Source organism: Mizuhopecten yessoensis, unplaced genomic scaffold, assembly GCF_002113885.1.
Source record: "Mizuhopecten yessoensis strain PY_sf001 unplaced genomic scaffold, ASM211388v2 scaffold715937, whole genome shotgun sequence".
Lineage (NCBI taxonomy): Eukaryota > Metazoa > Mollusca > Bivalvia > Pectinida > Pectinidae > Mizuhopecten > Mizuhopecten yessoensis.
Genome location: NW_018479866.1, coordinates 20,110 through 82,470, shown reverse-complemented (window position 1 = coordinate 82,470; position 62,361 = coordinate 20,110). Strand labels below are relative to the sequence as shown.

Sequence of the window (62,361 nt, the reverse complement as noted above, 5' to 3'; positions counted from 1 at the left end):
CTATACGTAACAACTGTTTATCTGTACTACACGCTACAACTGTTTGCCTGTATGAAACGTTACCACTGTTTATCTGTATAACACGTTACCAATGTTTATCTGTAAAACACGTGATCACTGTGTACCTGTATTACACGATACTACTGTTTATCTGTATAACACGTTATCACTGTTAATCTGTATAACACGTTTTCACTGTTAACCTGTATTACACGATACTACTGTTTATCTGGATAACACGTTATCACTGTTTATCGGTATAACACGTTATCACTGTTTACCTGTATTTCACGATACTACTGTTTATCTGTATAACACGTTATCACTGTTTATCTGTATAACACGTTATCACTGTTTATCTGTATAACACGTTATCACTGTTTACCTGTATTTTACGATACTACTGTTTATCTGTATAACACGTTATCACTATTTACCTGTATTACACGATACCATAGTTTACATATATTAATCGTTACCACTTTCTACCTGTATTACTCGTTACTACTGTTTATCTGTATAACACGTTATCACTGTTTATCTGTATTACACGATTCCATAGTTTACATATATTAATCGTTACCACTGTCTACCGGTATTACACGTTACTACCGTTTATCTGTATAACACGTTATCACTGTTTACCTGTATTACACGATACCATAGTTTACTTATATTAATCGTTACCACTGTTTACCTGTATTACACGTTACCACTGTTTACAAGTATTACACGTTACTACTGTTTATTTGTATTACACATTACCATGGTTATTTGTGATACCGATTACCACTGTTTTACTGTATAACACGTTACAATTATTTGCCTGTATTACACATTACACTGTGTATCTGTATTATATGTATACATTGTTTGCCTGTATTACAAGTTACACTGTTTACCTGTATTACACGTTAACACTGTTTGTCTGTATAACACATTGCCACTGTTTGTCTGTATTATACGTTACCACTATTTGTCTGTATTTACACGTTACTACTGTTTACCTGTATAACACGTTACTACTGTTTATTTGTATTACACATTACCATGGTTTATTTGTGAAACCGATTACCACTGTTTTACTGTATAACACGTTACAATTATTTGCCTGTATTACACATGACACTTTTTACCTGTATTACACGTTAGCACTGTTTGTCTGTATTACACATTACACTGTTTATCTGTATTATATGTATACATTGTTTGCCTGTATTACAAGTTACACTTTTTACCTGATTACACGTTACCACTGTTTGTCTGTATAACACGTTACCACTGATTATCTGTATAACACGTTACCACTGTTTCTGTATAACACGCTACACTGTTTATATGTATTACACGTTAGCACTGTTTATCTGTATAACACACCACACGGTTTATCTGTATAACTCGTTACCACTGTTTATCTGTATAACACATTACCACTGATTGTCTGTATGACACATTACCACTGTTGATCTGTATAACACGTTACAAATGTTTATCTGTATAAACGTTACCAATGTTTGTCTGTATAACACGTTACCACTGTTTGTCTATAAAACTAACATGTTATCACTGTTTATATGTATTACACGTTACCACTGTTTTTCTGTATAACACATTACCACTGATTGTCTGTATGACATTATCACTGTTGAGCTGTATAACACGTTACAACTGTTTATCTGTATAACACGTTATCATTGTTTACCTGTATTACACGATACCATAGTTTACATATATTAATCGTTACCACTGTCTACCTGTATTACCCGTTACTACTGTTTATCTGTATAACACGTTACCACTGTTTACCTGTATAACACGTTCCGCTCTTTACCTGTATTACACGTTACTACTGTTTATTTGTATTACACATTACCACTGTTTATCTGTATAACACGTTACCACTGTTTCTGTATAACACGCTACACTGTTTATATGTATTACACGTTAGCACTGTTTGTCTGTATTACACATTACACTGTTTTTCTGTATTATATGTATACATTGTTTGCCTGTATTACAAGTTACACTGTTTACCTGTATTACACGTTAACACTGTTTGTCTGTATAACACATTGCCACTGTTTGTCTGTATTATACGTTACCACTATTTGTCTGTATTTACACGTTACTACTGTTTACCTGTATAACACGTTACTACTGTTTTTTTGTATTACACATTACCATGGTTTATTTGTGAAACCGATTACCACTGTTTTACTGTATAACACGTTATAATTATTTGCCTGTATTACACATGACACGTTTTACCTGTATTACACGTTAGCACTGTTTGTCTGTATTACACATTACACTGTTTATCTGTATTATATGTATACATTGTTTGCCTGTATTACAAGTTACACTTTTTACCTGATTACACGTTACCACTGTTTGTCTGTATAACACGTTACCACTGTTTATCTGTATAACACGTTACCACTGTTTCTGTATAACACGCTACACTGTTTATATGTATTACACGTTAGCAGTGTTTATCTGTATAACACACTACACGGTTTATTTGTATAACTCGTTACCTTTGTTTATCTGTATAACACATTACCACTGATTGTCTGTATGACACATTACCACTGTTGATCTGTATAACACGTTACAAATGTTTATCGGTATAAACATTACCAATGTTTGTCTGTATAACACGTTACCACTGTTTGTCTATATAACTAACATGTTATCACTGTTTATATGTATAACTCGTTACCACTGTTTATCTGTATAACACATTACCACCGATTGTCTGTATGACACATTACCACTGTTGAGCTGTATAACACGTTACAACTGTTTATCTGTATAACACGTTATCACTGTTTACCTGTTTTACACGATACTATAGTTTACATATATTAATCGTTACCACTGTCTACCTGTATTACCCTTTACTACTGTTTATTTGTATTACACATTACCATGGTTATTTGTGATACCGATTACCACTGTTTTACTGTATAACACGTTACAATTATTTGCCTGTATTACACATTACACTGTTTACCTGTATTACACGTTACCACTGTTTGTCTGTATAACACATTGCCACTGTTTGTCTGTATTATACATTACCAGTGTTTGTCTGTATTACCCGTTACTACTGTTTATTTGTATTACACATTACCATGGTTTATTTGTGATACCGATTACCACTGTTTTACTGTATAAAACGTTACAATTATTTGCCTGTATTACAAGTTACACTTTTTACCTGTATTACACGTTACCACTGTTTGTATGTATAACACGTTACCACTGTTTATCTGTATAGCACGTTTCCACTGTTTCTGTATAACACGCTACACTGTTTATATGTATTACACGTTACCACTGTTTGTCTGTATAGCACGTTTCCACTGTTTTTGTATAACACGTTAGCACTGTTTATCTGTATAACACACTACACGGTTTATCTGTATAACTCGTTACCACTGTTTATCTGTATAACACATTACCACTGATTGTCTGTATGACACATTACCACTGTTGAGCTGTATAACACGTTACAACTGTTTATCTGTATACCACGTTACCACTGTTTATCTGTATTACACGTTACCAATGTTTGTCTGTATAACACGTTACCACTGTTTGTCTGTATAACTAACATGTTATCACCGTTTATATGTATAACACGTTACCACTGTTTATATGTATAACACGTTACCACTGTTTGTCTGTATAACACGTTGCCACTGTTTGTCTGTAAAACACGTTGCCACTGTTTGTCTGTATAACACGTTGCCACTGTTTTTCTGTATTACACGTTACCACTGTTTATCTGTATTACACGCTACACTGCTTATCTGTATAACTCGTTACCACTGTTTATCTGTATTATACGTTACCACTGTTTGTCTGTATAACACGATACCATAGTTTATCTGTATTACACGTTGCCACTGTTTGTCTGTAGTACACGTTACCACTGTTGAGCTGTATAACACGTTACCACTGTTTATCTGTATAACACGTTACCACTGTTTATCTGTATAACTCGTTACCACGGTTTATCTGTATAACACATTACCACTGATTGTCTGTATAACACGTTGCTACTGTTTATCTGCATAACACGTTGCCACTGTTACCACTGCTACCACTGTTTACTGTTTTCAGCATACAAAATGATCCTATACAACTCATTATTGTTAAAATGAGTTGTTACATTGATAACAGGATATCACTCTATAACTTTATCGCATGCTATAAGGCTGATGTTGTCTGTGATTGCAGGTGATGAGAAGTGAGAGCGTCTCGGATAGTGTTACTGTCAATTTTCAACTGAATACCTACAGATGTAGCGGATACTGCAATGACAATTACATGTCACCAATCTTTCTGATCCTAGTGGACGAAGGCATCGAGTAAGTGACACATGTCTTTCCTTAAATATACCTCATACCTCTTTTTAATCTCACTTCCTTTTTTATTAGAAAAGTCACTGCCAACCAATACGCCATGGAAACAAAAGTTTTGCATAAAGCGGATCATTGTACATGCACATATAACACGCTCGCTTATTTACTTTTGAACGCGAAGTAGACTTTTTGACGAGCGCTGCACGTGCATGGTTTAATGAAAATAATACATCATCCGATAAGATATGGTTATTTACCAATTCACTTTATGTATGATATTTTAGAGATTGTGAAGTGGACTACGGTCAAAAGGTAGATGGAGATTTTAAAAAATTCTACGGTACACCTGCAGAAAATATCACTGGACCCTCCTCCTCTTTGGAACTTCAATACAACGGTAGACAGCTGATGGAATTCTATCTTCAGAGACAGGCATATAGCAAGGTACCCAAGTGTGCTCTGTGAACATGTTGCCCCAGACAGTCATCTTATGATGATGTTCTATGTACATGTTGCCCCAGATTGTAAATCCTATGATGATGTTCTATGTACATGTTGCCCCAGACAGTTAATCGTATGATGATGTTCTATGTACATGTTGCCCCCGACAGTAGCTATTATAATAATGTTCTTTGTACATGTTGCCCTAGACAGTCAATCTTATGATGATGTTCTGTATACATTTTGCCCCAGACAGTCATCTTATAATGATGTTCTATGAACATGTTGCCCCAGACACAATCTGATTAAAATCATATGTTTCATGGCTTCGTTAACTACGCCTGAACATCTGAGTGTGCCGCGGTCAGGGTCACGTTCAGGTGACCTTTATATTAATAAATACTCATAAAATTTTGACCAATCAGAGACCCTCTTTCAAAAGGGCGCTCGGAGTTGTAGCAAATATGGCGGATATTGATGAGAATGATGCGAAAGTTCTGAAGTTATTTGAGATTGATTATATGTTGCCCAAGACAATAAATCTAATGATGAGGTTCTATATATATGTTGCCCCAGACAGTTGAAATCTTGCGTTTTCCCACAATTTACATAAATGTATGCGTACAAAATTTCTTTCGTATCATCCCTTGAGCTATTCTTGTATACTCCCAGATATATAGCTGTGATATATCTTTGATGAACATATTTTGGAGGTGGTGTTGAAATATTGAATTTTCTCACTTCAATTGTGTGGTTTTATTTTTTTCATTTCATTATCTCACAGATATAATCCAAGAAATATATTGTAATCACTTTCTTCAATAAATCAATCACATTATTTGAATTAAATCCATTTCAATACTGAATGCTGATGCTCAACATGTACTGAACAGGGACTGTGTTGGGAACGCACCTTCACTGTTAGACGACATTATTCAAAAGAGACTTTCTGCTCAGGCATATTTCACACACCTGTAATGCATGCACTTGTACAAAAGCATGCAAAGTATGCTAAAGGACACCACTATCCTTTATTTTATCAATAGCCTTCTATTCGTGGTTGATTGCACATACTGAACAGACATTGAAACTGTCCAATACTAACACAAAGAGGGGGTGTGTTTTAAGTACAAATATTGGACAGTCTGAGGCGCGTTACGCCGAAGACTGTCCAATATTTGTCATAATAGACAGTTTGAGGCTTATATCTTTTACATATATTTTTATATCCCTTATGCATGTTTCTTCTGACAATAAATCTGATGATAATACTCTGTTGATATGTTTCCTTAGACATTACACCTAATCGTGAAGCAGAAGTACAATGATGAGAAAATTGCGCCCGGCTCGGACGACACAACACATTACTGCTCCAATGTCAGTACAGACAAGCTTGTCAGCCCATTTAACCTCACGCTTCAAGCCCACGATTGTACTTCCTGCAGGTACAGTAGAGACTAAATATATGTATTTCGTGTTTTCAATTAATTTTAAACTCAATCTACTTGGAATTTGACAACCATCAGAAGCTGACTACAGGTATTTTATTTTTATTTTAGTATTGACGTGACGTTGGTGGCGACGTGTCCTCAGCATTACTTTGGTGCGCAGTGTGACATCTACTGTTCACCCTCGGATAATACGACTGGACACTACACCTGTGGGCCTAATGGGGAAAAAATCTGTTTTCTAGGTAGGAAGAGAGTTAAGATATATATACACGGTAGCAACTGTTGAATGAATGAGATGAATTAGGGTGTGTGTAAAAAGGCCATTCCCCTTGCTATATTGTTTGCAAAACCACGAAAGAATTTTTCAAATCTTTTTTTTTAATTTTCGTCACAGTTATTTACCATCGTTTTGTGATCGATAAGGCAGACTAGAGTTCATAGAAGTGTATTATACATTATACGAAAGCTACATTGCACCTCAATTTCGAAAGGACAGGTCTTGACTTTGTTGATACAACAGTTTGAACACATAGATTATCAAATGTCTGCAAACCATCATATTTTCAATACAATATCTAAGCCGGTTATTCAATATCAAAATAATTAATAAAATGTTTAAGTCATTGTAACGTGGCTTACAAAGTTTTTTATACATCAAGCAAGTACATGTCATCCGATTATTTTGCAAATCCACTTTTACTATCAGTTCATTAATTCATAAACAAAAGTTTCAAATGCGCCGCGCAAATACGAAACAACTTAATGTCATACCAATCCCTCTTTTCTCCAATTCAAAATAACACATTAATGCATCGTTTTGTTCTCCGATCCTATCTTTGTTTGCAGAACCAATGGTCACGTTTTCCCTCCTCGTCAGGATGTTCCTACTGTACCCACTTAGCAGTATTTCGATCAATCTTTTTTCTGCCTGTTCCATCTTCCCATTTCTTTAGGATTTCGGCTACAACTCAGATTTCCCTTCAGGATTACACCAGTGTTTGGGACCGGTATCATATCAGCAGATTGGTAGTGTGCTGCCTGCTCAGGGCCCCCTTGCGTCTGGGGCCGTGGAGAGATCGGTGTTTTAAAGATCTATTAGGGCATTCAGGACCTCTTGGTCCAGGACGATTCATACTCCTGACACCTGTCCTCGTGCCCTCTTGGCCCCCGGATTATAAGACAGTTTATAATTTAGAGTCCTCTATTGTTTAGATCTTCTTTAGGATATTTCGATGTCCTTTTACTTTGAAAAACTGTAACTTGTTTTCAACCGTCTTTAATTAGACCATGGTCCTGTGCAATTTGCGAATCTGATAGGTAAAACAATTTCATATTTTTAGAAGTATTGTTTTTGATATAATTGAGGATATAAAATACAGTTTTGTTTTGTTTTTGTAAATCTCAATTGTACCTTTTTTTATAAAACTGCCTACCACGTGCAATGGGAGTCCCCATCTTCCTCCAAGTTTCCTCTGTCACTTTTAGGTTCATTACCTTCTTAATCCAATGTTAGTTTTAGAGGAACTAGGATGTGTGCGCGCATCGAACGGTCGTATGTCTTTGATTGGAAACAATATATTTTGCAGTTTACGCGGGGCTTTTGAAACTTCTGTTTGGAAGTTAAAGAACTGGAAGAAGTGGATTTACATAATACTTGAACGTAATTAGAAATTTTATCAGAAATGTAGAGTTTACAATAAAAAGAAAAACAGTCATAGAATGTAAAAGCACACATTTGTAATTTTTAGATAATTATAACGCTTTGGAGATATTGCTTCCCTTGGTTTTTTATATGTATCCAGATAACTCTATCCTCCAAATCCAAACCGGTGCTTCCAAAATGTAGACCAACCTGTAAAGCTTTATTACTTTTAGCCGATATGAACTCTTGTTTGCTTTGACAATTACATATCGATAAATAAAATAGATTTGAGGACTAGGTAAAATGAGAATCTGGTAAGAACTAACTAAATAGTTTCACTAGTTAGAACAAACGATATCGTTATACTGATTACCTATTACGCTGATGTAATTAACAACCCATAATACTTGATATAACTGACTATAGTGTACTTAGAACTGCTACAACGTGAAAGTTTCCTTAATTGTGCAGGCTACGAGGGTGACAACTGCACTGTCAATACTCCGGACTGTGTCAACGTGACCTGCCACAACGGAACATGCATCGACCTTGTGGCAAACTTTTCATGTAGCTGTTATGCTGGTTACACTGGCGAGTTTTGTGAACATAATATTGATGACTGCGTAAAAGAAGCATGCCAACATGGTGGAACGTGCCGCGATGGGATTGGAAATTACACTTGTTCCTGTGGAAATGGATTTGATGGATTACACTGTGAACATAACATTGATGATTGCCCAAATGCTACTTGCCAAAATGGAGGAACGTGCCGCGATGGGGTCAGGAATTACACTTGTTCCTGTGGAAATGGATTTCATGGATTACACTGTGAACATAATATTGATGATTGCGCAAATGCTACTTGCCAAAATGGAGGAACGTGTCGTGATGGTATCGGGAATTACACTTGTTCCTGTGGAAATGGATTTAATGGATTAAATTGTGAACATGATATTGATGAGTGCGCAAATGCTACTTGCCAAAATGGAGGAACGTGCCGCGATGGTATCGGGAAATACATTTGTTCCTGTGGAAATGGATTTAATGGATTAAATTGTGAATATGATATTGATGAGTGCGCAAATGCTACTTGTCAAAATGGAGGAACGTGCCGCAATGGTATCGGGAAATACACTTGTTCCTGTGGAAATGGATTTAATGGACTAAATTGTGAAAATGATATTGATGAGTGCGCAAATGCTACTTGCCAAAATGGAGGAACGTGCCGCGATGGTATAGGGGAATACACCTGTTCCTGTGGAAATGGATTTAATGGATTAAATTGTGAAAATGATATTGATGAGTGCGCAAATGCTACTTGCCAAAATGGAGGAACGTGCCGCGATGGTATCGGGAAATACACTTGTCTATGTAATGATGGATTTGGTGGAATTGACTGTCAGCAACACGTAACAACTCATAGTCCGACTGCAACAATACCACCAAAGGTTAGTGTGATTACGTCATGTTCATTATTAATGTAGGTTTCGTTTTCAATTCCTTTCATGAGAACGCCACAGGGGACAAAGGGAATGCTATCCGTTTGAAGCACGTACATGTAGTTTCGTCTCCCCGTTTCCTATGGCTGATTTATTTATATACTTTTAGTTCGGCCCACCTGAATATTGACACCTGTTAATTTTGTTATAGTCCACTATCAATCAGGCACAACCTTCAACAACACAAAGACCGCCTGGTACACTGCAACCAAAGGTAAATATAAGTTCACTTATAAAATTCCTGGCTTCCTTTACCTATTATTATCCTTTACCTCCTAATAAACGTTCTCTCTTTATTACTATTTTCCTTTACATCATATCACAAGTTCTCCTCCTCTTCCCTTAATCCCTCTCGCAGGTTCTCCTTTACCTCCTAACATACGATCTATCTTTACTCCTAATGGGGATTTCCTTTACATCCTATAACAAGTTCTCTTAGTCGTCCTCCTTAACATCCTCTCCCAGGTTCTCCTTTACATCCTCTCGTGTGACATTCCACGTGTGACACAGAATTTGCTAATTCCGCCGAAACACCTGGTTTCCTTTTCTGGTTCATGTTCGTCCATGAATGTTGACCATCTTTCCTATTTAGTTCCAGTCCACTTCCAATCTTCTATTAACACAAAGACTGTCTGTTACACTGCCGCCAGAGGTAAGCACACATTTACTGTAATCATCAATAAATATTATGTCTCCACCCCCTGTCGGAATTTTATTCTTAACCACCTTTCACGTGTTATCCTTTTCCCTTTCACGTGTTCTCTTTTACATTCTTTCATGAGTTTTCCTTTGTCTCCAAATATAATTTCACCTTTACTCCCTACCATTAGTTCCTTTCTACATTTACATGGCACTGGAAATGTTTACACAACCGTGGAGCCTGGTTCCAATATCATGGTCGATGTGAAATAGCTGTCTTGCGAATTTAAGCTCGCAATTCGTCTATGAAAGTTGACGCTCTAGTCTATTTTGTTCCAGTCCTCTATCAGTAATAAACACACTTCAACAACACACAGATCAACTGTTTCACTGCCGCCCGAGGTAAGTATATATACCATATTTACCGATAATTATAGTATCCTTCACCTCCGATCATGTGTGTACAGTTACCCCCTATCACGTATAATGAATAGCCATGATTTCTCCTTTACCTCCTATCATGTGTGTGTGTGCAGTTACCCCCTATTACCTATGATAAATTATCATGATTTCTCCTTAACTTTCCCTCTTGTGTGTTCAGTAAACCCTTATCCCCAATAATAAATTATCATGATTACTTCTGTACCTTCTCTCAGTTGTGTTAAGTTACCTTCTCGCACCTGTGATAAGTTATGACGAGTTTTCCTTACGTTCTGTCATTAGTTCCCTTCAACTTTGCCCCGTCTCCTTAGTCTCTTTTAAAACCTATAATGTGTTCTTTTGCATCAAACTTGACGATGTTACACGCAGCACAAGTATAACCCAACCGGAGCACACAGTTATGTCACTAAGTCCATGCTGTTGCCTTCGTCGTCCTTAAGTTCGAATCTCCTCTTTGTTTATTGACGCTGTGTAATATACTTTGTTATAGTCCACTATAAATCGTGAGCAATCTTCACCAACACACAGACCGCCTGTTACAGAGCCACCTGGGGTCAGTATAAAAATCGTTTATTTACCACTTGTGTACAGTTTTCTTTTCTTTATATTGTTACCAGTACTGCATTGTATTATATCGTCACTCGTCCGAAGTTCTGTCACTTCATCCATATTGTCGTCTTTTCTGACACCTAATTTGGATCTCCTCCGTGTATGTTTCTGTTCTAGTCCACCAGCAATCTTGAACAAACTTTATCAACGCCCAGTCAGCCTATTACAATATCACCTAAGGTGAGTAAGAATCTCATATTCACCAATACATTCTCTTTAATCTCCTACCGAAAACTCTCCTTTACCAACTATCATGATTTCTCATTCACAGACTGTTCTGACGATTGCTACATATGATGTGACAATGTTTCCTGTCCAAAGCTTTCATCTCTCCCATGTTCAGGTTTTGTTGTCTTACCGTTTTTTCGCTATACTTTCGTCCTTGTTGTATATTTCCAATGTCATATATTTTCTTAGTTAATTCGTGAGCATCCTTCATCAACAAAGAGAACGTTGCCGCCCAAGGTAGGTATAATTATGCCATATTTACCAAAAACATAAAGCCCGTTTATTTTTTCTGCATAGCACGTGGCCCACATATACCCTTCCGGAGCACGTAGTCTTATTTGTATTGTGATAAACTTAAGCAATGATCCAAACCTTCATGTATTTCCTCCACACGTTAAGATCTGTAATTATATGTAATTCTTCACTGACAGTTTTTAAACATCAACATGCTTGTCCCCACCATCACTTATAGGATTGCATCCATTGTATCATGAAAACATTAGCTGGTGTCCAATGTGTTTGATAGAAGACTGCTCAGTCAGGAGACACCACGATTGGTATTTGATGGAATTCGTTGCCTTATCTGTGTATTTTGTTTTATTATCATTTCCTCCTCTGGTTCGTCTATCTGCTCAGATATAAGTTTAAACCGTTTATTATAGTAGTATATATAACATGTTCGTTAAGTGTTTATAGTTTATATAACATAAGCATACTTTGCTGACTCTTTGTATTAATGTAATAACAATATGTCTTAATGTGGACAGGGACTAGAGTTAAGTTGTAATTATTATGCGACAATATCAAGCTACAACTGTAGTATTAATAGGTCCTATCTGGTCAGGAAGTAACCAAAAAGACCAAGCTAACTTTCTATACGTCGTGCAAATCAATTACAAAGGAATGGATATGGTCTTCTTATAATCTGAAATAAGGTTTGTTATACTGGAGGATGTGTGCAGGGTTCGGGGGTCAAAAGATGAACGTTTAGATAATTGATCCTGGGGCTAACAACCCGAAACAAGCTGTTTTATGTTTAAAAGTGGTGTCGTTTGTTGATGGTTGTTTTATGTTTAGTGACGGTGTCGTTTGTTGATTGTTGTTTTATGTTCAGTAACGGTGTCGTTTGTTGATGTTTGTTTTATGTTTAGTAACGGTGTCGTTTGTTGATGGTTGTTTTATGTTTAGTGACGGTGTCGTTTGTTGATGGTTGTTTTATGTTCAGTAACGGTGTCGTTTGTTGATGGTTGTTTTATGTTTAGAAGTGGTGTCGTTTGTTGATGGTTGTTTTATGGTTAAATGTTTTATGGAGCTTGTGATCATTCGACATAAACTATAAACCAAAGTTGAATTTTCGGAGTTTATAAAAGAATCGTGTATATTTATTAGGGCCCCGTATCGGAAATACGGGTGCCCTATAGTAATCACTCTGTCTGTCTGTCCGTCCACAAATTTTGTTCCTGGCTAATAACTTTGGTATTAATTGACCGATATACATGAAACTTGGTCAAGATGTTCAGTTCACAAAAAAAACACACTCAGGTAAAAAGTCAAGGTCAAAGGTCAAGGTCATAAGGTTCAAAGGTCCAGGTCAAATTTTGCATCTTTCACTGGTGAATATTTCGTTATGATGCTTTGAAGCAATGTTGCTCAGAATTAAACAATGAGTCAATTGACCAAAGGTCAAGGTCACTGCGTCAAAGGTCAAGGTCAAATATTGTATTATTTCACTGATGAACATTTTGTTATGACACTGTGAAGCAATGTTGGTCAGAACTAAACAAGGAGTCAACTGACTAAAGGTCATGGTCACTGGGTCAATGTCAAGGTCAAATATTGTATCGTTTTACTGATGAACATTATTTTTATGTTATTAAGAAGCAAAGTTGTTCAGAACTAAACACCAAGTCAAATGAACTAAGGTCATGGTTACGGGGTCCAAATGTTCAAGGTCAAGGTCAAGATTTGTATTTTTCACTGATGAACATTTTGTTATGATATTATGAAGCAAAGTTGGTCGGAATCAAAGAATAAGTCAACTGTCCAAAGATCAGGGTCACTGGGTTAAGGTCAAGGTCAGTTGGGTCCAAAGGTCAAAGACAAAATGGATCTCTGACTTGGACCCTGGCTCTTGATGGAGGAGGTATTCAAAGTGAAATAAAACATATCAAAGCTAACAAATGAGTATTGCACCGGTATTTACATTTCTGTTAGCCTAGCAATAGGTGGAAGGAAACAAGACTTACATCATAGTACATGTTAAATGTGTATTTTGTTTCCTTGCGATTCTTTTTTGCGAGTCCAAATATCAGACCTCAAGCTCAGCTTTATAGGCAGATTGCTTCTTGATGATTATGGCGGATATATTGCCACAAGACGGGGCCCTTACTGACATGTCAGTGTTCTAGTTGTAATCGGTTAATATTTCAAAACGATATAATCACTTGAAATTACCGACAGGAACAGCCATACTAAAACAGACTTTTTACAATTTGAAGTGACAACAGTGCAATTTATTTCTCTTTTGATGGATTCATTTTTTAAAATTTCGATTAATATGAAAACGCAAGTATCTAGATATATTCGTTTATTTAACATCTATAATTCATCAACCTAGACTCTAATATAAATAACGAAAATTAAAAAAAGAACGAAAATGAAACACATTTTGTGATTATGTTTTTGGTTATTGGCATGAAAGGGGCTCTAATTAGATTGATAGTAACATTGGAATCCGCTCATTCGAACTCGTGGGATCAAGATTATCAGTTCGAGGAAAACCGGGTATTCGACGAATTCGAGGTTCGTCCGACATTATTTTTTTATTAGATAGGACGACAGACAGTAGGAGCACTGCAGCTATCGCAGATAGTAGATGATCAAAAGTAAAAAAGAAGTTTCATAAAAATGACAACATTTAATAAAATACAAAATAGCTGAACAATGAAACGTATAGTCATCGGTATTAATATAGTTTTTGCACATCAAGTGAATAAACGCTAAATCATCGATGTCAAAACATCGTCTTGGAATAGGGGCATTCGAGTATTGCGAGTTCGAGTAAGTGGGGTTTTACTGTATTCTCATCACGCACTAATAATTCTAAAATTTACCAGTTACATATACATAAAGTCTTTCACACTTTAAAGGATATTTCATATTCTTCCAATTTTGCTGAAGCGATTTCATTGTCATTTGGTTCTTATTACTGTGTTTTTATATTATTTTTTCAGTTATTGATAAATAAAAATAAATAAAAAACGCTCCAAAAAAATAAGTTTACTTTGTAAACTAAATATAAAATTGTAATTTATTTTTCAAGATTGATAGTTATTTATGATCTTGCTACTTATGTTCAGTAAAGTGAAAAATACTTTACATATTTTATATGCATTAATCGTTATCATGTATTGCTTGCCTGATCAATCCTCCCGACAACTTAATATCTGGTCGTGATATGCACTCTTATCACATCAACCAAGCTATTGACATTATTGACCGGGCGTCGTACTAAATACCGATATACACCACGAAATGCTGTCACAGTAAAAATGCATTATGTGCACATTTCAACAACACTACGCATTATCATTGCATCTGTAACCTGTGTTCTTCAACAGTGTGGATATGCTGTTCTGTGGGTTTTTTCTTCCTTTATTTATCACTGCACATAGGTTTAATGGTACACTTTGTTATACACGTAATATACCCGTAACAAATTCAATATGAAAATGATTTTGTTAAATTATTTCAGTATAAATTAAGCCTTCTGTAGCATTGCACACTTTAGATTCTCGATAAGGTCTTTATCTTGTGATAAACTCTCGACCTTTTCAAAATAGCTTTTCAATGATAAAAAGGATATCTATTAATTAATTGAGTATGGATTCAAACGTACACATGATTTTCTTTTAGCTGCAGATTTTCTTTCAATTACATGCATTTGAATATTTATAGTAATCGGACCCATGAAAATGGTTCTAATTTGGGGAAAAAAGTTAAAAGTGCTATTGGTACAGTGTTGACTTCTCTGTGCATATTATTTCCAGGTATTTGGAGTAGTCCACATTTAGTCAAGCTGCTCTACGGACGAGTTATAGTACTATCGTTTTTCCCGTAATTAAACTTGTCGTTTATTGCATATTGTAGGTTTTTAATGTTCTAATCACAGTGACACCATTAGATGCAATAGTTTCTTACCTTTAAATGAGATAACATATAAATATATACATGTATAAAACACTGTAAAAAGAGTTGCTTAGTACTTCCCTATATAAATACATTATATATATTTTACCTTTAAATTTATCAAACTGGTAGAAAATAACCTAATCTGCAGTTAAAGTTGCGACAGATTTCAGCCAAAAGATGTGTCAGAGGATATGACATTATATAAGCCGCTGCGGAAAGTGGCAATATATCACGTCAGATGTGGCATCAGGTAACACCGAGGGTGGCAATACATTGAAATAATTTAAACCTTAATATCATGATACATCGTTGGTCACTTTCAGATCAACGCTGATAATTCGGTCGTTCGTTTATTTGGAGAGAAAGATCAATCCCCTATACAATTGTCGTAATTGAACTCTAAATGGAAACAATGGAATGACGTCACATTTTCAGTATAGTCATTTGTGCTGTGGTTTGGGTTATTACCGCTGTCAATGTGACGTCGGTATTGTAATACTCCACTTAAAGGTCACTTTACCTTCAGCGGTGGCAGCTATAGTTTCACAAGGAGCTACACAGTACATAATCACATCTACTTATCATGAATTGTTTATGTTTGGGCAGATTGACAATAAGTCGTCGCCGCAGAAGGCCGTCAAGATCGCACCGATAGCTGGGGGCGCCTCGGGAGGAGTGATAGTGGTTGTAATCGTGGTGGTGTTGGTGGTAAAATGTCGGGGAAAACAGCCGCAACAGGTATGTCCTCCAGTTTCTCCTCCTTCCTTCGTCCTCTTCCCTCTTCACACTCAAAATTCGTCCTGAAGATTCCAATCCATTTTCCTGATACTGATGATCACTTGAGTCTTGCTCTCTGATTGTACAAGCTGTAATTTAGCATTTCAATTTGAGACGCGTTTAACGCTGGCATACATCTTATATTTGATGATTTCCTTTTTGATTCTAAATTATTATTTTTGTTCTTCAACAGGCAAGCCAAAATGATCAGTCACAAATGAATAACACAAAAGTTTCGTATAATTCAACAAATGAAGTAGGTTTGCACATGAACGGCCATCAAAATTCAGTTTATCAACAAGATGGACAATTTGGAGCAGAGAAAGATAAACGGTACGACAATCCGATATATCATGAGGATGAAAAGACCCAATTGTGATGCGTTTTCTGCTAAGTGTGTATGCATTGTAATTCAATTGGATGTCTTGTATAAAAATAGCCCGACATGTCACGTGACATTTATTCAAACTATGGTTTAAGCATTGGTCCTGGTAGACTTAATCAAATACTTTTAGCAAAAACGCATTTAACGGATAACGCATTGGACTGTGAGAAAGAGGTACCCAATAAATGTGACCATCTATAACCTCCTGTGATATAGATGTGATCAATTAATGTGACCATCAATAACATCATGGAAAAAAAGAGGTGATCGATGGAGGTGACCAGGTGTGACCTCCTGTAAGATAGATGTGACCAGGTGTAACCTCCTGTAAGATAGATGTGACCAGGTGTAACCTCCTGTAAGAAAGAGTTGACCAGGTGTAACCTCATGTAAGATATAGGTGACCAGGTGCTACCTCCTGTAAGATAGAGGTGACCAGGTGTTACCTCCTGTAAGATAGAGGTGACCAGGCTTGACCTCCTGTAAGATGGAGGTGACCAGGTGTAACCTCCTGTAAGATAGAGGTGACCAGGTGTTACCTCCTGTAAGATAGAGGTGATCAGGTGTTACCTCCTGTAAGATAGAGGTGATCAGGTGTTACCTCCTGTAAGATAGAGGTGGCCAGGTGTTACCTCCTGTAAGATAGAGGTAACCAGGTGTTACCTCCTGTAAGATAGAGGTGACCAGGTGTTACCTCCTGCAAGATAGAGGTGACCAGATGTAACCTCCTGTAAGATAGAGGTGACCAGGTGTAACCTCCTGTAAGATAGAGGTGACCAGGTGTAACCTCCTGTAAGATAGAGGTGACCAGGTGTAACCTCCTGTAAGATAGAGGTGACCGATGGAGGTGACCTGGTGTAATCTGCTGTAGGATAGGGGTGACCGTATAGGTGACCAGGTGTAACCTCCTGTAAGATATAGGTGACCAGGTGTAACCTTCTGTAAGATAGAGGTGACCGATGGAGGTGACCTAATGTAACCTCCTGTAAGATAGACGTGACCGATGGAGGTGACCTGGTGTAACCTCCTTTAAGATAGAGGTGACCAGGTGTACCCTCCTGTAAGATAGACGTGACCGAAGGAGGTGACCTGGTGTAACCTCCCGTTAGATACAGGTGACCGATTGAGGTGACCTGGTGTAACCTCCTGTAAGATATAGGTGACCAGGTGTAACCTTCTGTAAGATAGAGGTGGCCGATGGAGGTGACCTGGTGTAACCTCCTGTAAGATAGACGTGACCGATGGAGGTGACCTGGTGTAACCTCCTGTAAGATAGACGTGACCGATGGAGGGGACCTGGTGTAACCTCCTTTAAGATAGAGGTGACCAATAGAGGTGACCTGGGGTAACCTCCTGTAAGATAGAGGTGACCGATGGAGGTGACCTGGTGTAACCTCCTTTAAGATAGAGGTGACCAATAGAGGTGACCTGGTGTAACCTCCTGTAAGATACAGGTGACCTGGTGTAACCTCCTGTAGGATAGAGGTGACCGATTGAGGTGACCTGGTGTAACCTCCTGTTAGATAGAGGTGACCGATGGAGGTGACATGGTGTAACCTCCTGTAGGATAGAGGTGACCGATGGAGGTGACATGGTGTAACCTCCTGTAGGATAGAGGTGACCGATGAAGGTGACTTGGTGTAACCTCCTGTAAGATAGAGGTGACCGATGGAGGTGACCTGGTGTTACCTGCTGTAAGATAGAGGTGAAACGCCACATGAGTGCACGATATAGAAATGCAACTGTGCTGGTCAGAGAGATCGAATCGGACAGTTATGAATACAATACAAGATGATGACTAGGAAACACAATTAATTATTTATACCGGAGACAATAATTCATTATAGAAACTAGAGATCATGCTTTGCTTGGTAACATTATGTTATAAAAATTAGCACATTATATACAGTTGTATGACTGTCAATTATATATTGACGTTTATGTACATTATATCATGATGTCTATGTCAATTATATCATGATTTTTATGTCAATTATATCATGACGGTTATGTCCATTATATCATGATGTCTATGTCAATTATATCATGATTTTTATGTCAATTATATCATGACGGTTATGTTAAGTATGACATGACGTTCTTTAAAACGTCTTCTATAATGTTGACGTTTTTATTGAAGAAATATTTTTTTGGTTTCGAATTTGTTGATGTGTTTTTGTAACCTGCTTCAAATTGTTATTTACTTAAATTAATTTGAATTCATTTATGGTTTATAACTCGGTCTTACAGTTACATATTTGCTTGGAGAGTTCGAGTAATGTTCTATGACTTTGTTGTAAGGTTAGCTGACGTTGTCTCATACTTACTTAGATTTTCCTTCATATCAATAAAATTTAAATTTGTCCGTTTATTACCCGTACAAACAATAATGCTACCTGATGGTTCTGTTTGCCTTATAGTTATTATCACCTAAGGCACCTTGTACACAATGTATCATCTGTATGTCTATACGGAAAACATCTCTAATATGTATACACTCTACATAAAAGCAACAGCACCATTGAAACTTAACTTTTATGCATTTACAGTCATCATTATGACATTCTTAATCAGGTTGACGTTGCCATTTAAGTATTTAGTAACCCGTATCTAGTTAATATCTGCCTTTGCAAAAGGGACTATCCGAAAAAAAGTTACATTTCCGTCAGAGTATGAGGCCGGTACGATAGACAATTGTAAAACTGAAACTTTTTTCTAGACACGAATTGTCACGTGTCAGAGTTTACTCTATATATATGATTCTGACACTGTTATCTGTGTGGTAGCGGACTGCGTAGTCAACTCAGTGTGTGCTCTCTATCTGATATGATCAGTGGGATTAATGCGAACATGACTTCTTCCTAGTTGTTGTTGATTGGTCACTGTGGATCTGACTACTTCAGCTGTACTGACGATTTGTTTACAAATTCAGTCAGATAAAATAATTATAAATGCAACCGTACACGTGTTGGATCGGAAAAGATAAAGGCACTACGGTAATATATTAAATGTTAAGTGGCACATGGAGAATGGAGTAATACATTATGTAGGTGGTCACCAATACCACAGGTAACAACACATAACATGTGTGTCACACATGGCAAAGATGGAATCACAGACTTATAGGTACATGTAGTAAGTCATGACAAAGGTAGAAACAAATGGCATAGGTAGTACATTATGGCAACGATAGAAACACACGACATATGTGTGACACATGACATATACAGAACACATGACATAGGAAGTAAATCATGAAACAGGTAGAAACACATGACAGGAAGTAACCCATGAAACAGGTAGAAACACATGACAGGGAGTAACACATGAAACAAGTAGAAACACATGACAGGAAGTAACACATGAAACAGGTAGAAACACATGACAGGTAGTAACACATGAAACAGGTAGAAACACATGTCAGGAAGTAACACATGAAACAGGTAGAAACACATGACAAGAAGTAACCCATGAAACAGGTAGAAACACATGACAGGAAGTAACACATGAAACAGGTAGAAACACATGACAGGAAGTAACACATGAAACAGGTAGAAACACATGACAGGAAGTAACACATGAAACAGGTAGAAACACATGACTGTACATACATGCCATATCTCACGTGAATATTAAATACTTTGTATTACAATATTTGTAATGATTAATACAACTTTATTTTTCCATAGCGATTATATAATATAATGCAATATATGACGTCGAATACTACACAATTATTGACTTCATGTGAGGTTTCTTCATGATTTACGAACCTGGTTGATTAAATATTAATCGAGGTTGAAGCCAACAAATTCATGTTCAGGTTAGGTCCGTTACTGAAATCAAAAAGTATTTAATTATATGTCATTAAAATGTATCGGTCTCATCCTTTTGTCACATTTGAATTATTCTAAATTTTAATGTAGTCTGTCACATAGATATCTATTTGGTTTAAATTGAGCTTGTAAAACACTGACATATTCGTTGCATGACTGATCCCCTCCAACCTAGTAGTTAAGTAGTTAATGCGGAGCAGACAAATTTAATCTATTAGATTGAGGTCTGTGCTTGAACTGGAAAAAATCTACCCTATCTTAGCAAGCACTGTTTTGTTATATTATTCTAAGAATGAGGTCAGTAATAGGTTTTATAGACTCATCACATGACTTCGCTCCTCCAATAAGAGCTTTGAATGAGGACAGGGCTATCACTAATATTACATAGGATATCTATTTTTATCATAATTATTACCTTTATTTTTTCCAAATTAAGGTTACAATTGCATTCCATATTAATAAACACCAAATAATGTAATACTTGAAACAGAACAATGGATAAATATTACATGCATGTAACAAACATGTATTTATCTTATACGGACACTATGCACATTTCATATTTACCTTAACGGTCATATACGCATGCACATAAATAAGTCAAGAAAGTGTCATAAATACGTTTGTAGCTACCAATTACACATACATGTAATGATATATAGGGTTACTCTCAAATCAGCTGCCGTAAATCTTTTTACGTTTTTTAGACCTATACCACAGAGATAATTCTGACACGTTAAAAACAGAATGTACCCTAGCTATCATCTGTTATAATACATTGAAATGGTGTGATGTGGAATATACAAATATATAACAAAATGTACCATAGCTATCATCTGTTATAATACATTGAAATAGTGTGATGTGGAATCATCTGTTATAACACATTGAAATGGTGTGATGTGGAATATACAAATATGTAACAAAATGTACCGTAGCTATCATCTGTTATAATATATTGAAATGGTGTGATGTGGAATATAACAAAAAGTAACCTAGCTATCATATTTTTAATACATTTAAATGTTGTGATGTGGAATATAACAAAATGTAACCTAGTTATCATTTTTTAATACATTTAAATGTTGTGATATGGAATATAACAAAAAGTAATCTAGCTATCATCTTTTTAATACATTTAAATGTTGTGATGTGGAATATAACAAAATGTAACCTAGTTATCATTTTTTAATACATTTAAATGTTGTGATTTGGAATATAACAAAAAGTAATCTAGCTATCATTTTTTTAATACATTTAAATGGTGTGATGTGGAATACAACAAAAAGTAACCTAGCTATCATCTTTTCAGTACATTTAAATGGTGTGGTGTGGAATATAAAAAAATGAAACCTAGCTATCATATGTTATAATACATTGAAATGGTTTGATGTGGTATAAACATAATGGAACACATTTTATTGCTTTATTACTTAGATACAAAAACAATTACTCAAATGTATAATAAACAGTGTTAATGTAGCCTGTTACTACATATATAATTGCATATTGTTATATTTATATTTTCGTTGTATAGATTTTGAATAATTTTGACCATCCATAAATATTGTTTTTAACCAATAACAGCTAAAACTATTACACGCGTGCATGTATTATTTGTTTCAATCAGAAACTGTTCGGGTCTATCCGTTATACTGTCAAGGTAATCGGGGACAAAGCATTGAGTGACGTCAAATTCAGCAGAAATTCCCTGCTGATGTTTGCCACCCAACGAAAATGTGGATAAGAAAACAGACCTTGACATTGTTCCACCATTTGTTACACCAGTTTTAATGTTTCATATCGGATGAAACCACCAAAAAGGATAATAAATACTTTTTGTTTTCAGTGTAAGAATCAAGCAAATTACAATCTAAAAATAATGTTTGGAAGGTTTATTGTATCCTGTTATATGTGCCTATATATATATATATATATATATATATTGTATTTTTTGAATAGCATTTGTGCAATTTCATTTGTTTATTGGTAATGCAGTTCCATATTGTATTTTAGACTTCAGGTCTACCTTGCACATGACTAGGCCCGTCGGCTAGGTCAAGTCACCCCTGCAGGTCGGGGATTGCGAAAAATTACACCTACCGTACCCACTGCATAATCCTGAGATATGGCTACTGTGGGAACCTCTGTAGGATTTGGGATTTGCTTGTATGCTCTCTTCTTGGGGACACAAAAGCAACAAAACTCAATTTGTTGCATCCATTACAAAATTTGGGATCTTTCTATTTCTCTCTTATTCCCTTCTCTTCGTTTCCTCGCGCCTTGCAAGGCAAAGCCTCACTTTTGACTTTGATGTTAAACGTTCCCCCAGGGTAGGAAGGCAATGGGTTCTGTTCCCATGCCAGGACATACCAAAGTCCTTGAAAATGGTAGTTGTTATTCCATTTTTAACGTTCAGCAGTTATGGTAATGGCAACATCTGGTGCACCCGTTGTCAGTATAATGTGACTTGGCGGAATGCTGTCCTGAGTTCCTTTGGCATGGTATTGCTGTAAGGTAGCAATATAAAGATAAAGTCGGCATCAGATTCGCCTTATTACAAGGAGGCAATTACACCAGCGTACTCTGTCTCCAGCACACATACACACATGCATACACAATACACATTGAGACACGTCCTTAAATGGCCTTAGCTGTTTATAGAACGTTAAACTAATCAAAAGTGCAAGGTAGTCCTCCCCATAATACTCCAGATACATTTGGAGACTGAAGCCGACGACCTGTAACTTTAACACGAAAATAATGTGTTTTATTTGAGATAGCTTTCTCTTTTAATAATGGTAGATTTTGCTGCGATATATTGTTCTGGATAAAATGCAACATTTGTTGTCCAGAGTACAGATGCACGCAAACTGTCATTTTCTTTAACATTAAAAGGTTAGCCTTAATCTCATAGTAAATGCCTATTATATGAACCATAATATCTAATCTTTATGTAAATTGTGTGTCTTATATAGCTTTTCATATTTGATGAATAACGACATGAGTAAATGAGTAGTAGTGTAGTCTGATTTGTATTGTACGGGTTGCAATATGGCGTATTATTGAAACCTGATGTAACATGTTTAAACATTAACCTTCCACATCTAGTGACCGGTTTATATCATGTTAATTCAACTCCAATGGTGATACATGTATTTTTAAATGTGAAAAGAAAAGAACCAACAGTTAATTGTTATTTAATTCCTCAAAGAAATGAAAAGTAATTACTGAAAGTTAGAACAAACAGGAGTTCTTTCTGTCATGATGATTTATGAGAGTTAACGACTTTGTCCCGATATTGCCTTACTTGCAGTACTGTATACGTGTATTGTAATATTGGCTAATTCATAAACAAAACGTGCAATTATTAAACTCATCATTTATATACACTGATACAACAAAAGTGACTCTTGAAAAACAATAAAAAAAAACCTACTTAAACCGACTAACTGGAAGAAATCACTAGAATACGATCAACTTATGTCAACACGTATGTCAATTTTAAGCTTTCAAAAAAGAAATGCGTCTTGCTATTTGGGACACCTTTAGATGCATCATACAGAATGGATGTAATATTCGACTTTTTTTAGACTCCTGCATGTCTTGAGCAGCAATGACGGACGAACCGCTGCTCCCACGGATATTTTCACTGAATAGTGTGGAAAATATTAGCATACGAATATTTAACCTAAGAACAGATGAAACGGATTGGTTTCAAATTTTGACAGGATTGGGCGAAAACGTATTTTTTCATGAACTCGGCCAATTTTTATCTGTTCAATTGTTTAATTCCAGAAAGGAAAGAAGTCATAGTATTCCTGAGTTCCAAAACATGTACATGTATTCAGCATACATCAGAAACACAGCCCTATGGGAAAAGAAGACTGACTTTATTGAAAGACAAGGCTGTGTAGACACGGCCTGACACGGCGACACAAAGAGGTTATTCCCAAGACAACAGTAGCTAACATTACAGATATTGTATGGGCGAAACGAACAGCATGTTCCTAAGACAACAGTGTAGCATTACATTACAGATGTTCTATGAGCGACACAGAAAGTATGTTCACAAGACAACAATAGCCTTACATCACAGATATTGTATGGGCGACACGAACAGCATGGTCCCCAGACAACAGTAGCCTAAAATCACAGATAGTATATGGGCGACACGAACAGCATGTTCCTAAGACAACAGTGTAGCATTACATTACAGTTGTTCTATGAGCGACACAGAAAGTATGTTCACAAGACAACAATAGCCTTACATCCCAAATACTGTTTGGGCGACACGGACAGCATGGTCCCAAGACAACAGTAGCCTAACATCACAGACTGTGTAGATGAACGAACCGCGTGCTCCTTTATTTGTTTTACTCAATGCAATTATGTTAAGTTTAGCAAAATACCAAACCGTCTTTTACTGTTCAAACATTTTACTATCATCCAGTTGTTAAGAAAAACAACTTTGATCTAAATTGAGTAGGAATTGTTTTCATGACTCTTTGTGTTGTCGTTGTGCGTCTATTTTATCCAAGTTGTAGACATAGAATGGGGTTAAGAGTCGTAGACAGATATTGTTTTACTTGTCGTAGGTAGAGATTTGTTTTTACTACTCGTAGATTTAGAATTATTTTGAATAGTCGTAGACAAAAATCTGATTTGAATATCAAACAACACCTACATATATTAATATACTTTCATAAGTTATGTACCTGCATGGATTTGTTTGTAGACTCAAATGCATATTTCTTTTCCTTTTTAGGACTCTTAAATCTAAACAGAACCCAGTTGGTACCGGGCTAGTTATGTTATTTATCTGTTAATGCCCTTGTTTAAATGGTACCTTAGTTTTATACGGGTGGTAATGTTATGTTTATACACTAATGCCACGGTTGTCCAGGACCGCACGTATATCCCGGACACCTTGATTATACGTTTAAGTTATTTGTATTGACACTTTTCATACGTCTATAGAATTATAACTGGTATCTGCAATCGTCGCAGGAGAGGTGTTGCTTAGCTGTAAAGACACATGTAGCAATTCGTGATCAATACTTATCAAACAGGAGTTATTTAGAATTTTACATCGACAGGAGTCTTATGTAACACCGAGTCTAGGCGATCAGTGGACATGCTCTCAAACCGCATAGTCAAGTGGAGGATTTTAGAAAAGGAAATATATGTCGAATTGTTGTATCATAGCGCGGGTAAATAAATGTAAATAGATATATGCCGGTGACTGCAAATAATGATGAATTTCTTAATACAAGTAAAACCCTGCAGAACTAAACAGCAGAACCAGTATACATTTAACCAAAGTATTGTGTAATGATTTGTTTTCCCATCAATATCCTTTATGTTCTAGTTTAGGATTAGTTCTTCTAGTTTTCCTTTTTGCAAAACAAAAGACGAAAATTTACACAGATGCATTTTTATCAAGAAAATTCTTACAGAGACAAATTACCGAAGCCTGTAAAAATCACGACAATGCCTAATCTCACAAAAACAATAGTGCATAGGGGGTTTTGAGGCAAGAGAATATAGCACAGATTGACCACCTACCCTATCCACCAGATCTACATATATAAGTCTATGTGACTTCTTCCTGTTTCCTTTACTAATCAAAATACTCTCAGAGAAGCTGTAGTGCAATTTTCCAGTGTCTCATCCAGTATATCAAGGGAGATACCGTGCAGCGTTTACGTTATAAACAGCGTGATTGCGAAAGTGCGTTTCTGCTAGGAAAGGGAAATTATAAGGAATGTAATAGAAACATCAAACTTATAGAGTGTACTTGTGATTCCTAACACTAGTATCAGAATGTATCAAATGGCCCTCGAGAACTTCGATGAAATAAAAACGTTGATCGCCTGGTTTCCACCAAATCGGAGTTCTATCATTTTCTGTGATCTGCTACTGTTGACGTGATTTAACACACCTGTTACGACAGGGGGATTTCCTTGTCCTTAATATATTTGTTTACTGGCTTAAGATATAAAATAACTGCAGATGTTCCTATATTAAAATGTGATGAAAACATAGTTTTGAATGCTTATTAAATAACGTACAGCAGTTACCATGTTAACATAAGGAAACTGTAGTTCAATAACGCGTCAATTACCTAAACAGGGTTAATATCACTAACCAAATGTCAGGTAGTTGTACAGATGTACAAGTATCAATGCATCTCAAACGGAAAGAACAAGAAATATGCATTGGGGTCTGTCTGTCCCTCTACTACACTTGGTTCCGTGAAATAACTCCGCTAAAAGTGGTTCGATTTGAACAAAATATGGTGCGCACATTCATATTGGCAATTCTTATTTCTACTTTGATTTCCAAATCTATGCGTGCATGTTTATAAAATAATTAATGTCTCTTTAATTTGGTACATATTTACGTATACTTATTTAGGTTGCGTACATCTGTCTGGATACAACGTTTTCGTGCAATAACTCACCAATAAAAGGTATAATTTCAACAACATTTGGTGTTACATGTAATAACATCCATATAACATGTCCTGCAAGCGGGAGGATATACATGTATATTCCAAGAATGCATTTATTTGTATACAATAAAAGGCATAATGTGGGATAAAGAGAAGAACATGAACAATTTGATGAATGTTTTATGAGATTGTACTAATTAAGGACGTACTAAGGTCCTCTATACAGCAGATACAGAAATGAATCAAGGAGGTACTTTTTACAACAGATAGAGAGCGGTACATGGACAGTATGAGGAATGCTACAGTGTATATAAGTTTATTTTAATTAAGGACGTACTAAGGCCGTCCCTACAACAGATAGAGAGCGGTACATGGACAGTCTGAGGAATCCTACAGTGTACAACTGTATATAAGTTTATTTTAATTAAGGACGTACTAAGGCCGTCCCTACAACAGATAAAGAGAGGGGGCATGGACAGTCTGAGGAATGTTTTGTAAGTTTATTTTTATTAAGAATGAACTAAGGCCGTCCCTACACCACATAAAGAGAGGGGGCATGGACAGTCTGAGGAATGTTTTGTAAGTTTATTTCTATTAAGAATGAACTAAGGCCGTCCCTACACCACATAAATAGAGGGGGCATGGACAGTCTGAGGAATGTTTTGTAAGTTTATTTTGATTAAAAATGAACTAAGGCCGTCCCGACACCAGATAAAGAGAGGGGGCATGGACAGTCTGAGGAATGTTTTGTAAGTTTATATTGATTAAGAATGAACTAAGGCCGTCCCTACACCAGATAAAGAGATGGGGCATTAACAGTCTGAGGAATGCTACAGTGTATATACATTTATTTTAATTAAGGACGTACTAAGGCCGTCCCCACAACAGATAAAGAGAGGGTTACATGGACAGTCTGAGGAATGTTTTATAAGCTTATTTTAATTAATAATGAACTAAGGCCCTCCCTACAACACATAAAGAGAGGGTTACATGGACAGTCTGAGGAACGTTTTATAAGCTTATTTTAATTAATAATGAACTAAGGCCCTCCCTACAACAGATAAAGAGAGGGGACATGGACAGTCTGAGGAACATTATATTATAAGTTTATTTTGATTAAGAATGAACTAAGACCCTCCCTACACCAGATAAAGAGAGGGGGCATGGACAGTCTGAGGAAAATTTTATAAGTTTATTTTGATTAAGAATGAACTAAGACCCTCCCTACACCAGATAAAGAGAGGGGGCATGGACAGTCTGAGGAAAATTTTATAAGTTTATTTTGATTAAGAATGAACTAGGGCCCTCCCTACAACAGATAAAGAGAGGGGACATAGACAGTCTGAGGAATGTTTTATAAGTTTATTTTGATTAAGNCATCAACAGTCTGAGGAAAGTTTTATAAATTTATTTTGATTAAGAATGAACTAGGGCCGTCCCTACACCAGATAAAGAGAGGGGACATGGACAGTCTGAGGAAAGTTTTATAAATTTATTTTGATTAAGAATGAACTAGGGCCGTCCCTACACCAGATAAAGAGAGGGGGCATCAACAGTCTGAGGAAAGTTTTATAAATTTATTTTGATTAAGAATGAACTAGGGCCGTCCCTACACCAGATAAAGAGAGGGGGACATGGACAGTCTGATGAACGTTGCATAGGAATGTCTAAATTATGGACGTGCTAAGGTCCTGTTTTCAATAAATAAATTTAATATATTTAACACTTTCGTTGAATTGCTGTTTATGTGAATGTAAAGAACCAAAATTCCGGTTATAGATTAATTCTAAAAGGAACTCCTCGGGCCAGAATTCAAATCGTGTTAGCGACATCTGTTGTACAGGAAAGGCAGACATATTTCGGTAACTCAACAACCGTGCTTAAGTACGTCTGTTAACACCCACATGGACAGTAAGTAAATAAACGTATCGGATAAAACGCATGTTTATTAACAAAAAGCTAATATAATGTACAATTACATTTGAATTATTTTGTAAAGAGCGATTTGTTTTGTTTAAGAAGTATTATCTTAAATGAGGATCCGTTGGGGAGAAAATCGATGTTACTGCATTATCTGATTTATAATTATATCAACATTATTGATAAATTACGCTAACAAAACAGTGACAATCTACTTTATCGTTTCCATTTCATTTGCTAGTGTGTAAGTACTTTTTCTGGTAACATTTTTAATAATGCTGTTCCAGTTGATGAGAAAGAAAGTCAACGCTTATTAACGATTTTAGCAACACTGCATAATCAAAATCCATATCAAGATTTAGTATCTATTCTCTTCAAAATTTCTCCCCAATACACTGTAGTCATATGCATAAATAGACAATGTTTGATAAAGTAGCAAGTACCATTCCACTCAAACATCTTTATACCAGTAGTAGACTTCATTTAGTAAATAAGAATATATGACATCTATACTGTAGTGTGATGGGAGGACAAAAGAGCAGGAAGGAATGTCCATTTAACTTTTTCATTTAATATATGTCATATTGAAAAACAAAACAAAAGGCAAACAAATTAAGAAGAATATTGAAAATACGAAAGAGTAGCACTTAAGTACTAGGAAAAGTAATGGATAATAAAGGTGGAAGACAAGATTGAGAAAAGGAAAGAAAAGTGTTTAAAAGAAAAAGAAGATCAGTATATCATGGAGTGTCACTGACCAGAAAATGAAGGTTTTGTTTGAAGGTTAATACATTCATGTATAAGTACATGTACACTGTTACCGAACAACAATCCTCAAATCACACAAACAAATTGAAAAAAAATGTATCATTGAAGTGAATGTCTTTACGAGTTGCGTCCCCTGATATATGGACTTTTAAGTTTGTCACACACTTATCAATACTGCAATGCTGGACAGGTTATAAGATCACCATGATAGTGAGCGTCGATTTTTCTTTTCCTTTATTTCAAAACAATCGGATTGAATAAAAACAAAGATTCAGAAACCTGATATCGTTAAAACCTGTTTGTTCCCCTAATGCAAGAGAAATATTGAAACCTGGAACAGGTCGGTGGCAATGAATAAAGGGAGGTAAGTTTGTAAGCCTTGGAAATACTTCACATCTCAATAACAAACCAAGGAAGGGTATGTCAAAACTGCCATTATATTGTAAATACTACAATATTAGACTTAGTAACCTGGCGACGGTTACCTCTAAATACCAAGGGTTACCTGTACAATATGTATGTGTGTGTGGATCTAAGTCTTACCGAGGGTTACCTGTACAATATTACAAAATCTGATTGACATTTACCTGTACATTACTTATGGTTTTCTGTACGGCTTTATCCAGTAAAGTATTGGTTGGCGTGTAAGCTATCGAAGACTTGCCGTCCCCTGGCTTCTGATACATTTTGTGTGCATTTCGTCGTTGTGTTCTGCAGGCGTATCGTTTATATCGGCACATCAGGTTTCTGATATCCTGAGATATTTCAAATGTCTTTTATAGCTATTTTTTCTATCGATTTTCATTTTACATGTAGCCATACTTGCCTATATATACACAAATTGGCAAAATGTTTAGATGTCTAATGAAAATAGGATGTGCGATAAATTAATGTCGATATGTGCTTTTTATGTTAATTGCAACCATAAAATGATGTTTAATGCATGTGTAATATGAGACAGTAGTATGTGGAGATCGCCTACCATTGCGCAGCCATCCACTTATTCTTCAGTGTTTGTTTCTATGAGAGTGATTAACTCGTTCTTCATGCTAACCATGTCCTCCCAAAGGGACTCCACATCTGATAGATACTTTTTGGTTTTCATATATTCCCCCAATGAAGGACCTTTACGAATTGAGACAATTCTATTTTTTTGGAGATTTAATGTTTTATTTTATGTTTATATGCAATAGTTAATACAGCATCCATAATATAATATACATATGATACCAGGAGCAAATATACTGCTGAATAGTTGTTGCCTACAATGTAAACTGATAAACAATGATTACCCTACAATGTAAACTGATAAACAACGATTACCCTACAATGTAAACTGATAAACAACGATTACCCTACAATGTAAACTGATAAACAACGATTACCCTACAATGTAAACTGATAAACAACGATTACCCTACAATGTAAACTGATAAACAACGATTACCCTACAATGTAAACTGATAAACAACGATTACCCTACAATGTAAACTGATAAACAACGATTACCCTACAATGTAAACTGATAAACAATGATTACCCTACAATGTAAACTGATAAACAATGATTACCCTACAATGTAAACTGATAAACAATGATTACCCTACAATGTAAACTGATAAACAATGATTACCCTACAATGTAAACTGATAAACAATGATTACCCTACAATGTAAACTGATAAACAATGATTACCCTACAATGTAAACTGATAAACAATGATTACCCTACAATGTAAACTGATAAACAATGATTACCCTACAATGTAAACTGATAAACAATGATTACCCTACAATGTAAACTGATAAACAATGATTACCCTACAATGTAAACTGATAAACAATGATTACCCTACAATGTAAACTGATAAACAATGATTACCCTACAATGTAAACTGATAAACAATGATTACCCTACAATGTAAACTGATAAACAATGATTACCCTACAATGTAAACTGATAAACAATGATTACCCTACAATGTAAACTGATAAACAATGATTACCCTACAATGTAAACTGATAAACAATGATTACCCTACAATGTAAACTGATAAACAATGATTACCCTACAATGTAAACTGATAAACAATGATTACCCTACAATGTAAACTGATAAACAATGATTACCCTACAATGTAAACTGATAAACAATGATTACCCTACAATGTAAACTGATAAACAATGATTACCCTACAATGTAAACTGATAAACAATGATTACCCTACAATGTAAACTGATAAACAATGATTACCCTACAATGTAAACTGATAAACAATGATTACCCTACAATGTAAACTGATAAACAATGATTACCCTACAATGTAAACTGATAAACAATGATTACCCTACAATGTAAACTGATAAACAATGATTACCCTACAATGTAAACTGATAAACAATGATTACCCTACAATGTAAACTGATAAACAATGATTACCCTACAATGTAAACTGATAAACAATGATTACCCTACAATGTAAACTGATAAACAATGATTACCCTACAATGTAAACTGATAAACAATGATTACCCTACAATGTAAACTGATAAACAATGATTACCCTACAATGTAAACTGATAAACAATGATTACCCTACAATGTAAACTGATAAACAATGATTACCCTACAATGTAAACTGATAAACAATGATTACCCTACAATGTAAACTGATAAACAATGATTACCCTACAATGTAAACTGATAAACAATGATTACCCTACAATGTAAACTGATAAACAATGATTACCCTACAATGTAAACTGATAAACAATGATTACCCTACAATGTAAACTGATAAACAATGATTACCCTACAATGTAAACTGATAAACAATGATTACCCTACAATGTAAACTGATAAACAATGATTACCCTACAATGTAAACTGATAAACAATGATTACCCTACAATGTAAACTGATAAACAATGATTACCCTACAATGTAAACTGATAAACAATGATTACCCTACAATGTAAACTGATAAACAATGATTACCCTACAATGTAAACTGATAAACAATGATTACCCTACAATGTAAACTGATAAACAATGATTACCCTACAATGTAAACTGATAAACAATGATTACCCTACAATGTAAACTGATAAACAATGATTACCCTACAATGTAAACTGATAAACAATGATTACCCTACAATGTAAACTGATAAACAATGATTACCCTACAATGTAAACTGATAAACAATGATTACCCTACAATGTAAACTGATAGACAATGATTACCCTACAATGTAAACTGATAAACAATGATTACCCTACAATGTAAACTGATAAACAATGATTACCCTACAATGTAAACTGATAGACAATCATAACCCTACAATGTAAACTGATAAACAATAATTACCCTACAATGTAAACTGATAAACAATAATTACCCTACAATGTAAACTGATAGACAATTATAACCCGACAATGTAAACTGATAGAAAATCATAACCCTACAATGTAAACTGATAGACAATCATAACCCTACAGTGTAAACTGATAAACAATCATAACGCTACAATATAAACTGATAAACAATAATTACCTTACAATGTAAACTGATAAACAATAGTTACCCTACAATGTCAACTGATAAACAATCATAACGCTACAATGTAAACTGATAGACAGATAGACAATCATAACCCTACAATGTAAACTGATAGACAATCATAACCCTACAATGTCAACTGATAAACAATCATAACGCTACAATATAAACTGATAAACAATAATTACATTACAATGTAAACTGATAAACAAACATAACCCTACAATATATACTGATTATTCTTTTTATCTTTATTTCCTCCAAATAAAGTTAACAATACATTTCATAATAAAAACATATAAAATAGTGCACTTTTAAAATCAGAATACTGGATAATTACATACACGTCACAAAAATGTATATATAGTATTGGATAGTGGGTAAGGTATGCGTACATTGTACATTAAATAGCCCCCTGAACGGCTTTATTAGCATATGAATAAAAAGCGAAAGCGTCATGAATCATTTTGTAGTTACTAATTAAACATAGTGATATACAGGAATTCTTTCAAATCAGCTGCTGTAAAATCTAAACATTGTATAGACATTTACTACAGAAGTTAACTTCGCCCGCTCCAAGCAGACCGCACCTAATTTCATGTCTATGATTTAAGTCCTATTTCATGCAACTTTTACAACGATCCAGCCTGCCAAACAGTATCAAAAGCCTTGTAACTGTCCAGAAACAGCATGGCAAACAATATCAAAAGCCTTGTATCTGTCCAGAAACAGCATGGCAAACAGTATCAAAAGCCTTGTAACTGTCCAGAAACAGCATGGCAAACAGTATCAAAAGCCTTGTATCAGTCAAGAAACAGTATCAAAAGCCTTGTAACTGTCCAGAAACAACATGGCGAACAGTATCAAAAGACTTGTAACTGTCCAGAAAAAGCATGGCAAACAGTATCAAAAGCCTTGTATCTGTCCAAAAACAGCATGGCAAACAGTATCAAAAGCCGTGTAACTGTCCAAAAACAGCATGGCAAACAGTATCAAAAGCCTTGTTACTGTCCAGAAATGCTACAGTGACATGTTCCTTATTTTCCAAATTGTACTTAATACACTCTTGTAAGGAAAATGCTGTGCATCAGCTACACAATATATTCTGATATGCTGTTTGCTGTTTATTTGGAAAACCTTCCGAGTTCATAATAGGAGTGATTCTATCAGCAATAATCATTTTACATACTCAAAAAATAACTGGAAGTCAGGTTACACCTCTGTAGATATTCGGATCCTCTCTGCGTTTGTTATTACCTTTATATAATGTAACGATTTGCCCTCTTTTCCAGTCAGAGGGTACATTATCAACTCATGAGCAACAATAAGATTAATCAATTAAGCAAGCATATCGTAAAGCCTACTACTACCACGCTTTAGATGTTCATAATATGTTCAATTTGGTTGTCTAACCCTCGGCAGAGCCTCGGGTTAGACAACCAAAAAATTCACCCCGAGGGTTGGAGATTTCTCTGTTACAGTACGTTTACCGATTTTTTTTTTTTTTTTTACATCTGGTCAAAAATATGATTGGAAAAGTTCGGTCCTATTATCAGCTACACAATTACACCTAGGACCACGTACTTTAACATTCATATCACCAAGAAAAAATGCTTTTCACTTTTCTGAATAACTGTCTTACAAACTAATCTACTAATTCATTAAAGACTTCAAATGATCTTGACGACGTTAACAGTGTAAACAGAGAAACAAAAAAAACGTAACGTCATTGGAAAGAGTGATTTCCGCACCCACAATTCAAGAGTTATCTATTTCTTTTGCTTGAAACTTATGCAGAGTAGTAGTAAAAAGGAGCGCTACACCAACTCTAATATTACATCTATATCTGAATGGATCAGCCTCAAAACACAGCTTACAAATGTAGCTATAACACTGTCATCAACTTTGTCAAAATAGTCAAAGAATGAAATATGGTGCTCTCTTAACCAGTGTTCTAATATTCCAAACAAGTGGATATCATAATTTCGTAGACACTCGATTATATACGGGGCATCAGACATGATACCTCCCGTGTTCCAACACATTATATTAAAACTGTCCATGCCTACGTTGGTTTTCTATAAAGACATCTCGTGGCAGCCACTCCCTGATCCATATATGCTCCTTGGCCAAAAGTGCTCACCCTTAATAGTATGTTCGTCCTCAGCATCAATGTTGAGCTGCACGGATGCTGTACCCTTCCACCTTTTCTGATAGTACCGAAGATACGTACAATGTAACACGAACACGGGACTGATGTAAGAACTCTCTCGTAACAGTTTCTGATGCCGTGTTTCCATCAATCCCGTTCACATAGAACCGACTCATTTTCCGCTTCTGTTTTCTAAATCCTATGAAGTTTTTCGCCAGCTTCCTTGATCAGTCTTCAGCACTTTCACAGACGGAAGACGGAACATGTACGGGATACTTGTTGTATCAGACATTTGATTATTATCACCATGTCTCGTGGTTTGACTATTTTGAATAGGTGTTCTATCAGGTCGTACTGCATTTTCCCGATTTCCCGCCTTTTCTCGTACATTTGGCTGGATGTGCCATTAGATGAGCTGTCGCCTAACACACCAAAACGGTTCAACACTGGTATTTGTGCTACTGTGTCTGTCTCTCCCTGTTTGTCGTTGTGATTGCCCTTTCCGCTGACTCTCCCTGTTTGTCGTCGTGATTCCCCTTTCCGCTGTCTCTCCCTGTTTGTCGTTGTGATTCCCCTTTCCGCTGTCTCTCCCTGTTTGTCGTCGTGATTCCCTTTTCCGCTGTCTCTCCCTGTTTGTCGTTGATATTCCCCTTTCCGCTGTCTCTCACTGTTTGTCGTCGTGATTCCCTTTTCCGCTGTCTCTCCCTGTTTGTCGTTGTGATTCCCCTTTCCGCTGTCTCTCCCTGTTTGTCGTTGTGATTCCCCTTTCCGCTGTCTCTCCCTGTTTGTCGTTGATATTCCCCTTTCCGCTGTCTCTCACTGTTTGTCGTCGTGATTCCCCTTTCCGGACTCTTTTGTTTTGTCGCTGTTCCTGATTAGGATGTCTTTTATTTGTTTCCTGGTTTCTGTAATCTGTTGCTGAATACTGTTCGTGATTTGTTTGTAGTCTAACCACATTACAATGTAAAATATTTCAACTTTTGTTGCGACAATTTCATTGCTTGCTGTACACTGTTTCCTTTCGTAATTTCTTTTCTGTAGATAATATTTCCTGTCTCCATTCTTTTGATTCTTTGATTCTCAGTGAGGACCGAAAAGTTTCTTCTTTTCAGACATGACATATCATCAAAGCTATAATTATGACTGATAATATCACTTTCTTATGAATAGCTACAGTTTTTGGCAGTGGTACAGGAATCCTTAAGGAAAGAAAAAACCCAGACCTGGCTGTGCTCTTAATAGGTCTTCTTTCAGGTATCTGTATTATATCATTCATGTAACAAAAACGTAACGATGTGTATACCTTTTAACAAATAACAATGCCAGACAATAATGATAATTAGACGATGCGTTATATATTCATATAAACAGGACATGTATAGCATACGACCTAGATAATATCAGACATCTGTGACGGTTCAGTGGTATTTAGTGTATGCAAAACAAATTTTAGCAGTTTCAGCACACAGAGAAAATATAAAACTACCCATATATAGCTAATCATATCACGTGCTTTGATATTTATAGATTATCACACTGTGTTTTCAGGGCTTGGCATGAAAGGGCAATGTTCTCATTGCGAGCACGTGTATAACATCAAGAGCCCACTAAATAATCAGGATTCCCCAGATAAGTTGATATGTATAATTAGAGGGAAACCCTACTTTATTTTGAGATTTGCGGCGTTATATCGCAATATACTGCCGCAAATTATTTTGGTTGACCAATCAAATGTCGTGTTACATCTCAAATGAATTAGAATCACATTTCTAATAATAGTGCCTGAAACGATTTTATATTTTCTGTCGTTTGTGGTATAGATCTTTGGTGACCTACATGTACATATTTAACTTGACTTGGCAAAAGACATCCTGACGGATGCTGTTAGTGGTTCAGGGAACGCTTACCTCCCGGAGTCCTGGTTCACCTTTTATATCTGGGGGTCATTATGTATTCTCCTTTGTTGTGATGCCTACTAAGCTTCGCTCGTTGTGGTTTCGTATCGAGTTTAGAGTTTATACGTTGGTACTACGATGTATTGTTTGTTTACCTTACTTTTACTGATTAGCTTGTATCTGGTATATTTGTGTGGATGGTGATGTCGCTCTATTTACTTTGATGTAGGTTTCGTTTTTTCTGTCAATTATAAGATCTGATTACGCTGTGGTATTGCATTTCCCTACATTGTTTTCTATCGTGCGGTACTGTATGATATAAATGTGAGGTGACACCGAGCAAGCTTCGTGGTACAATTGATGAAGTAATCAGAAACATGTTTTTTTTTAATATCTTACATGATATGGTCATATTCACTGTAGCAAGACATTTTATTTCTTTGTACCGGAGTTGTGAAACAAAATATTACTATTGTATGGACTATCCGTACACTTATGTTGTGTCTGTAGTAGTATATTAGTCACAGATATTAGGTCTTTCAGACCACCTCACACGTGGAATTCATGTGAGATAAATGTGGATAATCTGATCTACGTATACAAAAATAATTTATCCAGCAGGATAGGAGATAGTTACTGATAGAGATAGAGACTTCTACACTGAGAAAATGCTGAATAATCAATTTGACTAAAATAGTTTCAGATTGAAGATGGTTTGGACTATATTGCCTTTTAGAAATAGAAAATACTGTTATGTATTCATTATGGCAATATTGATTTCTGTCTGTTTAAGTCGATGTACATAATACTGAGTGTCACTGCGGTTTCTCCTGTGTGTCTGCCTTTCATTTTCACATGTACTTGTGGGAATGATCATCATTTTATTGGAACAGATGGGTAACGCCGTTATCTGTGGAACGCTAAATTATTAGATATTCAATTAATTGTACCTTTCTTCAAATAATTAAAGACAGGTACAATTATTTGAACCTATCTCAAGTTGAATTGTAAAATGTACCTATCGCCCATTGAATTGAACCTATCTTCAATTGAATAGTACCTATCTTCAATTATTCGAAATAAGTACAATTATTTGATTATACAATAATGTATGTTAATTTGGCTTCCATAGTTATCTGCCTACGTTTTCAAATGCATCTACTGTATATATATCAGTATAAATATTGGTCAAAGAAGTAATATAGACGGTAAATCCCATATAACACTGGATCCAAATAGAGGTTTGTCCGTAGGATACGAATTACTTAAAATAGTATATGGGGCAAAGAAGTAATTCCAACAGTGTGGACAAGTTTAGGTTGACAACCTAAACTTGTCCACACTGTTGGAATTATTTCTTTGCCCCATATCAGTATATATGAATATATAAAAGGGTCCAATGTCTTATAATGATAGATCAATGTATCAAGGCAGTCCTATAAAGCGAGCTTTCCCCTCTATACAGAGATTGTATGGCATTGTTACTATTAGATTTATTAATTTATTCAATTTTCCGTGCCCGATATAACAGGTGTTATACGTCTGTATTTGTCAAATTACAGGAATACACAGACATTAATATGTTAATAGATGATGAAGCTGCTGGTGTGAGACGTAACACTATACTGTTACGGTTTCCCCCCACACATCAAATAAAGCATAGTCATACATGTACTTACTTTTGAATATTTGATGAAATTTGTTGTAATGGCGCTTGCTTCTTTACGACATTGTTTACAAAAAACACAATCGATCTCACTCCTATATTTGACAGCTTTATAGGTTTAACGAGTGTTCATGTGATCATTTTATTTCCTAAAGAACACTGTATTCCTGATTCATTTTAAATTAATGTTGTTTCCGAGAGGTTATTTGCATCAATGACGATTTAGCAGTATTGTTATTCAGACTCAATAGTGGTGTCTATGTGTGGATTATGTTCAGCAGAGATATAAATTGTATAATGGTCGAATCTTTGACCTGCTACTTCTAATATAATTATAGCATCGTCAATCACGACCAGGAGGATTTGGGTAAATGGTAACACTGAAAATCAGGAAAGTAAATTTATCCACATACGTGTAACAGTCCTCGTACACAGACATTGTTTAATTTTTTTATATCGTGGCAACAACTAATGAATTGCGCTCCGATAATAATAAATCCATTCTGCTACACACAAGGTAGAACATTATCAAACACAAGAGGCAATATCCTTACATGTTTGTCATGAGGCTTTGCTGGACTTATACAATTAAGAAAATTACCCCAAGAGCTAGACTTTTTCTATCTTACCCCAAAAGATGGGAATTATTTCTACAATGTAACACCTCATTACTGTACATGCATTACTATATTATTATTAATTCTGAATTAAAGCAAGGCTTACCAGCGGCATGTGATTACATCTGTATTTGTAACTGTATCACCATGGTTAGCATCGTTACATAGTATCACCATGGTTAGCATTGTTACACAGTATCACCATGGTTAGCATTGTTACACAGTATTACCACGGTTATCATTGTTACACAGTATCACCACGGTTAGCATTGTTAGACAGTATCACCACGGTTAGCATTGTTGCACAGTATCACCACGGTTAGCATTGTTACACAGTATCACCACGGTTAGCATTGTTACACAGTATCACCACGGTTAGCGTCGTTACACAGTATCACCACGGTTAGCATTATTACACAGTATCACCACGGTTATCATCGTTACACATTATCACCACGGTTATCATTGTTCCACAGTATCACCACGGTTATCATTGTTACACAGTATCACCACGGTTATCATTGGTACACAGTATCACCACGGTTAGCATTGTTAGACAGTATCACCACGGTTAGCATTGTTGCACAGTATCACCACGGTTAGCATTGTTGCACAGTATCACCACGGTTAGCCTTGTTCCACAGTATCACCACGGTTAGCATTGTTAGACAGTATCACCACGGTTAGCATTGTTGCACAGTATCACCACGGTTAGCATTGTTACCCAGTATCACCACGGTTAGCGTCGTTACACAGTATCCCCACGGTTAGCATTATTACACAGTATCACCACGGTTAGCATCGTTACACAGTATCACCACGATTAGCGTCGTTTCACAATATCACCACGGTTAGCGTCGTTACACAATATCACCACGGTTAGCGTCGTTACACAATATCACCACGGTGAGCGTCGTTACACAGTATCACCACGGTTAGCGTTGTTACACAGTATCACCACGGTTAGCATTCTTACACAGTATCACCACGATTAGCATTGTTACACAGTAGCACCAATGTTAGCATTGTTACACAGTATCACCACGGTTAACATTGTTACACACTATCACCACGATTAGCGTCGTTAAACAGTATCACCATGGCTAGCATCGTTACACAGTATCACCACCGTTAGCATTGTTACACAGTATTACCATGCTTAGCATTGTTACACAGTATCACCACGATTATCATTTTTACACAGTATCACCAGGTTATCATCGTTACACATTATCACCACGGTTATCATTGTTTCACAGTATCACCACGGTTATCATTGTTACACATTATCACCACGGTTATCATTGTTCCACAGTATCACTACGGTTATCATTGTTACACAGTATCACCATGGTTAGCGTCGTTACACAGTATCACCATAGTTACCATTGTTACACAGTAGCACCAATGTTAGCATCTTAGCATTGTTACACAGTATCACCACGGTTAGAGTCGTTACACAGTATCACCACGTTTAGCATTGTTACACAGTATCACCACGATTAGCATTGTTACACAGTAGCACCAATGTTAGCATCGTTACACTGTATCACCACGGTTAGCATTGTTACACAGTATCGCCACGGTTAGAGTCGTTACACAGTATCACCACGTTTAGCATTGTTACACAGTATCACCACGGTTAACATTGTTACACACTATCACCACGATTAGCGTCGTTAAACAGTATCACCATGGCTAGCATCGTTACACAGTATCACCACCGTTAGCATTGTTACACAGGATTACCATGGTTAGCATTGTTACACAGTATCACCACGTTTAGCATTGTTACACAGTATCACCACGGTTGATTATCATTGTTACACAGTATCACCATGGTTAGCGTCGTTACACAGTATCACCATAGTTACCATTGTTACACAGTAGCACCAATGTTAGCATTGTTACACAGTATCACCACGGTTAACATTGTTACACACTATCACCACGATTAGCGTCGTTAAACAGTATCACCATGGCTAGCATCGTTACACAGTATCACCACCGTTAGCATTGTTACACAGTATTACCATGCTTAGCATTGTTACACAGTATCACCACGGTTAACATTGTTACACACTATCACCACGATTAGCGTCGTTAAACAGTATCACCATGGCTAGCATCGTTACACAGTATCACCACCGTTAGCATTGTTACACAGGATTACCATGGTTAGCATTGTTACACAGTATCACCACGGTTAACATTGTTACACACTATCACCACGATTAGCGTCGTTACACAGTATCACCATGGTTAGCATCGTTACACAGTATCACCATGGTTAGCATTGTTACACAGTAGCACCAATGTTAGCATCGTTACACAGTATCACCACGGTTAGCATTGTTACACAGTATCACCAGGATTAGCGTCGTTACACAGTATCACCATGGTTAGCGTCGTTACACAGTATCACCATGGTTAACCATGGTTAGCATCGTTACACAGTATCACCACCGTTAGCATTGTTACACAGTATTACCATGGTTAGCATTGTTACGCAGTATCACTACGATTAGCGTCGTAACACAGTATCCCCACGGTTAGCATTGTTACACAGTATCACCAGGATTAGCGTCGTTACACTGTATCACCATGGTTAGCATCGTTACACAGTATCACCACCGTTAGCATTGGTACACAGTATTACCTTGGTTAGCATTGTTACGCAGTATCACTACGATTAGCGTCGTTACACAGTATCACCACGGGTAGCATTGTTACACAGTATCACCACGGTTAGCCTTGTTCCACAGTATCACCACGGTTAGCATTGTTACACAGTGTCACCACGATTATCATTGTTACACAATATCACCACGGTTATCATTGTTACACAGTATCACCATGGTTAGCATCGTTACACAGTATCACCACCGTTAGCATTGTTACACAGTATTACCATGCTTAGCATTGTTACACAGTATCACCACGATTAGCATTGTTACACAGTATCACCACGGTTACCATTGTTACACAGTATCACCACGGTTAGCGTCGTTGCACAGTATCCCCACGATTAGCGTCGTTACACAGTATCACCATGGTTAGCGTCGTTACACAGTATCACCATGGTTAACCATGGTTAGCATCGTTACACAGTATCACCACCGTTAGCATTGTTACACAGTATTACCATGGTTGGCATTGTTACGCAGTATCACTACGATTAGCGTCGTAACACAGTATCACCACGGCTAGCATTGTTACACAGTATCACCACGGTTAGCACTGTTACACAGTATCACCACGGTTAGCATTGTTACGCAGTATCACCACGATTAGCGTCGTAACACAGTATCACCACGGCTAGCATTGTTACACAGTATCACCACGGTTAGAGTCGTTACACAGTATCACCACGGTTAGCGTCGTTACACTGGATCACCACGATTAGCGTCGTTACACGGTATCACCACGGTTAGCATTGTTACACAGTATCACTACGGTTAGCATTGTTACACAGTATCACCACGCACCAGGATTAGCGTCGTTACACAGTATCACCATGGTTAGCGTCGTTACACAGTATCACCACGGTTAGCGTCGTTGCACAGTATCCCCACGATTAGCGTCGTTACACAGTATCACCATGGTTAGCGTCGTTACACAGTATCACCATGGTTAACCATGGTTAGCATCGTTACACAGTATCACCACCGTTAGCATTGTTACACAGTATTACCATGGTTAGCATTGTTACGCAGTATCACTACGATTAGCGTCGTAACACAGTATCACCACGGTTAGCATTGTTACACAGTATCACCACGATTAGCGTCGTTAAACAGTATCACCACGGTTAGCGTCGTTACACTGGATCACCACGATTAGCGTCGTTACACGGTATCACCACGGTTAGCGTCGTTACACGGTATCACCACGGTTAGCGTCGTTACACGGTATCACCACGGTTAGCGTCGTTACACGGTATCACCACGGTTAGCGTCGTTACACGGTATCACCACGGTTAGCGTCGTTACACGGTATCACCACGGTTAGCGTCGTTACACGGTATCACCACGGTTAGCATCGTTACACAGTATCACCATGGTTAGCATCGTTACACAGTATCACCATGGTTAGCATCGTTACACAGTATCACCATGGTTAGCATCGTTACACAGTATCACCACGATTATCGTCGTTACACAGTATCACCATGGTTAGCATTGTTACACAGTATTACCACGGTTATCATTGTTACACAGTATCACCATGGTTAACGTCGTTACACAGTATCACCATGGTTAGCATCGTTACGCAGTATCACCACGATTAGCGTCGTAACACAGTATCACCACGGTTAGCATTGTTACGTTACACAGTATCACCACGGTTAGCATTTTTACACAGTATCACCACGGTTAGCATTGTTCCACAGTATCACCACGGTTAGCATACAGTATCACCACCGTTAGCATTGTTACACAGTATTACCATGGTTAGTATTGTTACGCAGTATCACTACGATTAGCGTCGTTACACAGTATCACCACGGTTAGCATTGTTCCACAGTATCACCACGGTTAGCATACAGTATCACCACCGTTAGCATTGTTACACAGTATTACCATGGTTAGCATTGTTCCGCAGTATCACTACGATTAGCGTCGTAACACAGAATCACCCCGGTTAGCATTGTTACACAGTATCACCATGGTTAGAATCGTTACACAGTATCACCACGGTTAGCATTTTTACACAGTATCACCACGGTTAGCATTGTTTCACAGTATCACCACGGTTAGCATTGTTACGTTACACAGTATCACCACGGTTAGCATTTTTACACAGTATCACCACGGTTAGCATTGTTAAACTGTATCACCAAGATTAGCGTCGTTACACAATATCACCACGGTTAGCGTCGTTACACAGTGTCACCACGGTTAGCATTGTTACACAGTGTCACCACGATTATCATTGTTACACAATATCACCACGGATCACCACGGTTAGCGTTGTTACACAGTATCACCAATGTTAGCATCGTTACACAGTATCACCACGGTTAGCATCGTTACACAGTATCACCATGATTAGCGTCGTTACACAGTGTCACCATGGTTAGCGTCGTTACACAGTATCCCCATGGTTAGCATCGTTACACAGTATCACCACCGTTAGCATTGTTACACAGTATTACCATGGTTAGCATTGTTACGCAGTATCACTACAATTAGCGTCGTAACACAGTATCACCACGGTTAGCATTGCTACACAGTATCCCCAGGGTTAGCACCATGGTTAGCGTCGTTACACAGTATCCCCATGGTTAGCATCGTTACACAGTATCACCACCGTTAGCATTGTTACACAGTATTACCATGGTTGGCATTGTTACGCAGTATCACTACGATTAGGCATTGTTACACAGTATCACCACGGTTAGCATTGTTCCACATTATCACCACGGTTCTCATTGTTACACAGTATCACCACGGTTAGCATTGTTACACAGTATCACCACGGTTGGCATTGTTGCACAGTATCACCACGGTTAGCGTCGTTACACAGTGTCACCACGGTTAGCATTGTTACACAGTGTCACCACGATTATCATTGTTACACAGTATCACCATGGTTAACGTCGTTACACAGTATCACCATGGTTAGCGTCGTTACACAGAATCACCATGGTTAGCATTGTTACACAGTATTACCACGGTTATCATTGTTACACAGTATCACCACGATTAGCATTGTTACACAGTATCACCACGATTATCATTTTTACACAGTATCACCACGGTTATCATTGTTGCACAGTATCACCACGGTTAGCATTGTTACACAGTATCACCACGGTTGGCATTGTTGCACAGTATCACCACGGTTAGCGTCGTTACACAGTGTCACCACGGTTAGCATTGTTACACAGTATCACCACGATTAGTATTGTTACACAGTATCACCACGGTTAGCATTGTTGCACAGTATCACCACGGTTAGCATTGTTACATAGTATCACCACGATTAGCATTGTTACACAGTATAACCACGGTTAGCATTGTTACACAGTATCACCACCATTAGCGTTGTTACACAGTATCACCACGGTTAGCATTGTTACAAAGTATCACCACGGTTAGCATTGTTACACAGTATTACCACGATTAGCATTGTTACACAGTATCACCACGATTAGCGTTGTTACACAGTATCACCACGGTTAGCATTGTTAAACAGTATCACCACGGTTAGCATTGTTACACAGTATAACCACGGTTAGCATTGTTACACAGTATCACCACGGTTGGCATTGTTGCACAGTATCACCACGGTTAGCATCGTTACACAGTATCACCACGGTTAGCATTGTTACAAAGTATCACCACGGTTAGCATTGTTACACAGTATTACCACGATTAGCATTGTTACACAGTATCACCACGATTAGCATAGTTACACAGTATCACCACGGTTAGCATTGTTACACAGTATTACCCCGCTTAGCATTGTTACACAGTATCACCACGATTAGCGTTGTTACACAGTATCACCACGGTTAGCATTGTTGCACAGTATCACCACGGTTAGCGTCGTTCCACAGTGTCACCACGGTTAGCATTGTTACACAGTATCACCACCATTAGCGTTGTTACACAGTATCACCACGGTTAGCATTGTTGCACAGTATCACCACGGTTAGCGTCGTTCCACAGTGTCACCACGGTTAGCATTGTTACACAGTATCACCCCGGTTAGCATTGTTACACAGTATCACCACGGTTGGCATTGTTGCACAGTATCACCACGATTAGCGTCGTTACACAGTATCACCACGGTTAGCGTCGTTACACAGTATCACCACGATTAGCATCGTTTCACATTATCACCACGGTTAGCATTGCTACACAGTATCACCAGGGTTAGCACCGTTACACAGTATCACCACGGTTAGCGTCGTTTCACAGTATCACCACGGTTAACGTTGTTACAAATGTAATAATTGATTGAAGATAACAAATCGTTGGTAATGATTGATTGAAGGTAAAAAAATAAAATTGTAAGCTTTGGTTGATTGAAAATAACAAATCGTTAGTAATGATAGATTGTAGATATTAAATCATTAGTAATGATTGATTGAAGATAACAAATCATTAGTAATGATTGATTGAAGATAACAAATTGTTAGTAATGATAGATTGAAGATAACAAATTGTTAGTAATGATTGATTGAGGTAAGAAATCGTTTGCTTTGGTTGATTGAAGATAACAAATCATTAGTAATGATTGATTGAAGATAACAAATCGTTAGTAATGATTGATTGAAGATAACAAATCATTAGTAATGATTGATTGAAGATAACAAATCGTTAGTAATGATTGATTGAAGATAACAAATCGTTAGTAATGATTGATTGAAGATAACAAATCGTTAGTAATGATTGATTGAAGATAACAAATCGTTAGTAATGATTGATTGAAGATAACAAATCGTTAGTAATGATTGATTGAAGATAACAAATCGTTAGTAATGATTGATTGAAGATAACAAATCGTTAGTAATGATTGATTGAAGATAACAAATCGTTAGTAATGATTGATTGAAGATAACAAATCGTTAGTAATGATTGATTGAAGATAACAAATCGTTAGTAATGATTGATTGAAGATAACAAATCGTTAGTAATGATTGATTGAAGATAACAAATCGTTAGTAATGATAGATTGAAGATAACAAATCGTTAGTAATGATTGATCGAAGATAACAAATCGTTAGTAATGATTGATCGAAGATAACAAATCGTTAGTAATGATAGATTGAAGATAACAAATCGTTAGTAATGATTGAGCGAAGATAACAAATCGTTAGCTTTGGTTGATTGAAGATAACAAATCGTTAGTAATGATTGATAGAAGATTACAAATCGTTATTAATGATTTATTGAAGATAACAAATCGTTAGTAATGATTGATTGAAGATAACAAATCGTTAGTTATGATTGATTGCAGGTTAAAAATCGTTAAATATGGTTGTATGTACCTTCATAACCTAAATTTATTGTTGATTACATATTTCAGCTTCCATATATTACAGATTGCTAGCTATGGAGGGGCCGCGGTGGCCAAGTGGTTAAGGCGTCTGCCATTATGCTACCACCATCCCTTCACCACTGGGTCGCAGATTCCTGACCTACGTGGAGCAGTTACCAAGGACCGTAGGTCGGTGTTTTTTTCTTCGGGAACTCCGGCTTTCTTCAACCACCAAATCTTATGGCGTCCTGAAATGACCGGATGTAAAGCACACCAACTGCTAGCTATGGTTGATTGTAGATTTGAAATCATTAGCAATTTTTCATTGTAGATAAGTTTTGGCAGCGATTGATTGCAGATTACAAATCGTTAGCTATGGTTGATTGCAGAGAACAAATCTATGATTAATTGTATACTACTGGCCCAAGTGAAATATCACATTGTACAAATCACAGCACATTTGACTGCGCTAATGATATTCGATATATATACGATGAGACGGCGGGGTCGACGCACGGTCGCCACAGTCAGCTGACAAATCAGTGGTGCATGAGATGACTTTTACCAACAATTCGTGAGTGAAGGTCTTTCCCTGCTTCCCAAGTACATTTGTTCCTATGTTCAAGGTTGGATGGACGAATGGTCTCACGTGGACTTAGCGTCACATTGTTTAGTGTGTGTGTGTGTGTGTGTGAAGATTACGTCTAAGGCATTCAGTAAAGTACACCTTTACGACAATTTTTCTATGGGACATGTTACTGTATCCCATGTGATACATAATAATCAGTCCACGTGCCACGTGCTAAATGCTTACATAAGTTATTTTGTTTATAAAAGGGAGTCTCCAGTCAGTATAGAACATGAAAGGATCTATCCTTCTATCTACGAATACATTATAAAGATACCACCAAAGAACAGAAAATGCCGAAAAGCTGGAAGAAAATCGGGAAACCATGTTCAAGTCGCATTGGAAATGCACCAGGTACGTTAACCAGCAGTTTACTAGTTTATTTCAGCTTGGTGTGCAGATCTGTAATGCTACGTAACAATTGGAAAAGAGTTGACTTTTCTCTGAAGGCGACCATTTATCTCTCTGGTATCTGCGAATTAAATATTCGTAAATGATAATAAATTATTTTGAAACCTCATTAATATAACATTGCAGTTATTTATTCACTGTAAACTGACCAAATAATGATCTTGATCAGAGTGGAATCCTCGTTATGAATATATACATGTACTACCTTTATAGAGGTGTAGGGGATCTAGACTGGGTCGATCGCCGCCGACCAGGTTAGATCGTCCGTCTAGAGTTCGGAGGGTATCGGGTTCGAATCCTAGTCTAGCCGTGCGTTATTACTCTCCCGGTACAGAAGGCCCTATTATCTGGACATTTTCAGTAAATTCTTTAAATCTAACAAACAAACTGAAACCCCGTATAGATCTCAACACGTATAACAGCGGAAAATCATTATCCCAGCCATTAAAAGAGAAAAACCATTACGTTGTTCACTCAAATCGGAAATCCATCATCCCGGCAAAATAAACCCCGTTAATCCAGCGATATACGATTACACTAAATTTCAGTTCTATCTCATATGGTTAACCTCGTCAATCCTACCATATGCGGTTAACCTCGTTAATCCTGTCATATACGGTTAACCTCGTTAGTCCCACCATTTACGTTTAACCTAGTAAATTCCCCAAAATTTGGGTTGTGAAATTGTCTTTGTCATCTATGTTGAAGTTCATGTTTGTATGTACGGTGTACCTATGTATTACAGGTGAAGGTACTTAGTTGAAACTTACCTGGTAGTATGTCTACAGAACACTTCCTTACATCCACTACCTATCTGTATCTATATCTGAGCTAACACATGTCCTATACAAATCTTTGATATCAAGTGAAAAGGAGCTCATTTCACTAAATATTCAATTTTCGTATCACATGTTTAACCAGTTATTGTACAATAAAGTAGTGAAAACATCCGCCATATGTGGCCTATGAGGGTTACTGCATTGGAAGTTTACAGTTCAATATCCTTTTTAACGGCTCATAAAATTGTACTCGTCACAATTCACTTGGTAAGTGTACCTAGTGATCATATAATGTAGTTTGATCACTAATAGACGTGCGGACTTGAATAAGAAACGCTGACAGGCTACTGACGGACTACAGAATACCGTTGATAGGCTACTGACGGACTACAGAAAAACGTTGACAGGCTACTAACGGCCTACTGAATAACGTTAACATGTTACTGAACAACCTAAACGACGTTGAGAGGCTACTAACGGTCTACTGAATAACGTTGATATGCTACTGACGGCCTACTGAATAACGTTAACATGTTACTGAACAACCCGACCGACGTTGAGAGGCTACTAACGGCCTACTGAATAACGTTTTTAGGCTACTGACGGCCTTCATTATAAAGTTGACAGCCTACTGAACAAGTTGAACGACGTTGAGAGGCTACTACCGGCCTACAGAATAACGTTTTTAGGCTACTGACGGCGTACTAAAAAACGTTGACAGGCTAGTGACGGCCTGCTTAATAACGTTGACAGGCTTCTGACGACCTGCTTAATAACGTTGTTAGGCTACTGATGGCCGTGTGAATAACGTTGATAGGCTACTGACGGACTACAGAATAACGTAGACAGGCTACTGACGGACAACTCAATAACGTTGACAGGCTACTGACGACCTACCGAATAACATTGATAGGCTATTGACGACCTACTGAATAACGTTGATATGCTCCTGACGGACAACAGAATAACGTTGACAGGCTACTGGCGGCCTACAGAATAACGTTCACAGGCTACTAAACAACCTGACCGACGTTGAGAGGCTACTGACGGCGTAAAGAATAAAGTTGACAGGCTACTGACGGCGTACTAAAAGACGTTGATAGGCTAGTGACGGCCTAGTGAATAACGTTGATAGGCTACTGATGGCTTATTGAATAACGTTGTTAGGCTACTAACGGCCTACAGAATAACGTTGACAAGCTACTGACGGCGTACTAAAAACCGTTGAAAGGCTAGTGACGGCCTGCTTAATAACGTTGACGGCTACTGACGGCCTGCTTAATAACGTTGATAGGCTTCTGACGACGTACTAAAAACGTTGACAGGCTACTGACGACCTGCTTGATAACGTTGACAGGCTACTGACGGACTACAGAATAACGTTGACAGGCTACTGACGGCCTACTGAATAACGTTAACATGTTACTGAACAACCCAAACGACGTTGAGAGGCTACAAACGGCCTACTGAATAACGTTGATAGGCTGCTGATGGCCTACTGAATAAAGTTGACAGCGTACTGAACAACCTGCCCGACGTTGAGAGGCTACTGACGGACTACTGAATAACGTTGACAGGCTACTGACGACCTGCTTAATAACGTTGATAGGCTACTGACGGACAACAGAATAACGTTGACAGGCTACTGACGGACTACAGAATAACGTTGACAGGCTACTGACGGCCTGCTTGATAACGTTGATAGGCTACTGACGGCGTACTTAAAACGTTGACAGGCAAGTGACGGCCTGCTTAGTTGAGAGACTACTAACGGCCTACTGAATAACGTTGATATGCTACGGACGAAGTACTAAAAAACGTTGACAGGCTACTGACGGCCTGCTTGATAACGTTGATAGGCTACTGACGACGTACTAAAAACGTTGACAGGCCTCTGACGGCCTGCTTGATAACGTTGACAGGCTACTAACGGCCTACTGAATAACGTTAATATGCTACTGAGGGCCAAATGAATAAAGTTGAGAGCGTACTGAACAACCTGACCGACATTGAAAGGCTACTTACAGCCTAAAGAATAGTCTTTGTAAGGCTACTGACGGCGTACTAAATAACGTTGACAGGCTACTGACGGCTTGCTTGATAACGTTGACAGACTACTGACGGATAACAGAATAACGTTGACAGGCTACTGGCGGACTACAGAATAACGTAGACAGGCTACTGACGGACAACTCAATAACGTTGACAGGCTAATGACGGATAACATTTTAGGGTTGATAGGCAACTGATGGCCTACTGAATAACGTTGATAGGCTACTGACGACCTACCGAATAACATTGATAGGCTATTGACGACCTACTGAATAACGTTGATATGCTACTGACGGAAAACAGAATAACGTTGTCAGGCTACTGGCGGCCTACAGAATAACGTTCACAGGCTACTTAACAACCTGCACGACGTTGAGAGGCTACTAACGGCCTACCGAATAACGTTGATAGGTTACTGACGGCCTAGTCAATAACGTTAACATGCTATTGAACAACCTGACCGACGTTGACAGGCTAGTGACGGCCTAGTGAATAACGTTGATTGGCTACTGATGGCATATTGAATAACGTTGTTAGGCTACTAACGGCCTACAGAATAACGTTGACAGGTTACTGACGGCGGACTAAAAAACGTTGGCAGGCTAGTTACGGCCTGCTTAATAACGTTGACGCCTACTGACGGTCTGCTTAATAACGTTGATAGGCTTCTGACGACGTACTAAAAACGTTTACAGGCTACGGACGGCCTGCTTGATAACGTTGACAGGCTACTGACGGAATACAGAATAACGTTGACAGGCTACTGACGAAATACAGAATAACGTTGACAGGCTACTGACGACCTGCTTAATAACGTTGATAGGCTACTGACGGCGTACTAAAAACGTTGACAGGCTACTAACGGCCGGCTTGATAACGTTGACAGGCTACTGAGGGACAACAGAATAACATTGACAGGCTCCTGATGAACAACAGAATAAAGTTGACAAGCTACTGACGGATAACAAAATAACGTTGACACGCTGCTGACGGACTACAAAATAACGTTGACAGGCTACTGACGGACTATAAAATAACGTTGAAAGGCTACTGAAGGACTACTGAATAACGTTAACATGTTACTGAACAACCTGAACGACGTTGAGAGGGTACTAACGGCCTACTGAATACCGTTGATAGGCTACTGATGGCCTACTGAATACCGTTGATAGGCTAGTGACGGCCTAGTGGATAACGTTGATATGCTACTGATGGCCTATTGAATAACGTTGACAGGCTACTGATGGCCTATTGAATAACGTGAACAGGCTACTGAAGGCCTGCTTAATAACGTTGATAGGCTACTGACGGCGTACTAAAAACGTTGACAGGCTAGTGACGGCCTGCTTAATAACGTTGCCGGGCTAGTGACGGCCTGCTTAATAACGTTGACGGGCTAGTGACGGCCTGCTTAATAACGTTGACGGGCAAGTGACGGCCTGCTTGATAACGTTGACAGGCTATTGACGGACTACAGAGTAACGTTGACAGGCTACAGACGGACTACAGAATAACGCTGATAGGCTACTGACAGCCTACTGAATAACGTTAACATGTAACTGAACAACCTGAGCGACGTTGATAGACTACTAACGGCCTACTGAATAACGTTGATATGCTACTGATGGTCTACTGAATGAAGTTGACAGCCTACTGACGGCCTGCTTAATAACGTTGGCAGGCTACTGAAAGCCTGCTTAATAACGTTGATAGGCTACTGACGGCGTACTTAAAACGTTGACAGGCAAGTGACGGCCTGCTTAATAACGTTGACGGGCTAGTGACGGCCTGCTTAATTACGTTGATAGGCTACTGACGACGTCCTAAAAACGTTGACAGGCTACTGACGGCCTGCCTGTTAACGTTGACAGGCTATTGACAGACTACAGAATAACGTTGACAGGCTACAGACGGACTACAGAATAACGTTGACAGGCTACTGACGGCCTACTGAATAACGTTAACATGTTACTGAACAACCTGAGCGACGATGAGAGACTACTAACGGCCTACTGAATAACGTTGATATGCTACTGATGGTCTACTGAATAAAGTTGACAGCCTACTGATGGCGTACTAAGAAACGTTGACAGGCTACTGACGGCCTGCTTAATAACGTTGACAGGCTACTGAAGGCTGTTTAATAACGTTGATAGGCTACTGACGGCGTACTAAAAACGTTGACAGGCAAGTGACGGCCTGCTTAATAACGTTGACGGGCTAGTGACGGCCTGTTTAATAACGTTGACGGGCTAGTGAAGGCCTGTTTTATAACGTTGACAGGCTACTGATGGCCTGCTTAATAACGTTGACAGGCTACTGACGGCTGCTTAATAACGTTGACAGGCTAGTGACGGCCTGTTTAATAACGTTGACAGAATACTGATGGCCTGCTTGATAACGTTGACAGGCTATTGACGGACTACATAATAACGTTGACAGGCTTCAGACGGACTACAGAATAACGTTGACAGGCTACTGACGGCCTGCCTGTTAACGTTGACAGGCTATTGACAGACTACAGAATAACGTTGACAGGCTACAGACGGACTACAGAATAACGTAGACAGGCTACTGACGGCCTACTGAATAACGTTAACATGTAACTGAACAACCTGAGTGACGTTGAGAGACTACTAACGGCCTACTGAATAACGTTGATATGCTACTGACGACGTACTTAAAAAACGTTGACAGGCTACAGACGGACTACAGAATAACGTTGATCGGCTACTGACGGCCTACTGAATAACGTTAACATGTAACTGAACAACCTGAGTGACGTTGAGAGACTACTAACGGCCTACTGAATAACGTTGATATGCTAATGACGACGTACTAAAAACGTTGAACCTGAGTGACGTTGAGAGACTACTAACGGCCTACACTGAGGGACAACAGAATAACATTGACAGGCTCCTGATGAACAACAGAATAAAGTTGACAAGCTACTGACGGCCTACTGAATTGATAGGCTATTGACGACCTACTGAATAACGTTGATATGCTACTGATGGTTTACTGGATGAAGTTGACAGTCTACTGACGGCCTGCCTGTTAAAGTTTACAGGCTATTGACAGACTAAAGAATAACGTTCACAGGCTTCAGACGGACTATAGAATAACGTAGACAGGCTACAGACGGACTACAGAATAACGTAGACAGGCTACAGACGGACTACCGAATAACGTTGATCGGCTACTGACGGCCTACTGAATTGATAGGCTATTGACGACCTACTGAATAACGTTGATAGGCTACTGAAGGACTATTAAAAAACGTTAACATGTAACTGAACACCCTGAGTGACGTTGAGAGCCTACTAACGGCCTTCTGAATAACGTTAACATGTAACGGCCTACTGAATAACGTAACATGTTACTGAACAACCTGAACGACGTTGAGAGGGAACTAACGGCCTACTGAATAACGTAACATGTTACTGAACAACTAACGTTGATAGGCTACTGACGGCGTACTAAAAACGTTGACAGGCAAGTGACGGCCTGCTTAATAACGTTGAAAGGATACTGAAGGCCTGCTTAATAACGTTGATAGGCTACTGACGACGTCCTAAAAACGTTGACAGGCTGCTGACGGCCTGCCTGTTAAAGTTGACAGGCTATTGACAGACTACAGAATAACGTTGACAGGCTACAGACGGACTACAGAATAACGTAGACAGGCTACTGACGGCCTACTGAATAACGTTAACATGTTACTGAACAACCTGAGCGACGTTGATAGACTACTAACGGCCTAATGAATAACGTTGATATGCTAATGACGACGTACTAAAAACGTTGACAGGCTAGTGAAGGCCTGTTTAATAACGTTGACAGGCAACTGACGGCCTGCTTAATAACGTTGACAGGCTACTGAAGGCTGCTTAATAAGGTTGATAGGCTACTGACGGCGTACTAAAAACGTTGACGGGCTAGTAACGGCCTGTTTAATAACGTTGACAGGCTACTGACGGCCTGCTTAATAATGTGCTGGAGAACGTTGACAGGCTATTGACGGACTACATAATAACGTTGACAGGCTTCCGACGGACTACAGAATAACGTAGACAGGCTACTTACGGCCTACTGAATAACGTTAACATGTTACTGAACAACCTGAGCGACGTTGATAGACTACTAACGGCCTAATGAATAACGTTGATATGCTACTGATGGTCTACTAAATGAAGTTGACAGCCTACTGACGGCGTACTAAATAACGTTGACAGACTACTGACGGCCTGCTTAATAACGTTGACAGGCTACTGAAGGCTGCTTAATAAGGTTGATAGGCTACTGCTTAATAACGTTGACAGGCTACTGAAGGCTGCTTAATAAGGTTGATAGGCTACTGCTTAATAACGTTGACAGGCTACTGAAGGCCTGCTTAATAACGTTGATAGGCTACTGACGACGTCCTAAAAACGTTGACAGGCTGCTGACGGCCTGCCTGTTAAAGTTGACAGGCTATTGACAGCCTACAGAATAACGTTGACAGGCTACAGACGTACTACAGAATAACGTAGACAGGCTACTGACGGCGTACTATATAACGTTAACATGTTACTGAACAACCTGAGCGACGTTGATAGACTACTAACGGCCTAATGAATAACGTTGATATGCTACTGATGGTCTACTAAATGAAGTTGACAGCCTACTGACGGCGTACTAAATAACGTTGACAGACTACTGACGGCCTGCTTAATAACGTTGACAGGCAAGTGACGGCCTGCTTAATAACGTTGATAGGCTACTGACGACGTCCTAAAAACGTTGACAGGCTGCTGACGGCCTGCCTTTTAAAGTTGACAGGCTATTGACAGACTACAGAATAACGTTGACAGGCTGCAGACGGACTACAGAATAACGTAGACAGGCTACTGACGGCCTACTGAATAACGTTAACATGTTACTGAACAACCTGAGCGACGTTGATAGACTACTAACAGCCTACTGAATAACGTTGATAGACAGGCTACTGACGGCCTACTGAATAACGTGGCTAGTGAAGGCCTGTTTAATAACGTTGACAGGCTACTGACGGCCTGCTTAATAACGTTGACAGGCTACTGACGGACTACATAATAACTTTGACAGGCTTCAGACGGACTACAGAATAACGTAGACAGGCTACTGACGGCCTACTGAATAACGTTAACATGTTACTGAACAACCTGAACGACGTTGAGAGACTACTAACGACCTACTGAATAACGTTGAAACGTTGACGGGCTACTGACAGCCTGCTTAATAACGTTGACAGGCTACTGACGGCCTGCTTAATAATGTTGATAGGCTAATGATGATGTACTAAAAACGCTGACAGACTGCTGACGGCCTGCTTGATAACGTTGACAGCCTACTGACGGACTACAGAATAACGTTGACAAGCTACTGACGGCCTACTGAATAACGTAACATGTTACTGAACAACCCAAACGACGCTTTAGAGGCTACTGACGGCCTACTGAATCAAGTTGATAGAATACTGAACAACCTGACCGACGTTGTGAGGCTTCTTATGGCCTACTAAATAACGTTGTTAGGTTACTGACGGCCTACCGAATAAAGTTGACAGCCTACGGAACAACCTGACCGACGTTGAGAGGCTACTTACAGCCTAAAGAATAATCTTTGTCAGGCTTCTGACGGCGTACTAAATACCGTTGACAGGCTAGTGACGGCCTGCTTAATAACGTTGACAGGCTACTGACGGCCTGCTTAATAACGTTGATAGGCTACTGAAGGCCTACTGAATAACGTTGATAGGCTACTGAAGGCCTACTGAATAACGTTAACATGTTACTGAACAACCTGAGCGGCGTTGAGAGATTACTAACGGCCTACTGAATAACGTTAATATGCTACTGATGGTCTACTGAATGAAGTTGACAGCCTACTGACGGCCTGCTTAATAACGTTGACGGGCTAGTGACGGCCTGCTTAATTACGTTGATAGGCTACTGACGATGTACTAAAAACGTTGACAGGCTACTGACGGTCTGCTTGATAACGTTGGCAGGCTACTGACGGACTACATAATAACGTTGACAGGCTACTGACGGCCTACTTGATAACGTTGACAGGCTATTGACGGACTACTGAATAACGTTGACAGGCTACAGACGGACTACAGAATAACGTAGACAGGCTACTGACGGCGTACTGTATAACGTTAACATGTTACTGAACAACCTGAGCGACGTTGAGAGACTGCTAACGGCCTACTGAATAGCGTTGATATGCTAATGACGACGTACTAAAAACGTTGACAGGATAGTGACGGCCTGCTTAATAACGTTGACGGGCTAGTGACGATGTACAAAAAACGTTGACAGGCTACTGACGACGTACTTAAAAAACGTTGACGGGCTACTGACAGCCTGCTTAATAACGTTGACAGGCTACTGACGGCCTGCTTAGTAGTGTTGATAGGCTAATGATGATGTACTAAAAACGTTGACAGACTGCTGACGGCCTGCTTGATAACGTTGACAGGCTACTGACGGACTACAGAATAACGTTGACAGGCTACAGACGGACTACAGAATAACGTTGAGAGGCTACTGACGGCCTACTGAATAACGTTAACATGTTACTGAACAACCTGAGCGACGTTGAGAGACTACTAACGGCCTAATGAATAACGTTGATATGCTACTGATGGTCTACTAAATGAAGTTGACAGCCTACTGACGGCGTACTAAATAACGTTGACAGGCTACTGACGGCCTGCTTAATAACGTTGACAGGCTACTGAAGGCCTGCTTAATAACGTTGACAGGCTACTGACGGCGTATTTAAAACGTTGACAGGCTAGTGACGGCCTGCTGAATAACGTTAACATGTTACTGAACAAACTGAGCGACGTTGAGAGGCTACTAACTGCTTACTGAATAACGTTGATATGCTAATGACGACGTACTAAAAACGTTGACAGGCTAGTGACGGCCTGCTTAATAACGTTGACGGGCTAGCGACGATGTACTAAAAACGTTGACAGGCTACTGACGGCCTGCTTGATAACGTTGACAGGCTACAGACGGACTACAGAATAACGTTGACAGGCTACTGACGGCCTACTGAATAACGTTAACATGTTACTGAACAACCTGAGCGACATTGAGAGACTACTAACGGCCTACTGAATAACGTTGGTATGCTACTGATGGTCTACTGAATAAAGTTGACAGCCTACTGAGGACGTACTAAAAACGTTGACAGGCAAGTGACGGCCTGCTTAATAACGTTGACGGGCTAGTGACGAACTGCTTAATTACGTTGAGATACTACTAACGGCCTACTGAATAACGTTGATAGGCTACTGACGGCCTGCTTAATAACGTTGATAGGCTAATGACGATGTACTAAAAACGTTGACAGGCTGCTGACGGCCTGCTTGATAACGTTGGCAGGCTACAGACGGACTACAGAATAACGTTGACAAGCTACTGACGGCCTACTGAATAACGTTAACATGCTACTGAACAACCTAAACGACGCTTTAGAGGCTACTAACGGCCTACTGAATAACGTTGATAGGCTACTGAACAACCTGACCGACGTTGTGAGGCTTCTTACGGCCTACTAAATAACGTTGTTAGGTTACTGACGGCATACAGAATAAAGTTGACAGCCTACGGAACAACCTGACCGACGTTGAGAGGCTACTTACAGCCTAAAGAATAATCTTTGTCAGGCTTCTGACGGCGTACTAAATACGGTTGACAGACTACTGACGGCCTGCTTAATAACGTTGATAGGCTACTGCCGGCGTACTAAAAAAAATGAGAGGCTACTAGCGGCCTGCTTGATAACGTTGACAGGCTACTGACGGACAACAGAATAACATTGACAGGCTCCTGATGAACAACAGAACAACGTTGACAAGCTACTGACGGATAACAAAGTAACGTTGACAGGCTACTGACGGACTACAAAATAACGTTGACAGGCTACTGACGGACTATAAAATAACGTTGACAGGCTACTGAAGGACTATTAAAAAACGTTAACATGTAACTGAACAACCTGAACGACGTTGAGAGGCTACTAACGGCCTACTGAATACTGTTCATAGGCTACTGATGGCCTACTGAATAACGTTGATATGCTAATGACGACCTGCTAAAACCGTTGACAGGCTACTGACAGCCTTCAGGGACTACAGAATAACGTTGACAAGCTGCTGACGGCCTACTGAATAAAGTTGATAGAGTACTGAACAACCTGACCGCCGTTGTGAGGCTTGTTACGGCCTACTAAATAACGTTGTTAGGCTACTTACAGCCTAAAGAATAATCTTTGTCAGGCTTTTGACGGCGTACTAAATACGGTTGACAGACTACTGACGGCCTGCTTGATAACGTGGACATGCTACTGACGGACAACAGAATAACATTGAAGAATAACGTAGACAGGCTACTGACGGCTTGCTTAATAACGTTGATAGGCTAGGGACGGCTTACTGAATAACGTTGATAGCCTACTGACGGCCTACTGAATACCGTTGATAGGCTACTGAACAACCTGACCGCCGTTGTGAGGCTTGTTACGGCATACTAAATAACGTTGTTAGGCTACTTACAGCCTAAAGAATAATCTTTGTCAGGCTTCTGACGGCGTACTAAATAACGTTGATAGGTTAATGACGATGTACTAAAAGGCTATTGACAGACTACAGAATAACGTTGACATGCTCCTGACTGCCTACTGAATAACGTTAGTATGCTACTGATGGTCTACAGAATAAAATTGACAGCCTACTGACGGCTTACTAAATAACGTTGATAGGTTAATGACGATGTACTAAAAACCTAAATAACGTTGACGGGCTAGTGACGGTGTACAAAAAACGTTCACAGGCTACTGACGACGAACTTAAAAAACGTTGACGGGCTACTGACGGCCTGCGTAATAACGTTGATAGGCTACTGCAGGCATACAAAAAAACAATGAGAGGCTACTAGCGGCCTGCTTGATAACGTTGACATGCTACTGACGGACAACAGAATAACATTGACAGGCTCCTGATGAACAACAGAACAACGTTGACAAGCTACTGACGGATAACAAAATAACGTTGACAGGCTACTGACGGACTACAAAATAACGTTGACAGGCTACTGACGGACTATAAAATAACGTTGATAGGCTACTGAAGGACTATTACGTTAACATGTTACTGAACAACCTGAACGACGGTGAAAGGCTACTAACGGCCTACTGAATACTGTTCAAAGGCTACTGATGGCCTACTGAATAACGTTGATAGGCTAGTGACGGCTTACTGAATAACGTTGATATGCTAATGACGACGTACTAAAAACGTTGACAGGCTACTGACGGCCTGCTTAATAACGTTGACGGGCTAGTGACGATGTACTAAAAACGTTGAGAGGCTACTAACGGCCTACTGAATAACGTTGATAGGCTACTGAACAACCTGAACGACGTTGAGAGACTACTAACGGCCTACTGAATAACGTTGGTATGCTACTGATGGTCTACTGAATAAAATTGACAGCCTACTGACGGCGTACTAAATAACGTTGATAGGTTAATGACGATGTACTAAAAACGTTAATAACGTTGAGAGGCTTATGACGATGTACTAAAAACGTTGAGAGGCTACAAACGGCCTACTGAATAACGTTGATAGGCACCTGAACAACCTGACCGACGTTGTTAGGCTTCTTACGGCCTACTAAATAACGTTGTTAGGCTTCTTACAGCCTAAAGAATAATCTTTGTCAGGCTTTTGACGGCGTACTAAATACAGTTGACAGGCTACTGACGGCCTGCTCAATAACGTTGACAGGCTACTGACGGCCTGCTTAATAACGTTGATAGGCTAATGACGGCGTACTGAAAAACGTTGACAGGCTACTGACGGCCTGCTTAATAACGTTGATAGGCTACCGCCGGCATACTAAAAAACATTGAGAGGCTACTAGCGGCCTGCTTGATAACGTTGACATGCTACTGACGACAACAGAATAACATTGACAGGCTCCTGATGAACAACAGAACAACGTTGGCAAGCTACTGACGGATAACAAAATAACGTTGACAGGCTACTGACGGACTACAAAATAACGTTGACAGGCTACTGACGGACTATAAAATAACGTTGATAGGCTACTGAAGGACTATTACGTTAACATGTTACTGAACAACCTGAACGACGGTAAAAGGCTACTAACGGCCTACTGAATACTGTTCATAGGCTACTGATGGCCTACTGAATAACGTTGATAGGCTAGTGACGGCTTACTGAATAACGTTGATATGCTAATGACGACGTACTAAAAACGTTGACAGGCTACTGACGGCCTGCTTAATAACGTTGACGGGCTAGTGACGATGTACTAAAAACGTTAGCAGGATGCTGACGGCCTGCTTGATAACGTTGACAGGCTACTGACGGACTACTGAATAACGTTAACATGTTACTGAACAACCTGAGCGACCTTGAGAGACTACTAACGGCCTATTGAATAACGTTGATATCCTAATGACGACGTAATTAAAACGTTGACAGGCTAGTGACGGCCTACTGAATAACGTTAACATGTTACTGAATAACCTAAACGACGTTGAGAGGCTACTAACGGCCTACTGAATAACGTTGATAGGCTACTGACGGCCTACTGAATACCGTTGATAGGCTACTGACGACCTAGTGAATAACGTTGATAGGTTACTGATTGCCTAAAGAATAACGTTGACAGGCTACTGGCGGCCTACAGAATAACGTTCACAGGCTATTAAACAACCTGCACGACGTTGAGAGGCTACTAACGGCCTAACGAAAAACGTTGATAGGTTACTGACGGCCTACTCAATAACATTAACATGCTACTGAACAACCTGACTGACGTTGAGAGGCTACTGACGGCGTACAGAAAACCTTGACAGGCTAGTGACGGATTCGTGAAAA

At 38.4% G+C, this 62,361-nt stretch overlaps 1 protein-coding gene and 1 long non-coding RNA gene across 2 annotated transcripts; both read left to right on the top strand.

The window, feature by feature from the left end:
• Positions 1–4,248: 4,248 nt before the first annotated feature.
• Positions 4,249–17,232, top strand: LOC110441403 (delta-like protein C; the record flags this gene model as incomplete). Its single annotated transcript, XM_021484524.1, has 13 exons — positions 4,249–4,379; positions 4,658–4,817; positions 6,108–6,259; positions 6,374–6,507; positions 8,379–9,355; positions 9,558–9,620; positions 9,999–10,058; positions 10,385–10,447; positions 10,977–11,039; positions 11,213–11,275; positions 11,513–11,560; positions 16,121–16,252; positions 16,485–17,232. Coding segments are annotated over 13 exons (2,232 nt in total), but the record flags the coding sequence as incomplete, so codon positions are not given.
• A 490-nt stretch (positions 17,233–17,722) lies between these two features.
• LOC110441404 lies at positions 17,723–22,395 on the top strand. Its single transcript, XR_002461866.1, has 2 exons — positions 17,723–17,923; positions 18,175–22,395. It is a non-coding gene; the product is annotated as an uncharacterized LOC110441404 (long non-coding RNA).
• Positions 22,396–62,361: the final 39,966 nt, after the last annotated feature.